This window comes from Bos javanicus, chromosome 10 (assembly GCF_032452875.1).
Source record: "Bos javanicus breed banteng chromosome 10, ARS-OSU_banteng_1.0, whole genome shotgun sequence".
Taxonomy (NCBI): Eukaryota; Metazoa; Chordata; class Mammalia; order Artiodactyla; family Bovidae; genus Bos; species Bos javanicus.
In genome coordinates, this window is record NC_083877.1 from 26,411,382 (window position 1) to 26,482,001 (window position 70,620).

Sequence of the window (70,620 nt, forward strand, 5' to 3'; positions counted from 1 at the left end):
ACTGGGAGTCCCTGTTAGGGTGCCACTTACCGGGGTCCAGCCCCGGTTGGATCCAGGGATTCCCTCAGGACTGCGTTGGTGATTAGAATAGCAAAGCAGAGATTTTTATTAGATGCTCAATAATAACTGGAGAAGGCACTGGCGACCCACTCCAGTACTCTTGCCTGGAAAATCCCATGGGCAGAGGAGCCTGGTGGGCTGTAGTCCATGGGGTCGCTAAGAGTCAGACACGACTGAGCGACTTCACTTTCACTTTCCACTTTCATGCATTGGAGAAGGAAATGGCAACCCACTCCAGTGTTCTTGCCTGGAGAATCCCAGGGACGGGAGCCTCGTGGGCTGCCTTCTATGGGGTTGCACAGAGTCAGACACGACTGAAGCGACTTAGCAGCAGCAGCAATACCTGGTTTACGCGGAAAATAATATAACTTGTGACACCAGGTTAGCTCTGACCACGGAGGCCGCAGGCACCCTCTCGAATAGCGGAAGGTGCCCCACCTTAGGCACCTTCTCAAGTGGGTCTTAGAAGCCCAGGCAAGTAAGTGGTTGCAGAGGACCCCCGCGCTCCAATTATTTTGGTGTAAAGGAAGAACAGAAGAGAAAAGGAGAAAAGGAAACAAGAAAGAATGACACGGGGAGACCGAGTGAACAAGGCCTGCAATACCTAAGTTGTGCATAGAGAATAATGAGGGAAGGGGTAGAGTCATACAAGGTCCAGCAGTCCTTGATCCTTATCGAAGCTAGGCTTTCTTCCTGCAAACTTATCATATGCAAAAGTTTTAGGTGATTTATATCATCTTCTGGCTAGGAAGCCTGTTAACATTTTATGACCCTTTTCCTCAGAAAACTTATTTTTCTCTAAAGGTGATTATTCTCAAGTCAGGCGTCACCCTCCAAAAGCATTAGATAAAGTTGCATACCTATAGGGCAAAAGTGGTGGGCTATAACAAGAAAAGAATTAACTCAAGGGTCTAAGGTTACAAACATTAAAGCTACTACTTCCATTTCTATACACCAACTATATTAATCAATACACTCCCAGGGACACAGCAGGTAAGGGATATGGAAACTTGGCAGCAAGCATTAGCTCAACAAAGAAATCCTCTACTAGTTCTATTTAACAACTTTAACTCTCTGAGAAGCTCTGCATTGTTAGAATATCCTAAGCTTCCTGTGCCTCTTGTGGTTGGGAGGCTGTGAATCTGAACAACCTGTCAGGCAAGCTAGAAAGTCATCAGAGGGGTTTGAATGGAAACACTCCTATTATGCCCAGGAGACTTATTAACTAGAGTTTTAAGTTGATTTTCTTACAGAGAAAGGTTGTCGGGGATAGCCTCCCGTTAATGTCAGAGGAGTTGGTGAAAGTCGTGAAACAGTAAAACAGACTCTGGTTTTGGGGTAGATGCTCAGGCAGGCCCAGGGGGCACCCCTTGAGTTCTGGCTCGCCTTGCCCACCAGAACTCTCTCACATGGCCTTGTCATGGCTGGGGACTCCTGTGCTGGCTCCCAGCACTCCCTCATTGCAGAGGAGGCTATTCTGTGAAAGAACAGAATCCTGTGTAACCTGCAGCTAGCTGCAGGATATGTAGAGAAGCTATACTTTCTGTCTGCTAACATCAGAAGAAACATGTGCTTGCAGAAGTAAAGCCCCAAGAAGCCAGTGATAGATTTGTACTATCTTTATTACAGAAAATATGAGAGAAATCAAAAGTACAACATTGCCTCTTTCTTGCTTGAAGGTCATATCTTCTCTGGTTTATCATATCCTAACATCAACAGTCACCACAGCTGCAGGAAATTAAACTGAACCTTTAGAAGGTATCGCATACGGACCTGGTTGGGGTTATAGACGATAAATTCATTGTAGTTGAGGGTATAGCCCTCCGGATTCAGAATTCCTGTGTCACTTGCTGGTCCTAATGGCACTGTACTCCCATTCCTGCCAAATGGAAGACAGTGTGTCAACATATGCCTCTGGTTCAAAAGCCAGAATAGAGAAAGTGGAGTCTTATCTGGCCAAAAGGAGTTTTCTGGCCCTCCAGCCTCTGTGTACTTACAAGGTGATGGCGCACGCAGGACTGGGAGCCATCTTGCCCAGCCCCTTGGTGCTGTGTTTGCCTTGAAGTAATCCCTCTGCCTCTGGATTGGCCCCGAGCAGCTCATTACACTGACCCAGAGCTACCTGCACAGTGAAACATCTTTAAATGACCACATCCTCTAAAGCAAAACAGAAAACCCCATCAGTATTTTCTTCTCCTATTCCAGCAGAAGAATCGAATGCAATGCAAACTGCGTTCAACTTCCCTCTCAAGTTCTCTCGGGTGAACCCCTTGGTTCTGTGGCCAGTCCTCTCTCTTTGGAAAAATAGGAATAATTAGAGATCATAGATGTGTTCCTACCTTACCTCTGATAAGAGCAGCAGCCCAGTATCCTTTAGGCGAGTGGCAAAGCAGTAATTGGCACTCTTGGAAGACATGTCAGCAAAATAGATTCCTTTTCCGAACTGAAATATATAAATAAACAACAAAGTCAGCTGCCTAACCCAGTGTGTTACAAGAAAGGCTCAGCACCACCCTGGGCTCTACTATCTTAAACACAATAAAGACCCTTTTCCGTTTCCTCTCACAATTCTGTTCCAAGAGGAGGCAGAAGCACTGATAAATCTCTGCTTTCTGGGGGGAAGGTGAGATATCTTTAGGAATTTAAGAAAGGAGAGTCACAGTAAATGCCAGGGTTATGAGTGAGCTGGTTTAATTCTCAGGAATGTCACCACTTAATCCTAATCTAGAAAAAAAAAAGGGTTCCAATTTCTACTCACCATGTAACCTGTGATGGGAGCCTCAGGTGGGGCGATTCGAAGCCCATGGCTTAGGATTCCTACCCAGTTACTCAGCCTGGAGCCATGCCAGAGTAGCATCCTAAGGAAAAGCTGGTATTATTGTACTCTCTCTTTCTCTCCTCCAAACATAGGCCATAAGCATCAAAAAGCCAAGAGCTGTCTGGGTTATCTTTCTTTATGAGTTCCCTAACTGCACTTCAGGCAAGGGACTGTCTTCCCAAACCGAAGGTTAAATGGAGACCTGTTATGAAGGTCCTCTCTGAAGGCTTCTTTTTCACCCTCCTTCTCAACTTCAAAGACATCCAGCAAGGTCATGGTATAGTCACTGTGTGTGGGAGCATGGGTAGACTGTAGGTACTGGGAAATCACCTGCGAAAAAGAATGAAAGACAAGGTTGACATGGACTCTATAAGAGACCAGGCTGAACTGAAGATCCTTGGGCTTCTTGTATAAATTGGCCTAAGTAGTCTCACAAGGGCAGCCAGAAAGAGCATTACCTTCCCAATTCTTAGTAAATAGAAATTCTGCCCTAAAGTTTTCTCTTAACCAGATGCACTCAGGGAACAGTGGCATGGGGAGGGTGGATCTTAATGGTGAAAATAAACGATCATTTTTCTTACTTTGAACTCATAACTCTCATGGTGTAAAGGGTGCAAGGCACACCGTAGTTTTCTATAATGTTGGTCCAATGGGTGTTCCGGGCTTTGCAGTTCTGTCTTCACCAGCTTAATTGCAATTTCAATGTCTCCCAAAGCCTGACAAGATGAGACAGAGAATCAATGCGGGAGAAACCTGGGACAAGGGATTTAATACTTCCCAATCCACACATATCTCACCTCCAGTAGTTGTACTTTATCTGACAGTTCTTTCTCTGTCCGGATTAATGGAGGGGTACGGAGTCTAAGGGCAGAGATACAGCCAATAATTAATTCTCTGATGCGTGGCCAAAAGGCCTATGACCAAAAACACAGACTAAATATAGGTCCTTTAGAAAATAGGTATAAGAACAGCGGTTTTCCATTTGAAAGAGGTCTGTATGAGATTTTTAACTTTCAAATACATACAGAGATATTATGTATATATTCTGAGTAGGATAAAACAAACTACACAGACTTTGACCCGTGAGATGTACCAACATCAGTAAGGAACAGTTTGGATGAAGTCCTATCTAGAAATACACAGACAGAAATGTACCTGTTGACCACTCAGGGTTATCTAGGTCACAGGCCTCTATAAAGCAACAGAGGAATAAAAATAAAGTAAGCGACAGAATGCAGAATCAATGAAGATAAAATATATTTTATAAACCTAGTATCATTTGAGTTCCAGAAATGGTGCTGCTGTGTTAGTCACCTTATAGAACTGGGTGATATGCCTGAAGGTGTTTTACATGCTGGTTGGATGGCTAGACCCACTCTCCCTAGAGTTGGTAACTTCCACTTGGTCAGAGAATATGGTTGTAGATCAAGGCAGGAGATTTCATCCCATAGTCGTAAATTGATTAAATAGGTTATTTATAAATTATGTTGGCTCTGTATCTATTCAAGATGATCATTTCCTTGGAAATGACAAATTAAAAAGATGATAGTTCCTGCTGAGTGACGTAGGGGATATTGTTGAGCAGAATACCAAAGTGAAGTAACAGCACAGGGCATACCCAAAGTCATGTGGGATTCTGGTGTAGAATTCATTGCATGCTTCCATGAGAGCTCGTCCATGCTGGCCAGCCCGAATACAATCCTCAATCTTCTTAAGAGACTGGTAACCTGCCTTGATTTGTGCCACTGTCAGCTTCCCTGCAGACCCAGACAGAGATCAGACTCCACAACTACAGGCCCATCCTGGAAACTGTATTTATGACCCTACCCAACAAAGACTCTCACCTTTCAATTTTCAAAACTGCTCTTCCTCCCCCCCAAACAACTTCTCACCCCAATTCTCTCTTCCTTTACTCAGTAATATCAGCAAGCTTTAAATCATGATGGTGATAAAATATCCTGTTAAATGAACTAGGAATATGAAGTGAGCATGTAGTATAGAATCTGAAGTCCTACCAAGTGGAGCTTTCTTGGTATCATATTTCATTTCTACCATCATTTCTTCCATGGCCTGGACATTACAGATCAACTTTATCAGCTCCTGTACACGAAGATCTAGCTGTGACTCTAGTTTCAAGGGGGATTTAAGAGATTCCTCTTTCTTTGTTTCCTCTTCATTCTGTAGCTCAAAAAAAAAAAAAAGGAAAAAAATCATAGATTTTGAAAAAATTTATTATATGTTCCTTGCAAGGACTGGCTATACACTATCCCTGGCAGATGAACACCAGCTTTTGCTTGAAAGTAGGCCCATCCCATTATAAACCTAGTTAGAGTACTCAGTGTGACTTCCACCTTCTAGTCTTACTTCTGCCTCCCATAAACACTCAGAATATGTCTACAAGGTCCTCCTAATATGATGTCATTAAGTTTGTAAAGACAGCTATTGTATCTCAAATCTTCTCACTTTAAAAAGATTGGTTTTTCCATTTTTCAAATATGAAAAATTTGTGACAGTTTTCAGGAAAGATCCTTTCAGGAAAGCATCTTGGTTGTACCTCAGCATTCAAAATTAAATTAAACAAAAAACAAAACTTTTTTTTTTTTAGGACCTAAGATTTTATAAGGATTTTAGTAAATAATAGAGACTAGGACCTCATCCAAGTCACTCTACTAGACTTCACTCTGGTTAAGAGGAAAGAGTTTTTCCCTAAACATACAGAGTTTACCTGTGAATTGCTGGCATAGTCCATTTGTAGCATATCATATTTTCCAGGCACCTTCTCAAACTTCTCACGATCCTCCCAATTATTTTTTGTTTTGTCAAGGAATCTGTAGAGTTCAAGTTGATGAGAAAATCTTACAAATAAGGGTCTACTTCTAGGGATGGGCTTTTTCCTAAGAATATCTTTAAAACTTTTTATTTCTTACACCATCAATATTCCATAAATCTGGATTCTAAATTAGGACCCCGAGTGGACAGAAAAGCTCTAGAGAAAAAGGGAACAAAAAGTGGTAAAAAAAAAAAGGTTGTTGAACTTTTCCCAAAGGCTCCAGTCATCACTAAAGTCATTGAGATTTAAGACAAAAGATTACTATCCAATCTTTTTCTCTGAAAGAAACATTCCCAGGGACTCCAGGAAGTTTTTAATATCATAGTAAAACAATTAAAAAAATTTATTTATTTATTTGGCTGTGCTGGGTTGCTGCATGTGGGACCTTTAGTTGTGGCATGCGAACTCTTAGTTGCGGCATGTGGGATCTAGTTCCCTGACCAGGGATCAAACTAGGGCGCCTTGCACTGGGAGCATGGAGTCGTAGCCACTGGATCACCAAGGAAGGCCCATACGTTTTAAAATTGGAGCTGGATAGTCTCATCTTATTCTCCCCAAATTTCCTAAATTGTTGGTCATGTGCTGAATATGTTAGCTTCTTCTGATTTTAGTCAATTTCTGGTTCCAAGTGACTTAATCACTATCTAAAGATCAGTTTGGTGTTCCAGTGGAAAGATGTTACAGCGGAAAGACATTATCATTTAAGCCAACCCACACTTATTATGAAATTCCTAAATATGATATATCCAAGAAGATGAAAGATATTATTTTGTACTCATTTCTTAGCACTCACTTCTTTTGAAAGATTTCCTTGGCCTTGTTGAGGTCCCCGGAACAAGCCACCAAGCTGTGCTGCCCTGTCTTCCCAACTGCAAAGTAAATGCCACATGTAAGATGGTTCCCTGCCCCCTCAACCCAAGAGGAGTTCTCTGGTAGTAACAAGCCAGAGCTCTAAGGTCTCTCCACTTAGCATCTGACAAACGGGCAAGAAGGAAAGAAGGAAAAGATGAAGGGCTTAGGGAACCGACCCTGTTGCCTCTGAGCAGCACTTGCAGCCCAATCGCAGTAGAGTTCTCAGCCTTAACAGGCTGTTCTTAGTTCTTCCAGTGCTAATGAGGATGCCTGCCAGGCCCCAATTTTAAGCAGCACAATTTGATTCCTAAGCCTCTCTCAGGTTACAGAAACTCCACCACACCAACTGAAACCCAGAGAAACCTTTGGCTACTCACTAAACTGCTTCTGGCTTTCTAAATAACAACTCACAAAACCCACAATAAAAGCAATTACCTCGGCCCCATCTCATCCAAACACTGAAGTTTCTCTGGGCATCATCTTCTAATAGCTGAATCAGGTAATACTTGTTGTTGTTGAACTGGAGATTGGTCTATGATACGAGAAATATGAACATAAAAGGACAAGTTTGCAAATGGAAGCCACATAAACCAATGACTCTCGGTCAAAGATCATAGTAATTGCCATGAGGAAAGGACAGCAAGGGACAAGAAAATGAGGTTCAGTTAAGAGTAAGGATATAATAAAAGAAGAAAAGAGTTTCTATATTATACTTTGAATTCCTAGGAATTAAAGGCTGGAAGCTTCCTAAAACCTCTGCTGCTGCTAAGTTGCTTCAGTCGTGTCCGACTCTGTGTGACTCCATAGAAGGCAGTCCACCAGGCTCCCCCGTCCCTGTGATTCTCCAGGCAAGAACACTGGAGTGGGTTGCCATTTCCTTCTCCAATGCAGCATGAAAGTGAAAAGTGAAAGTGAAATCACTCAGTCGTGTCCAACTCTTTGCGACCCCATGGACTGCAGCCCACCAGACTCCTCTGTCCATGGGATTTTCCAGGCAAGAGTACTGGAGTGGGGTGCCATTGCCTTCTCCACCTAAAACCTCTACCCAACCTCAGATATCCTGTATTGATTGGCTCCTTCTGTTTCTTCCTGCCTCACCTCCCTCCATAGATATTACCGAGGCCATATGTGTTTTCCAGCTCCCAATCCACTTGCAGTCATTATTTTCCAAATGAAAACAATTTTGATGCCCCTAAGATCTGTAACCATTATGCTTGTTTGTTTTGACAACTTATTCTTTAATAGTACTATTTACAATTTTGGCTTGTCACCTGCAACAATCTGACCATGAGTAGAGAGTAGGACAATGTTAGGAGGGGAAAAAGGATAGGCAGAAACCACTGCCACCCCTACCCCATACCTAACATGACCAGGAGACATTCAGAGAAAATATGACCAGTATCTAAAAAGGTATCTTGTGAGTAACCTACTCCAGTGAAGAGCGGGAGCAGTCCATGATAGGGAACAGCAGCTTGTGCTGTAAAGCTGAGCCCTGGCTACCCAGTCACTCTTCTTTGTTAAGCAGTTACCTGTTCTACCTCTTGCCTGCTCACATTATAAATTCGCTGAATGGTAGAACAAAAAGGCCTTAAGACCTTTTCTATCTGCTTATGATATTTTAAGGAAAAAAATGGTAACAGAGGAATTCAACGTAGCTGTTAGAAGTATATATGATACATCAATAAATTCAAATATGAAGACATACTCAGGAAATACCAAGCATGTATCTATCCAAAACAACAAAAATAAGCAAAGAGGAAAAGATAGAAAAGAAAAAAACTGGAGGTCAGTGGCATGATGGAGAAAAAAATGCTCCTTTCATCTCTCCCCTTCAGTCTATGAAAGTAAAAAATCCACAGCTCAGCAAAGGTGCCCACACACCAGAAAATTCCACACATCTGTACATCTAAAGGCGGGTGGACTGGAACAGAAAGCGGAACCAGGGGAAGAGTGGAGGCGCTGCCTGCAATCCCGTCCTGCCAGGGAACCCGGCAGCAGCGGTGATGCGGTGCACGTGACTCTGGCCTCTTGGCTGCAGTGGCAGCAATGATGGGAGCCATGGAGGGCCCATGACTGGCTCCTTCACCTTCACCCTCACTGGCAGCTCCTGGCTGAAAGAAGCAATACCAGAGATCTCAGAGGCAGTGGTGAGGCAACCTGGCTTCTTGTTCCCCTTCCTCCTGAGGTGGAGCCTATGACTTAGGAGATTCCAGATGCATGGAAGCTCCTACCACCCTGGTGCTCCAGGCGGTGATGCTAGTGACAGTAGCAGCAGCAAAGCACCAACAGCCTTGGAGGCACAACTGTGATAAGGCGGGCGCCAGGTGATCCCTCTGACAGAGGTGGCAGAGGGTGGAATGTGCGCTCAATCTTAACTAGGGGCAGATCAGATAACAGAAACCAAAACTTGTGCTAGGGCGCCACCTACTGGAAAACAAAGGAAAGCCCTCTAATTTCTAACCACCTGCTGCTGCTGCTGCTAAGTCGCTTCAGTAGTGTCCGACTCTGTGCGACCCCATAGACGGCAGCTCACCAGGCTCCCCCGTCCCTGGGATTCTCCAGGCAAGAACAATGGAGTGGATTGCCATTTCCTTCTCCAATGCATGAAAGTGAAAAGTGAAAGGGAAATCGCTCAGTTGTGTCCGACTCTTAGCGACCCCATGGACTGCACCCTACCAGGCTCCTCCGTCCATGGGATTTTCCAGGCAAGAGTACTGGAGTGGGGTGCCAGTGCCTTCTCCGAATTTCTAACCTATTGAATTCTTAAAAATTAAGATTAAAAAAAAGCGCTTAAGGAACAAAGGTGTTCATTACTTCAAATGTGCTGGCAGAAGAACACCTCATCAAACACTGCTGCTGCTAAGTCACTTCCGTCGTGTCCGACTGTGTGTGATCCCAGAGACAGCAGCCCACCAGGCTCCGCCGTCCCCGGGACTCTCCAGGCAAGAACACTGGAGTGGGTTGCCATTTCCTTCTCCAATACATGAAAGCAAAAAGTGAAAGTGAAGTCGCTCAGTCGAGTCTGACTCCTAGCAACCCCATGGACTGCAGCCCACCAGGCTCCTCCATCCATGGGATTTTCCAGGCAAGAGTACTGGAGTTGGGTGCCATTGCCTTCTCCGCATCAAACACTAGGAATAACCATAGTTACACTGTATCTCGAAAATGACAAAATTTCCAGAAACGAAACAAAGTCACAGAATATTGTGATCTAACTGATACAGAATACAAAATAGCTGTCATGAAGAAACTCAATGAGCTACAAGAAAACTCAGAAAGGCAGTTTAGTGAGTTCAGGAATAAGATTAATGACCAGAAGGAATACTTTACTGAAGAGATTAAAACTCTATAAAAAACCAAGCAGAAATTTTGGAGCTGAAGAACTCAATAAACAAGATAATATGTTAGAAAGCATTGGAAATAGGGAAGACCATATGAAAGACAGAATAAGTGAGCCCAAATACGGAAATCTAGAAGAGACACAGATAGGTTAGGAAAGAGAATTAAGATGTAAAAAAGAAGGAGGAAATTCTATAAGAACTATCTGACTCTTCTAGGAAGGGCAACATTAGGTAATGGTATTTCAGAAGAAGAGAGGGAGAAGGGAGCAGAGAGTTTATCTAAAGAAATAATAGCTGAGAACTTCCCAAACCTAGAGAAGAAAATTGGTGTACCACTCTATGAAGCTAACAGAACACCTAATTGCCTCAATACAAAAAGATCTTCTCCAGAACACATTATATTAAAACTGTCAAAAGTCAATGATAAAATAGGAATTTTAAAGACTGCCAGGGAAAAAACGGATGCTCACCTACAAAGAAATCCCCATTAGGCTATATGCAGATTTCTCAGAAGAAACTCTACAGGTCAAGAACGACTGGAATGCCACTCAAAATACTGAAAGATAAAAGCTATCAGCCAAGAATACTCTATCCACCAAAGTCATCATTCAGAGATGAAGGAGGAAAAAAGCTTTCCCAGACAAAAGTTGAGAGAGTTCATCAGCACTACACTTGCCTTACAAGAAATGTTGAAAGGAGCTCTTCTATCTTTAACAAAAAAGCAAAGGTACACAAATCTTTGAGTAAGGTGATAAACAGAATCAGAAAACTGCAACCCTATCAGAATAGATTTTAAACAGTTTATTATAGCATAAAGGTTAAAGGGGAAAAAATAGAAAAAACAACTATAACTACTTCAATTTGGTAAGAAACTCACAACATAATGTCTGGCAGAAACAAACAAAATTCTGTAAAGTGATTATCCCTCTCTTAAAAAATCAATTAATTAAAAAAAAAGAAACTCACAACATAAAAAGGAATAATTTGAGACAACAAAAACATAAAAGGAGAAGAGGATGGAACCTGTATGCTCAAATGAAGGCAGAAAAAGGACTATTTTATCTAAGAGATGTTTATACAAACCTCATGGTAACCACAAAACATAAATCTAGAGCAGAGATACTAAACAGTTAAAAAAAAAAAAAAAGGAAACCGAGAAAAATGTCACAGAAACCACCAAAAACTGGAAAACAGAAACACAAGGAAAAAGAAACAATGGCGATATCAAACAACCAGAAAATAAGAGATGAAATGGCAACAATAAGTCTTCATCTATCAATAATCATCCTAAATGTAAATGGTTCACCAATCAAAAGACATAGAGTGGCTGGATGGATTAAAAAATAAGATCTAACTATATGCTGCCTCCAGGAGACTTACCTCAGCTCTAAAGAAAAACAGGCTCAGAGTGAAGGGATGAAAGATGATACTCCAAGCAAATGGCAGCCAAAAGAAAGTGAGTGTAATCACTTGTATCAGACAAAGTGAAAGCGAAAGGCGCTCAGTTGCGTCCGACTCTTTGCGATTCCATAGACTATACAATCCATGGAATTCTCCAGGCCAGAATATTGGAGTCGGTAGCCTTTTCCTTCTTCGAGGGATCTTCCCAACCCAGAGATTGAAGCCAGGTCTCCAGCATTTCGCGCAGATTCTTTACCAGCTGAGCCACAAAGGAAGCCCAAGAATACTGGAGTGGGTAGCTTATCCTTTCTCCAGTGGATCTTCCCGACCCAGGAATCGAACCGTGGTCTCCTGCATTGCAGGGAAATTCTTCACCAACTGAGCTATCAGGGAAGCCCTAAAAGGCCTATTTTATCTATCAGACAAAATAGATAAAAGAAAAAAAGGTAACAGTGGGACTTTCCTGGTGGTCCAGTGGCCAAGACTCCGAGATCTCAATGCAGGAGGCTTGGGTTTGATCCCTTGTCAGGGAACTAGATCCCACGTATCACAACTAAAAGCCCACGTGCTGCAACCAAGACCTGGTGCAGCCAAATAAACCAAAAAAAAAGAAAAAAGAAAAACAAAGGTAACAAGAGACAAAGATGGACATTATATAATGATAAAAGGAACAATCATTAAGAAGACATTTTTCAATATATGTACATGCAACTTTGGAGCACCAAAATATATAAAACAATTATTAACAGACCTAAAGGAAGAAACTGATAGCAACACAATAATAGCTGGGGACTTTTAACACCCAAATTCCATCAATGGATAGATCATTCAGATAGAAAGTCAGCAAGGAAACAGCAGCCTTAAATGAAACATTAGATTACATGTTTCATAGATTTGTACAGAACATCTCATCCAAGTGCAGCAGAATAAACATTCTTCTCAAGTGCATATGGAATTTTCTCAAAAAATATGTTGAGATACAAACAAGTCTCAATACACTTAAGAAGAGTGAAATCTTATCGAAAGTCTTTTCTGATAACATGGAATGAAACTTCTACAACGATGTAGAAACCAACAAGAAGAAAACTGGAAAAATCACAAATATGTGGAAACTGAACAATGTGCTACTAAACAATATGCAACTGAATAACTATGAGGTCAACACAGAAATCAGAGGAGAAATTAAAAATACTGAAGATGAAAATACGACATGCCAAAACCTATGGGATGCAGCAAAAGAGGCACTAAGAGGGAAGTTTAAACAATACAGGCTTACCTCAAGAAACAAGACAAATCCAAATAAATAATCCAACCTCACACCTAAAGGAACCAGGAAAGAATAAATGCAGCCCAAAGTCAGTAACAGGAAGGAAATAACAAAGATCAGAGTAGAAATAAATGAAATAGACTAAAAATATAATAGTAAAGATCAATGAAACTAAGAGCTGTTTGAAAAGATAAATAAAATTGACAAACTTTTAGCTAGCCTCAGAAAAAAAGAGGTAAGACTCTGATAAAGGCAGAGATGAAAGAGGAGAAATAAGAATGGGTACCACAGAAACACAAAGAATTATAAAAGAATATTATAATTATCTGTATTCCAATAACTGGACAACCTAGAAGAAATGGACAAATCTTAGAATCATACAATGTTCCAAGACTAAATCATGAAGAAATAGAAAATGTGAATAGACCAAACTCTAGTAAAGAGATTGAAACAGTAATAAAAAACCTCCCCCAAACAAAAGTCCAGGGCAAGACAGCTTCCCGGGTGAATTCTATTAAGCCATCAAAGAGGATTCAATACTTCTCAAAGTCTTCCAAAAAATTGAAGAGGAGAGAATACTTCCTAACTCATTTTACAAGGCCCATATTATCCTGATACCACAACCAGACAAGGACAACACAAAAAAAGGAAATTAGGGGCCCATTTCTCTGATGAGCATGGAGAACTGTATGATGATGGATGGGAACCAAAGTTTTGGTGGTGAGCATCCTGTAGTAGGTATTTCTACACAGTAGAAATCTAATGTTGTACATGTGAAACTTATAGAATGTAATAAAGCAATGTTACCTCAATCAAAATAAATTTAAACAAGAAAAAAATAAATTTAACTACATAAAAATTTAAAACTTCAGTATGGGCATAAAATATACTATAAAGAAAATCAAAAGGAAAATGAAAATTTTAGAAAATATATATGCAATTTATATGACAGATGAAGGACTATCCTCCACGTTATATAAAGTTCCTCAAGGCCCATAAGAAAAAAGACCAACAACTTACCAGGAAATGTGCAAAATCATATGAACAGTGGGTTCATAGGTTCAATAAAGACATAAAATCTGCTTAAGGATCTGCTTCTTATAGAGACTCCACTATTAGGCAGAGTGCACTAGAGTTGAGTATTTGGGATTATGGGGCTTAATATAAGGGACTTCAGAATTAAAGATCTGGGCTTTGGGACACTGTCATCAATAATTATCAAGAAGAAATTCTCATAGTTTCTTCCCTTACCTGATTTAGCATGACATCATAGACATCATTTCCTTCACAGTACACATGGGCCTAGAGAGAAAGAAAAAACTGACACTTGTACATTCCCAGCCCTGATGAGATCATAAGTGAGGTTCTAAATTTTTTATGCCCCAAACTATCACCTTCCCACATTACCAACATGCATCTTCCAGGGAAAAAAATGCAAAAGTATGTTCTTCTAAACATAACCTGTCAATCCTATAATGAAAACATGTTGCTTTTATGTAATTACAGAAACAGGGATGAGTCTAACTCAGTAAAGGAAACCTGCTCCAGAGGAAGCCTTTCTTCTGTATCCTTCAAATCCTTTCCCCATGCCATACATACCAGTGCACAGTTTCTCATTAGAACACTGATAATGATACAATTTTCTAATTGAGAAAGAGGTGTGGAAAGCTGATGACAACTCCATAAGTTAACCATGCTAGAAAACACCATGATTAGTACTCCCAAACCCCATGCTGTTCATCCCTTAGCCTTGGAGAAAATTTTGGAGAGGATTCCTAAAATAGATAACAGCAATGTTCCAGACAAGAATCCCAATAAGAACAATGGTTCTTTGAGAAATTAGTGGGAGTCTCTTACCTTCCCCACCTTGGTTGTGCACTCTGGGTCCACTGGAGCTTTGCCCTTTAACAGCAAGGTCTTCACAGACTCTGAGGGAAGACAGATAAGTCCTACATCTACTCGATTGGGAAACAAAAATAGCTGCCATGGTTAGAGAGAAACCTGTCATAATTCACTCTGCCCTTCCCAAGCAAGCTTGATCTGCTCAAGTCTCAGTTTATTGTAATAAAATATGTGAAACTAAAGCTTTTGAGAAACTAGGTTAGTCTTATGGTATGCCCCAAAGATAGAAAGTTAATTATATTTTCAAGGAAAGAAAAAATAAGAGTTGAGAGAACAAAATACTCTCCCACCCTCAGCCCTCCCAGGGACCCTCTTGCTGGTCCACATTCTCCTTGGTGTATGTGGGGGGCTGACCTTGCTTGTCTTCAGTCCTGTCACTATCTGTCTTTCCTTCAGCCACAGGCTCCTTTTTCAGCCTGTGACATTTTCGAATTTTCTTTGCAGGAGGAGGGTCTTCTGCAACTGTTTTGCCATTATTAACTCTTTCAGCTTCATTCAGAATAGGCAAGAAGAATGGGCAAAGAAGCAAAAGAAAGAAAGAGTACACACTGAATATGATGCTACTATGCAAAAACATCTTTTTAAAGAAATAGATTGAGATGGTTTTGTAAATTTACAAAGGAATAATAACTGCCATACCACTCAGAAAACTGAGTTCCTGAACTGCTATTCTAGATAAAACAAAAGCAACTCACAGATCATGTGAGTTCATAGCCTCAGGCATCAGTCTCAAATTGCTTATCTTTTCTGTTTACTTGTGCCCCGATACCCTCCAAATACCTATCCTCAAACTACTAAAGGTGGTATGAAATAGGTTAATAGAGTGCTCTGGAGTCTGTGCCCTGTCTCTTCTAACTGGAGAATCAGTGTAGAAGTTATTTCATCTCTTTGTACTTCAGTTGCCCTAATTGAAAAATCTAGAGGAAGACAACACATTTAAGAACACAATACACAGAGTATGATACGTCATAAGTCAATTTTAAGAGCTGCATTTTATAATCTCTGAAACTGGGATGCATTTTACAAGGGATGACTTATAAGCTGCGAATCACGTTTTACCTGGAAGCGTTTTTCCTTGCTCAATGGTACATAAAATAATGGTGCACCTTACACTTAATTTTTTAAACTGTTTTGTATTAGGTATTTAAAACCGTGGTGGCACTAAGTTATAACAGGTCAACAGGCTGTCAGACAATTTTGTAACCCCCAAAAGCTATGACAACAGAAATTTTCAAAGTTCGGCATCAAAACAAGTGCTGGTTCAGGGAGCGATGCAAATAGGAAGGGCTGTAGTAGAGGGCACAGTTTCTTTTCTGAATTCCCGCCCCCAGTATTCTGGCCCCCATAGTTCACTCCGAACCTCGCGCTCTGCCCTCCGCAGTCCCCCGCCGCCGAGCTGCCATGGATCCCGAACGCTGACGTCATCAGTCCGCTCCCAGGAATCGCCAGCGCAGTCTATAGGCGGGAACCGTAGTGCGCGTGCGTCCTAGCGTAGACCTACCAGGGGCGGGACGCACTGTAATATTTGCATGTCCCACTGTCTTTTGAGAAGTCACCGTAACCGAAAAGTGGCTCTAGGTATGAGCACATTATAAACGCTATTTGCGTGCGGTGTCTGCCGTAGGGCGGAGGGAAGCTCATCAGTGGGGCTACGAGCTGAGTGCGCTTAGTCACTCTGTCCATTGTCCCTTGGGAAGGTCTGAGACTAGGGCCATAGGGCGGCCCTAACAGGGCCCTCCCTGAGCTTCGGGGAGGTGAGTTCCCAGAGAACGGGGCTCCGCGCGAGGGCAGACTGGGCAGGAGATGCTATGGACCCCGCCCTCGCGGAGGGGCCTGGCGGATGCCTCCTTAGCCGGAGCTTGGAACAGACTCACGGCCGGCGAAGTGAGTTCAATGGCTGAGGTGAGGTACCCCGCCTGGGGGCCTCATAACCCAATTCAGACTACTCTCCCGCCCGTCCTTTTTTAATGAAATGCTGAAGCTATGAGAATGGTAATGAACTATGGAGGCCAAGTGAATTTTAGAACGGGTAATTTTTTAGATGGGTGGAGGCGCGCGGGATATCCCAGAAGCTCCATTTCAGACACTGAATTAAAACTCATTTTCTGCGTTTTTAACAACAACCAAGTATTGGTGACTTTCATACAGATTTTTATCCCCCCCCCCCTTTTTTTTTGAAGTTTTGAAAACTTTTATTTTATATACAAAGAGCTAGTATTGTTTCCGCCTAAGGTTGATGTGCTGGATGAGCCATCTAAGGAAGTTCGGTTAGTCCAACTTAATGAAGCCGATGTCCTTCGCATACTGGCGGAAACACTGGCGGCACATATTGAGGCCGTATTTCCGGATCAGACGGTGCCGGTTTGAGCAGACCCTGCAAGAGCGAGAACCCTGGCCGAATTTTCTCGGATGGCTCCAGTAGAGCTGCTGGTGACCCATGTTGCTTTCTTGGCTGCAACGAGGTAAAAGGCTATCCCCCCTTTTTTAATCCACATATTTATTGGGCACCTTGGCGAGTTTTGGGGATATGGTAGTTCAGCCAAAATACACATGGTTTATGTTTTGGGGACAGACGTTAATCAAGTAATTACACAAGCAAAAGCAGCAACAGTACTATAAGAAGTATACAGTATTTACGGAAGTTGTGTGAACTGTTGGTCGCTCAGTCCTGTCTGACTCTTTGCTATCCCATGGACTATAGCCCTCCAGGCTCCTCTGTCCATGGGATTTTTCCAAGCAAGAATACTGGACTGGGTTGCAATTCCCTTCTCCAAGAAATCTTCCTCACCCTGCGGTTGAACCCATGGGAAAGTAGTACTTCAGGGCTGTCTATTGTCACCTTGCTTATTTAACTTATATGCAGAGTACATCATGGGAAATGTCGGGCTAGATGATTCACAACCTGGAATCAAGATTGCTGGGAGAAATATCAACAACCTCAGATACGCAGATGATACCACTCTAATGGCTGAAAGCCAAGAGGAGCCTGGTAGGCTACAGTCCATGGTGGGGGGGAGGGTCGCAAAAGAGTCAGACACTAGTTAGCTACCAAACAACATCAACAGTGCTATGAGCTTTACACATATTTAATTCTCACAACAACCCTGATGTTAGGCAGGTATTATTGTCTGTATTTTACAGTTGAGAAAATTGAACTCTAGAAAAATGTGAGTAATTTATTCAAAGTCGCAGTGTATTGGTTTGCTAGGGCTACCATTACTAAAAACTACAGACTGGATTGCTCAAACAAGAAAAATTTATTTCCTCAAAATTTTGAAGACTAGAAGCCCAAGATGAAGGTGATGGCAGCATTGATTTCTCTAAGGCCTTTCTTCTTGGATTGCAGGTGACTGTCTTTTTCCGGTATCTTTCTTACTAAGCTTGTTAACTTGAATATTTCCCTGATGGTAAGTTCTAACTTGAGTAGATCTAGACTAACTAACCCAAAAGAATGAAAATTGCAGTAGTCCATCTAAACTAGAATGTGTGTAAATACCTTGAATTAGTCCGTGCTAAGTATATTAACTCAAAAGGAAGCTTGGTTTAAAAAGTTTAATCTAAGAACTGTGCAAGTAGCATCTTTGGTCCTTAAAGAGAGGTACCTGAGGGGTGTGCGGGTGGGGCAGGTTGCATCTTTCCAGCCTTTTAAGGTAAAGGAGGGAGGGAATCATCATTAGCCAATCAGGCTCTGAGGTCACTTCTCAAAGTCACTTCCTGTCTCTCCACTTTCTCTCTTCATTTTGTTGCTGGGCTGGTGAGTGTGCATTTAATCTTGATTCCTAATTGTTTTGAATTTCTCGTCAGTTTGAACCACTGTATCCTTGTGACAGCCTTAATTTCCAGCTAGCCTTGGAGTGTATGTGAGCTACTAAGCGATTAATTTCGGCTGTGTGGAAATTGGAGGAAGGCAGTGAAATGATCTGCCTGGGTTGTTTCCACGTGGGCCTCCTCAGGATCCGGTCTGCCTTCTTTTTCTGAGACAGGGTGACCTAGGAACAATAGACTCTGCTTTACATACATAGTGTTTCTGCAAAATGCCTGGATTCATTTTGCTTGGGGGAAAAGGTACTGTTATTTTCTCATTGCTGTTTTGACTTCTGTCTTTTAGTGAGAGGGTAGATCTTGGAAGAGGAGTTTAGACCAGTCAGCTTTAATTCTCCTGTGTCTGCAGGGCTCAGGTTTTTACTGGGTTTGTGGGAGCTGCATTGGATGTTGTTTTTGCCCTGGTCTTCGCTCAGAGCAGTTCATCTTGTTGGGAGGACGCTGCAAACTCTGAAGTCAGATGATTTTAACGAGCTTCAGGAGGAGCTCCCAATTTTAATGTCAGCACTGTGGTGATGGTGCCCTCAACAGCTTAGGATGTACTGAAAAAGATGAGGGCCTTAGCTTAGTGCAAGCCTAAATGAAATTCCAACACCACAGTTTACTCCTCCAGTGATGTTAGGTGAGTCAGTGGACCATTCTGAGGCTTAGCTTTTGAAGATCAAAGTATATGAAGTCCAAGCACTAGTGGATGTATAATAAATGTTATACACCTTCTAGAAATAAGCAATAAATATATTCTGGGTATTATTTTTCTCCTACAAAGTTTTGCCCAGTGACCTTGAGTGATATACATTAATATAATATATGAGTTATCCTTACAGGTAGAGGGTGTTGAGCAAGTAAACTCGTATTTTAGCATTGTTGGAAATGTATTGGGGGCTGTAAACATGCAAAATAAAAGAGGAAGACTGAATTCCTCCAAAGCTATTTATTTTAAAAAGTCTTAAAAGTCTCAGATCATGTCTTGTGAAACAACTAGTTTTTCAGTTAGAGGTTTTGTTGAGTGGGAGAAAAATTAGTTTTCAGTGGAGATATGCTTTATCTTATTTTATATCTATTTTACATAATTTAATCTTCACAGAGTTCTAAGAGGTAGGTGGTGTTTGTCCTCATTTTAAGGAAAGGAAATCTGAGGCTTAGAGAAGTTGCATAACTTGCCCCAGGTCACAACAAATGGAGCTAGGAGTCCAATCTAGCTCTGTCCAACTTCATTATCTTAACCATTAAGCTAAGTTGCCTGCCAACTTATTATTAAAACCTTGCTTGTATACCTATAAAATGGAAAAGATAACATAGTACTTGCAAAATGAGTTACTATAAGGACAGTGCTTTATAAATTCTTAATAGGTAAAATATGAAGTTATTCCTTACTGCTGTTTTGACCCAAAGCCCTCAGGTACTATATTTTTTTTTTTTTTCATTTTTATTTTGCTCCACCAGCAATGGGACTAGGATTGGGTGAAATAGTGTTCTCTTGGGATGAACTGCATGATTATTCAGTGTTTCTGATCTTCCTACTTTTATTTCATATATGCTCTGAGTGATTCCTCCTGGAGTTCAGTTCAGTCACTCAGTTGTGTCCTACTCTTTGTGACCCCCTGGATTGCAGCATGCCAGGTTTCCCTGTCCATCACCAACTCCCAGAGCTTGCTCAAACTCTTGTCCATCGAATTGGAGATGCCATCCAACCATATCATCCTCTGTCGTCCCCTTCTCCTGCCTTCAATCTTGCCCAGCATCAGGGTCTTTTCTAATGAGTCAGTTCTTCCCATCAGGTGGCTGAAGTATTGGAGCTTCAGCTTCAGCATCAGCCCTTCCAATGAATATTCAGGACTGATTTCCTTTAGGATGGACTGGTTGGATCTCCATGAAGTCCAAGGGACTCTCAAGAGTCTCCTCCAACACCGCAGTTCAAAAGCATCAATTCTTCAGCACTCAGCTTTCTTTATAGTCCAACTACCACATCCATACATGACACTGGAAAAACCATAGCTTTGACTGGATGGACCTTGGTCAGCAAAGTAATATCTATGCTTTTTAATATGCTGTCTAGGTTGGTCATAGCTTTTCTTCCAAGGAGCAAGCATCTTTTAATTTCATGGCTGCAGTTACTTTCTGCAGTGATTTTGGAGTCCCAAATAATAAAGTCTCTAACAATTTCCATTGTTTCCCCATCTATTTGCCATGAAGTGATGGGACCAGATGCCATGATCTTCGTTTTCTGAATGTTGAGCTTTAAGCCAACTTTTTCACTCTCCTCTTTTACTTTCATCAAGAGGCCCTTTAGTTCTTCTTCATTTTCTGCCATAAGGTGTCATCTGCACATCTGAGGCTATAGATATTTCTCCCGGCAATCTTGATTCCAGCTTGTGCTTCATCCAGTCCAGCATTTCACATGATGTACTCTGCATATAAGTTAAATAAGCAGGGTGACAATATACAGCCTTGACATACTCCTTTTCCTGTTTGGAACCAGTCTTTTGTTCCATGTCCAGTTCTAACTGTTGCTTCTTGACCTGCATACAGATTTGTCAGGAGGCAGATCAAGTGGTCTGGTATTCCAATCTCTTTAAGAATTTTCCACAGTTTGTTGTGATCCACACAGTCAAAGGCTTTGGCATAGTCAATAAAGCAGAAGTAGATGTTTTTTCTGTAACTCTCTTGCTTTTTTGATGATCCAATGGATGTTGGCAATTTGATCTCTGGTTCCTCTGCCTTTTCTAAATCCAGCTTGAACATCTGGAAGCTCACAGTTCACGTACTGTTGAAGCCTGGCTTGGAGAATTTTGAGCATTACTTTGCTAGTGTGTGAGATGAGTGCAATTGTACAATAGTTCGAGCATTCTTTGGTATTGCCTTTCTTTGGGGTTGGAATGAAAACTGACCTTTTCCAGTTCTGTGGCCACTGCTGAGTTTTCCAAATTTGCTGGCATATGGAGTGCAGCACTTTAACAGCATCACCTTTTAGGTTTTGAAATAGTTCAAAGGCAAAGGAGAAAAGGAAAGATATAAGCATCTGAATGCAGAGTTCAAAGAATAGCAAGGAGAGATAAGAAAGCCTTCCTCAGTGATGAATGCAGAGAAATAGAGGAAAACAATAGAATGGGAAAGACTAGAGATCTCTTCAAGAAAATTAGAGATTCCTTCTCCACTGAGAGGTTAAAACAATCGGAATTTTTAGCTAAAATAACTGACAGTAAGTGGGAAATAAAACTTGAGAATCTGTTCTGGTAGTACAGCCTTAGAGAGCTGTTGCTAAAAGATGACTCTGCCAAGCAATTAGTTTAGCATTTACTTCATATTTGTATTGTTTTCCTTTTGCTTCAGGTTGAAGATGGAATCTACTGAGGAAGGAAAGCCTAGGTCTTCAGCACCACATGTGCCAGCCCAGAAGCAGCAGTGTGAAAACCTCTATAACATCTGGAGTCCCCTAAAAATTAAGGAGACTTTGATTTGGACATTCTCAGTAGGAATGGTTAAAGGCTAATGGGACCATAGAGGCAAGTACTTGAACTTTGACTAAGATATGATGCCTTAAAGTGTTCTGTTTTACATGTGCAAGTGTCTTTTCTATCTAAAAAGACAGGAGGTTCCTTGAATTATCATTGTATCCCATACTGTGGGATACACAGTAGGCACTGAGTAAATTGGAATGGGACTGAGCAAAACTGAGTGATAGTATGATCTTAAAATGGAAGCATCAGCTCATTCAGCATGATCAATCTGTGTTTTGTATCCAGCCTCATGAATCATCTGTAAAATGTACCTTTTGTCCTTTGAAGAACTTATTTCCACAAGAAGCAAAATGAGTGGGTCATTGATTGCCTGTGGGATATTTACAAAATGTTTACTTTAGCTCCCTAAGTAACTCAGTAAATGTACAATGGTCTTCATGTGGTGGAATGACACTTTATGAAGCATAACTAAAATCCTGCACGGAGCATCACACATTGGGAAAGGCATCATGTGCTACCAGGCAGGCTTTGTGCTACGTGCCACGGAAACAAAGACCAGGCCCTTTGCAATCTGGGTTTTGTTTTGTGAGATGAGACAAATAGGCAAGGTATACCTTTAAATCTATAATTGTTTTTCCCATAAGAAGTACTTAGATGCAGACTTTTGAGGTGGACAATGTTAAAACTCTTACAATAAGAAATGGTGAAATTTTGCAGTGTCTGAATGCTTCCTATGTTCCCTTAGTTAATCTCACATTTTGCTGATATCCAAAACATTTGGAATAATTAAAGCACTATTCAAGTATAGGATAAGAACAAGTAAAATAACACTTTGATTATATCTCTGAGTTACTTAAAAATTTGTAGTTTATATCAAGCCTTATGAATCATCTGTTCACGTATAAAATGTACCTTTTGTCCTTTGAAGAAGTTATTGCCACAGGAAACAAAATGAGTGGGTCTGTTTCTTTCTGACCTACTGAGCCAGTATGCCATTCTTTTTATTCCCCCACTATGCCATTCTTAATACGTTTTAAAGCAAATTGTCGTTTGCAGTTCTGCTTCTTAGTTCAGGTAGTAAGGGGCATCAGTTCAGTTCAGTTCAGTCACTCAGTCGTGTCCGACTCTTTGCGACCCCATAAACTGCAGCACGCCAGGCCTCCCTGTCCATCACCAACTCCCGGAGTTCACCCAAACTCACGTCCATTAAGTTGGTGATACCATCCAGCCATCTCATCCTCTGTCGTCCCCTTCTCCTCCTGCCCCCAATCCCTCCCAGCATCAGGGTCTTTTCCAATGAGTCAATTCTTCGTATGAGGTGGCCAAAGAATTGGAGTTTCAGCTTTAGCATCAGTCCTTCCAAAGAACACCGAGGACTATCTCCTTTAGAATGGACTGGTTGGATCTCCTTGCAGTCCAAGGGACTCTCAAGAGTCTTCTCCAACACCACAGTTCAAAAGCATCCTTAGTGAAGTGAAAATATGGAATTTTGACAGAATTGGGCTCATATCCCAGGTCTTAATAGCTACGTGGACTTAGGAAATTTATTTAACTTCTCTGAGCCACAAAATTTCCTTATAAATATGGGAAAAAAACTTCTGTTGTAAAGTTTGAAATGATTTCAGTAGTTCTTGACAGATTATAGGTAGGACTTTAAGAATGATAACTGCTACTTCCTTTTTTGTCAGCTTACGTTTATTCATACCCACAGTTTAAGGCACTGCTCTTCAACAGAACTTGAATGTTCTATATTCGTACTGTCCAGTTTGATAGCCAGCCATATGAGGTTACTGAGCAATTAAAATGTAACTGAGGAATTTAACTTTTAGTTTAGTTTAATTTAAATTTAGGCTGTAATAGGTGTTAACTACTGGACAGTGCAGTTACTCTTTTAGAGATATAGTTCATGTGTTACGTTATGTTAGTTTCAGGTGTACAACATAATGATTCAGTATTTGTATATACTGATATTAGGACATGATTACTACAATACATCTAGTTAAGATCCATCACCACATCTAGTTAAAAATTTTTTCCTCTTATGATGAGAACTTTCAAGATTACTCTCTTAGCAACTTTCAGATACATAGCAAATACTCTTCTAAGTGCAATTTTGAGACTCATTCAAGACCTACTATTTTTTATTCATGAAGCCTTCCTTGACCAATGATTCTTCTAAATATAACTTGGCTCTTTCTCCGACTTGTTTGGTACTTACCATGGACATTAATTTTTTCGTGTGTTGTCTTTCTAGCTAGGTTGTATTTGAGATTATGGAGTTTTAAATTTCCCCATTGCCTCATGAAAAGGAACATGAAAAAAATATAATTGTAATATTGTAGTTAATGATTTTATATGATCATTAAATATAATAGAAAGAAATTTTAACTAGTAATTAAGTGAAGAGTAGGGAATAATATAAAGGTTGCTTTCCGGATGAGCTTTGTGTCTAGGCTGTTTCACCTAAAAATTCAGATTACACTCAACCTCTGGAAGAACAAATTGAGGCTTCTTTCTTATACTGCCATCTCTTGGCCAACTTGTGCTCCAAGTGATGCTTATTCAATTTTGCTATGTCAAGGGAAGGTTTTCTTTAGTTTATTGTGATAAATACTTTAACGGAAGTAGAGGTTAAATATAATTGACACTGGCTCAAATGAAATTGAAAGATACTTTGAAAAAAAAAAACAAACTATTTTAGATTGCCTTCTCATTTATCTGATACTTAGCAGTTCTTGAAAGTGAAAGTCGGTCAGTTGTGTCTGACTCTTTGCGACCCCATGGACTGTGAATTTTCTAGGCCAGAATATTGGAATGGGTAGCCTTTCCCTTCTCCAGGGGATCTTCCCAACCCAGGGATCAAACCCAGGTCTCCTGCATTGCAGGTGGATTCTTTATGAACTGAGCTATCAGGGAAGCCCTACCGGTTCTTAGCTCCTTCCATTTTTTAATTTATTTTTTCTTTAAAGGATTTTGTGAACTTAATGATTGTGGTCACCCTGTGGTTACAAGTGTTTTCTGTAATCACATACCCTGTGAACTTGGAGAGACTGGCAGTAACTCATACCATTTATGCCCCATCTCCCTGAATTTGTTCCCATGGCTGCCATACTTTGGTTGCAGCCATCACGGGGCTTCTATTTGCATACCTATTCTCTTTTTGACTGTTGACTTTTATTAATGTAACCTTTCAGAGATTGGTTAGACTTACTGTATAGTTTTACCCAAACTTTTAAATTTATACAAGTAGCAGAGCTTGTACAGAAGTCTTGCCCTAGTCTGATAATGAGTTTGGGCATTTGATGACGTTCTCCAAAATAGATGGGTCCATTTATATTGCTGAATGGAGATTCAAATAAAGAATGAATAGTTTTCTTTGAGTTAATTTTCCTTGAGGCTTTATGGGTGTGACTTGGTGTGGAGTAGGCTGGTGTGCATTCAAGTCTTGTAGTCATAACCTTTGTATATTTGTTTATTATTTAATTTTTTATTTTCCAGAGATGTCAGATGCTTGATAGATCCTGTAGTTCAACTTGATTCTTAGAGAGAAGCTGTTCATATGATATCAGAAGTAAGTGTAAAGAAAACCTTCATTTTTACCTCATTTGAGTTTCTAACCACCTCGCAAGTTTGGAGATTGAGTTTTCTTAGTGGTTGAAATTTGGTAGTTGAAGGGGCTCAGTGCTAACCTCGAGAGAGTTTGCCTGGTTTGAGGATAAGGACCTGGTGGTGACTTGTTCTTCAGCAGTCAGTCATTTGCAGTTTGCCGTGACGAAATACAGGCTGAGCCTATGTTTCAGCTGACTGCCCTGATTGTTTTATTTATTTTTTATTTGACTGCACATGTGGCATGGGGGATCTTAGTTCCCAGACCAGGGGTTGAACCCATGCTGCCTGCATTGGTAGAGTGGAGTCTTAACCACTGGACTGCCAGAGAAGTCCTGACTGCCCTGATTGAATGCATGCTCTAAGCAGACTATAGCTAGCACAAGCACTTGGAATTGAATTCTATTTCTTGAAATTCTTAGTGGGATCTAGCCCATGATGTTAGGTAATTCTTAAATCTTTGAACTATGAGTTTGCTACTACAATGCTTGGTTGAGCTTTGATCTTTTGTTGTATCTCTTTGAGATAGAACTTGGGTCAAGAATCCTTAACCCAAAAATTCAAACACTACAGAGAAAACGCTGATAACTGGTATAATTCTGTTAACCACTTAACTTGACAGTATTAAACGAGTCACTATTTTGTTCGTTTATACACAAGATTAAGAGAACCCCAGAGTTGGTTAAATCAATTTTAAAATCAAGATGATAAAATGCAATACTATGTAATCACCAAAAATTATGGTACCAGCTTATCTTTCTTGAAATGGAAGAGTATTTATGATATATTAATCTAAAAGAAGTTACAGAGCAATATGTATAATCCTTTTTCTGCTTAAACAGTTTTATGTGCTTATGTTTACTTGAGAAATCATTTGAAAGGATATATTCCAATACTAGGGATTATTGTCTTTAGTATTGGGTTCTATGGATGATCTTGTTAACCAGTATTTTCTGACTTTGTTACATTCATCTATAATTTAAAGTTATTTAAAGCAGTCTAGATAGGACAGGCTTGTATTCTTGTACTTGCAAATTTCAGCAGAGAATGGGGCAACGTATGAGTGTGAAATATAGGAAATACAAATATTTAAAAGCAGTGTTAAAGTAACATCAGCACTTGAAATAATTTTTTAGCTTTCAGTTCTATCTTTTGCAGAAATGAAATTTCAGGAAACTAGACTGGAGTCTCACTTCTTTTCCAGACCGGAACTCTTGGGAGCTGTAATCCTGGATATACAGTAGATAATAATAGCGTTTTTGTTTTATGGTAAGGCTTATGTTGAAATTGAAAAGCTTTGATATACATATGAATCTGTGGAAACAGCTTAGTGACTTCATAGCTAGCTTTTAAGGTGCTACAAATTTTATTTTTTAAAAAGTCAACTGAAGATGTTGAAAGGTGGCATAGCATAGTAGCTATACATGGCTTCTGAAGTCAGACTTGGTTCAAACCCACTCTCTATCACTTAAGCAGCTATGCAACCCTGGCAAGTTTCTTAATATCTCAATGTCGTAGGGTCTTTATATCTTAAAAGGTGATAATAATAGTACCTGACTCAAAGGAATAATACTTGACTTAGAAGATTAAATTAGATAATAAATGTGTGGGGCTTAGAACATTATTAACATATGGTAAGTGCTCAATATATGTTAGCTATTTTATTACTGGAGTCCATGTGTATATTTATCTTAGACTTTGTACTACCTAGCAATTTCTGACATATGCATAATAGTTATGAGAAATTCCTTGTTTTTATTGCTTATGTGCATCTTTCTGGCAGTTGGGCTATGCCTCATTATCTTTACCCTTAGTACAGAGTCTAATTTAGTTCTAGTGTTAGGCAAAGTATGGTAATAAGGCCTATAGTGTATATCCCAATATCATTGTTTCAATAACATTTTCTTAATTAATCTTTTTTTTGACACTAATTTATTTATCATCTAATTCCTTTTTTTGTCTGTCTGCTAGCTGGACCAGTTGATACTTAATGGTTCTTCTAGTTCTCGACTAACCCTTTAAAAATTTAGAAATGATAGTGATGTTTCTTAAAACATTTATTGAAGTGATTGGAGATAATCTTTGATGGCTGTTCCTCTCACTGCTTGGAGCCTTAAGTAGTGGGATTTTAGTCCATCATATATCTAAACTGACTTGTCTTCACTCAGGGCACCATGGGGACGGGTTGGCTGTCCGTTAGTGCCTTCTGATTTTTGCGGAGTCAAACAATTGTGAAGCAGGTGGTGACTCTAGATTAAGAATTATACTTGGGATTAAAAAACTCCATTAATTCGAAAACATGAGGATCTAATATATAGAGAACCTCCTGATTGCAACAGATTTGAATAGCACTGATCTAGGACTATGAAAGGAAGCACTCTAGTCATTTGATTCTAGGAGTTATTGAAACATACTCTGAAATCATTCATGTTTAAATTTTAAATGGTTTACTCAATTTTCTATTGAGTAGTTATTCACCTTTCTATTAAAAATATCTTTTTCTCTGCAGTATGAAGGTGGATGATTCTTCAAATTAAAGGTGGACACTGACTTTTCTCACCAGAAATGGTTTATAAGAAATCAACTTGCAAAAATTTAGAGGCAATAAAAGAAAGAGTAAAATATTTTCTTCTATCATTGTTTGATTCTTTGCTAGATTGTAAGCTCCATGAAAGCAGGATAACTTGCTTATCTGCAATGCCTGACCCAGAATAGATACTCAAGAAATACTTGAAGTTAATTAAAATCTCCATAGAATTTTTTTTTTTTTAATCTCTGGAAATGATAACCATTTTAATGGCATTTCAACAAGATTACATGGAATACTTGGGACTTAAATTTTGACTTGATAAACTATGTGGATAGCAATGAGTCTTAATAACTTCTGTTATAATATGAAACCTATTCTTTAGAAACCTATAATATGAAACCTATTCTTCTGTTAAAGCAAATATAAATATCAAATTAGATTTAGAGTAGATGATGCTGACTACCTGAGATTCAAACATAATAGGAAGATTATTATTTCTGAAGCTCTTAGAGAAATGTGGTACATAATATAGCCAGTAAGTACTTATAATATCTAAACAAGATCAATATCAAACTTCATGGTAAAATACCAGTTAAATGGTATATGATAATGAATGCACAAATTGTGCTGTCAGAGTTTATCCAGACTTTTTATGTTAGGAAGAATGGATTGCTACTGCTACTGCTAAATCACTTCAGTCGTGTCCGACTCTGTGCAACCCCATAGACGGCAGCCCACCAGGCTGCCCCGTCCCTGGGATTCTCCAGGCAAGAACACTGGAGTGGGTTGCCATTTCCTTCTCTAATGCATGAAAGTGAAAGGTGAAAGAGAAGTCGCTCAGTCGTGTCCGACTCAGCGATCCCATGGACTGCAGCCCACCTGGCTCCTCCATCCATGGGATTTTCCAGGCAAGAGTACTGGAGTGGGGTGCCATTGCCTTCTCCAAAGAATGGATTAAAGATCTGTAAATTGAAAGCAAAACTTCAAGCCTATATAAAAGCAAAAAATATGGCACTGTGACATTGGATTAGCCATAAGACAAAAGAAAAGACTGATAAATTTGTATACACTAAAATTCAAACTTAAGTTTGCATGCCATGTAACTGACAAAGGCTCCATTTAAATCAAGAAAATGATCAAAGGATATGAATGAACAATTCATAGATGAGGATCCCTGAGTAGTCACATGAAAAGATGCTTAATCTAACTACTAATAAAATAACTTTACATTAAAACAACACTGAGATTCCATTTCACTGCCATCAGATGGGCAAAAATTGAAACAGAACAAATGAACTCTGACACTTAAACATGTTGTCAAGGTTGGAGTTGCTGGTAGCAGTGAAATTAATTTATTACTTTGGAGAAGGTTTGGCAACATCATTTTTTTTGAAGATGATTATACCCAATCTTTGGGTATTCTTAAGGAGTTCTTGACGTGTGTACTCAAAGAAATGGGCACAGAAAGTTTATTGCAGTAAAATATTTTTAGTTGTAAAAGCCTGGAACCAATGTCCATTAGAAGAATGAGTAAATAAATTGTGGTTTGTAGAATTCGGCTGTTAAAATGAATTAATATAAGGTATGTGTATTAACTTTACACTTCAAAAAAAAGACTTAAAAATGGCCAACTGATATGTATTGTGTGAGATTTAGTAGTTTGAGAACATGAAAACAAAGTTTGATGTATGTACATATTAAAAACCTGTATGAGAATGATAACCCCCCAAATCTGGCTTGTTTACCTCTGGAGAGGTAAAAGGAAAATGGATTGAATAGCTGTTAACTTGTTACCTCATTAAAAAACATCAAACTTGAGAAGAGTTTGGGTTTATTAGATTGAATAATGGTCATTCTCCACATATTTTTTATATGCTTAATATTTAATAATAAAAGCCCGTCTATTTTTAGTACTTTATTTATTCATTTAACATCAAAAACATTTTGTATTGGGGTATAGCCGATTACCAATGTGTGGTAGTTTCAGGTGAACAGTGAAGGGACTCAGCCATAAATATACATGTATCCCCCCAACTGCCTCCCACACAGACTGGCACATAACATCGAACAGAGTTCCATGTGCTATACGATAGGTCTTTGTTGGTTATCCATTTAAACTGTAGCACTGTGTACACGACCTTCCTAAAGTCCATAACTATCCCTTCCTCCCAGAAACCATAAGTTTGAAAAACCAATATTTTAAAATGCTCTTTTTGGTGGTCAGGTCTCTGTATCCCAGCCTTAACTGATTTCAGTGGTTTCATCCTCAGGAGCACCTTAGAAATGAGCCACAGAAGGGTTTTTCTGTGCCATGAGAGAACAGGACACATGCCACCAAAAAACAGGTTAAGTCTATTTCCTGGTATTCCAGACTAGTGGGATATTATATTAAGAGTTTGTAGCTCCCCCCACTTTTTCCTATCTGGCAAAACGTCCCCGTCGTTCCCCCCCCACCAAATGTGTGTATATGTGTGTAGGTATATCTATCTGTGTACACACACACACACACACACACACACACACACACGATTCATATAGGCTTTTAGCCAAATAGGTTGGAAATTGGAAACTGACTTTAAAAATGGTGTGGGTTACACCAAGCTTTGGGGAAACAATGAAATTGAAGAAGCAGGAAGGGATCATATTGTAGCACAAAGGTAACTTGGATAGACTCAAAGTTAGGTCAAATGTGAATGCTTTGTGTTTTATAACTTGACATGAGAGTGTACCTTTTTATTGTACTTCAATATTTCTACATTTGGCATAGTTAAAACCAGAAAATGCACAAAAGGCTCAGATAACCAAAACATGTTGGGGATTACATGGTTTACATATGGAAACCATGATTTTCTTCAAACCCGTTTTGTAACTCTAGATTGAATTTCTATTTTGAACTCTCAGAAGACATTTTAGGAAAAGTATACAAAGGCCAAGATGACCTTGATTACTGTGAACCAGTTACAGATAGACAAAAAACTAGAGAAAGCTGTTTAATCAGAGTAGGTTTTTGTCTGAAGGAGAAAGGTTTAATATATAGATTCACAACCTATAAGGGGGTTTGCAGGGCTTAGTGTCCCCGTTGTGTTGCTGATTTATTGGATTGTTTCTGTTACTAATTCATACTAGTGTCACATCTTCAGGAAAGGTGGCTACAAAAGTCAGCATTAGGCTTATATTCTTAGGACCCCTGGAGCTCTCAGCTTAATTTCTAATATGAATTCTAATAGATTCATAGATTGAGCAGAAAGTCATACAGTAAGTACAGAAGAGAAAATGTAATAGGTAAAAGTATTAGGATAAAATGGGTGCAAACATTTAAACAATTATTAATCCAAGCAGGCCCAGGAATGTACACACGTGGATGATCTCAGAAAAGCTGTGAAACCTAACCCTATTGCTTAAGAGCTGTATGAACGTTCATATTGCAGATTCTAAATCAAGTTCTTTAGATCAGATCAGATCAGATCAGTCGTTCAGTCCTGTCCGACTCTTTGCGACCCCATGAATCGCAGCACGCCAGGCCTCCCTGTCTATCACCAACTCCCGGAGTTCACTGTGACGTCCATCGAGTCAGTGATGCCATCCAGCCATCTCATCCTCTGTCGTCCCCTTCTCCTCCTGCCCCCAATCCCTCCCAGCATCAGAGTCTTTTCCAATGAGTCAACTCTTCGCATCAGGTGGCCAAAGGACTGGAGTTTCAGCTTTAGCATCATTCCTTCCAAAGAAATCAGGGCTGATCTCCTTCAGAATGGACTCGTTGGATCTCCTTGCAGTCCAAGGGACTCTCAAGAGTCTTCTCTAACACCACAGTTCAAAAGCATCAATTCTTCGGCACTCAGCCTTCTTCACAGTCCAACTCTCACATCCATACATGACCACTGGAAAAACCATAGCCTTGACTAGATGGACCTTTGTTGGCAAAGTAATGTCTCTGCTTTTGAATATGCTATCTAGGTTGGTCATAACTTTCCTTCCAAGGAGTAAGTTCTTTATATAGAGGATGTGAAAAACTGGAAAGATGTCTATCTCAAGATGGATTTAAAAACGGCAGAAAATACAACAGAGGTGGTAGGTGTCAAATTATAGATATCACACAATTTGGGAGACTTTCCTGAAATACAAAGCCTTGTTGCCCAGCCGGTACTCCCTAAAATTTCCCAGAACAAACACCTGCGTGTACTCACTCCTGCTGTTAGCTTCTCAACTGTCCCCACTCTACTCTGACCTCAAATGATAGGCTGAGGACAGCTAGGAGAGAGGGGCTTGGTGGGCTACAGTCCATGCGGGTCACAAAGAGACACGACTAGCGACTAAATAACAGCTTGTGCCAGTCGAGGGCTGAAAACCGCACACAAGGACAGTATCTGCGAGGCTCCCAAGTGGGACACCTAGACCAGCCTCAGTCAGATTCACTCAAAGACACGCGCGCCTGGGGGTGCAACGCCCATAGTCTAGGTGCCAGAGGCCTCGGGTCCCAGGATCCTGAGCTGCGTGACTTGGCGCCCACCACCCGGCAGGCTTTGCGACCCCGCGCATGCGCCCTAAGACGTAGTGGCGTCGCCAGTGGAGAATCCTCGCTTGTCGTCGTCGTCGTCGTGGAGTTAAGGCAGCAACGGTGTTTTCCCGCGCTTTTCTTGGGAGTCTCAGGTTAGATTTTAAAAACAATTTTTTAATTAATCTTGTTAGTATTTTCTTTTGAGAGCGCTGCGAGTTTGAAGTTTCCGTGAGTCTAATCTTCAAAACTTGGTCCTCGCTAAATTGGACGGCTCACTAAATTGACTCGTTCCCCGACCTTGTGGAAAATTTTGAACTAGCTGCACCTCTCGCTCTGCCTGGTGCAGATCCCCTGGAGAAGGGAATGGCCACCCACTACAGTATTCTTGCCTGGGAAATCCCATGGACAGAGGAGCTTGGCGGTTGCAAAGAGTCAAGACTGAGCAACTAACACTGGCTCTGCCTGGTAAGGGACTCAGGTTCCAAACTGTTCCGAGCTCTTCTTCTTCCCGTCTGCACTCTACCCTGCTGGAGCGACGAAGGCCTTTAACTGCGGCCGCCAGGTACCTGTGGAGACTCCTTCAGCAGGGACATTTGGGGTAAAACATGTCGGAGCGTCCTTGTCCTACCCCTGTGACCCAGGCAACTGTCTTGACAGAATTTATCCGTTTCTAAATGTGACCATCTTCCCTTGGTGTATAATTGGTGTGTCACTATTATTTTATTCAAAGTGTTAGCCGCTCAGTCGTGTCTGACTCTGCAACCCCTTGGACAGTAGGCCCACCAAGCTCCTGTGTCTGTGGAATTCCCCAGGCAAGAATACTGGAGTGGATAGCCATTCCCTTCTCCAGGGGATCTTCCCGACCCAGGGGTCAAACGCGGGTCTCCTGCATTGCAGGCAGATTCTTTACTGTCTGAGGCACAAGAGAAGACCTATTTTATACAATAATGGCTAATTTTGATATGTTCAGGATATTGCTGCCTAGTTGAAAAATAATGGAATAGAAGCATAGCATTGAATAGTATTTACATTAATAGGTGAGTTGTTTAATTGGTGATAAAGTTTGCTTTTATATAGATTTTCAGGCTTCATCATGTCAACTACTTGAATGAATTAGGTTAGTTTCTATTTAATAGTATAGGTTACTAGTCAAGGCAACACAGTTAAACAATCTGAGGAATCAGCATATATGAAAACCTAAAAATGTAACTTAAAATACTTTGCATTAAAGAATGGCTAAAATTAGTGCCTGGACTTTTTATATCTGCCAAGTGTGAGAAGTGATACTAAAATATTCTAGCAAACTATGAATGGGTAATACATTTGGATTTTTGTTTAGGTATTGAGAAATGGCAAAAGGCACTAATTTAATTTTTATCTGTACTTTGTAAATGTTCCTAAACTTTTTTTTTTTGCATGAACATATTATTTTTAACTTATAAGTGAGATATGGAACTACCTGTGTCTTTAACTTTTTCGTTAAAAAAATTTTTCATGGCCTTAGCAGTGGTTTGCACAAAGAAGGAGCACAATATTGTTGGGTGGCTGAAATCAATATTATGTATTGATTGTAATACAAAAGCATAATAAAAGGTATATTATTTTGTCTTAGTAAAATAACATGTTTCAATTTATTTTTATTTATTTAATTTTACTGCAAATTGACTTTCATTTATCCCTTTTTAGGATTCTTTTCAGCATCTGGAGACTTTATTATCTATTATGTCTTTGTGTGAAGACATGCTGCTTTGTAATTATCGCAAGTGTCGTGTCAAACTCTCTGGTTATGCGTGGGTCACTGCCTGCTCTCATATATTCTGTGATCAGCATGGTAGTGGTGAGTTTAGTCGTTCACCAGCTATCTGCCCTGCCTGCAACAGTACTCTTTCTGGAAAGCTAGATATTGTCCGCACAGAACTCAGTCCATCAGAGGAATATAAAGCCATGGTATTGGCGGGACTTAGACCAGAGATTGTGTTGGACATCAGCTCCCGAGCGTTGGCCTTCTGGACATACCAGGTTAGTGCTTAGGCTAGTTTCTCTGGAGAGTATGCTTTGAGGCGTATGTGAATGCTTCTAAAGTTTTTCCTTCACTGTGTTTGTTTTTGTTTTTTAATAAATGTATGGAAAAATGTTCTTTTTAATTTTCTTTTTTGCAAAAGTAATATGTTTAGTGTTGAAAATCCAAAAGGAAGAAAATAAAAATAATCCATAATTCCATCACTCAGAGATAACCAGTCTTGATACTTATGTTTGTATATTACTAGATTTTCCTGGGTATAAATATATATTTATATATATTTTGTCTATACAAACCTAGAATAATACCACAGATACCATTTTTGTGGCCAGGTAAATTGACAATAGATTATGCCTGTTATGAGTATTTTATTAAATATTTAAAAATTAGCCATTCTATAATCATAATTTTAATGGTTATAATGTATCATAATTTATTTCCAAGTTATTAAAATGCTGGGATGAGTACTGTTATCATTAAATTCATATCCTTAATTTTTTGCTAACTTTAAATACCTGAAAGTGAAACATTTCAAAGTTTTAAAAATTGTAGTACTAAAAGTTGCCCTCCAGTTAGATCTTGTCAGTTTGTGTTCCCTTAAGAAATGTAGGCAGGTGCTTGTTCACCATACTTTCTGCTCACCAATTAGATATGATTACAGTAGAATCTCATTGCTCTCTAAATATGCATTTGTTGGATGGCCTTTAGATGAATACATTTTCCTGTATTTTAAGTATATTTTTCTTTTATTAGTTATCTGTTTTATTTTATTTCATTTGCTGTAGATTTCCCCCCACTGATTTTTAAGAATTCTCTCTATACATATACTTAACTCAGATGTTGCAAGAAATTTTTTTCACTTTTGTTAGTCTTCCTTGATTTTTTTGACATACAGAGGTTTAAAATTTTTGTGTGTTTGATGAAATCATAAAATCATAATTTTAATGATTGAATTGTATCATAAATTGTAAGTTATTTAAAAAATGCTATAATGAGCATTCTTATCTTCAAATTCATATCCTTATTTCCTTTTTTGATTTCTGCCTTTGGCTTCTTTTTAGAAAGGCTTATCTGTGGAAAACTTTAATCAGGTCCTTGAGTATAATAGTGTTATATCTTATATATGCAATTATAATAATGCTTCTAAAAGGTCTGTTTGTCATCTGTCACATAAATATTTTCATTATATTTTTCTAGGTAAAATGTTCCTCTTCTATGCTCCTATATCTTCTTATGCTTACTTTGTTGTATTATTTATACTATATCGTAATTACTTATATATTTGCTTATCTTTTCTAGTTAGGAGAGTTCTTTAGGTCATGTTTTGATTCCTGTGTATCTTTGGGTCCTCAGTGGCCATCATAGTTACTGGTCTTAAGTCTCAGTAATACTTATTGACTGAAATGAATAGACACTCGGTCTTAAACTAGATCCCAGTTTGGGGGGTAGTATTGATTGAACATGAACATGTGGTATTGTTGTAAAGTCTATCCTTAAAGTCATTGTGACCTTAGTATTTTGCTGGCTATTTCCCAGAGACTGCTCTTAGTCACTTGCCTGTTGGCCTTTCCAACTTGGCCTCTTACTTCCACAAATCCAGCAAGAGAGAGAGTATGCTAGTAAGAGAAACTATATTCTTATGTAATGTACTGATGAAGCGATATCCTGTCATTTTTCCTGTAATCTAGTCACAGGTCCTGTCTAGATCAAGGGGAGGATATAAGTGTTAGAAGGCAGGGATAATTGGGAACTGTTTTATAAAATGTTCTCCACACTTTGGATTACTTGAAATATTAGTGTTAGATTTCTTGGAACCTTTGGTCTACATGTCACTTGTTGAGGTTAAACAAATATTCACATTTTTTGTTGGTGTAATGGTCATGCTTTGAGAGTATTCCTCCATTTTTTTCTATGCATTTAGTGACATAGTGTATTATTTTCTATAATAATTATTCTTTTGTACATCCTAATTTCTTCTTAATCTGGTTCTAAAATTTAAAGTAATAACAAATAAAAAAAATAAAGTAATAACATTCCAGTACGTGTGTCTTTCTTTTCTTTCTGTGTTTGTATAAAGTTAAAATAAGCAACTTTGCATTTATTACCTTAAATCTTTTCTCTCTTGGGACAGGTACACCAGGAGCGTCTCTATCAAGAATACAATTTCAGCAAGGCAGAGGGCCATCTGAAACAGATGGAGAAGATATATACTCAGCAAATACAGAGCAAGGATGTAGAATTGACCTCTATGAAAGGGGAGGTCACCTCCATGAAGAAAGTGCTAGAAGAATATAAGAAAAAGTTCAGTGACATTTCTGAGAAACTTATGGAGCGAAATCGCCAGTATCAAAAGCTCCAAGGTCTCTATGATAGCCTTAGGCTACGAAATATCACTATTGCTAACCAAGATAGTACTCTTGAACCATCTATGATTGCACAGTCTGGTGTTTTTGGCTTCCCATTAGGTAAGAAAGGACATGTAATATCCAGTATCAGTTCTTTAAATTAGTGATGTTTCACACTGTACCCTGCATAGTTCCATGCAGTTAGTGGAGACTCCAGAGGCCTAGAGTGGTAGTATTAGTGGTAGGCTCTAGCTTCTTCATCTGTGTCTCAGTCAGCACATCCTTAATTTTATCTGTTTTATTTGCTTACATTTTTAACTACATCTTCAATTTATTTGAATAGAGTAAATAATTCCAAAATTAAAGCTGGCAAATTTCCACTTCAAATGAAAAGCTATTTAGTTGCAGTAATAATAATAATATTAGCTTCCATTTATTAATTCCTTACTAAGTATTAAAAACATAATTTCACATGTATTTGTGAAATTTATAAATTTGTGTCATTTATAAAACTTTATGAGGTAGGTGTTTATTATCATGCCTATATTACAGATGAGAAAGCTGAGGAACAGAGAGGTTAAGTAAATTAGTCAAGGTCACAGAGCTGTCTTCAGAGCCCATACTCTTTTAACTATTTGAGATCCTGTGAGAAGACCATGTTTTAGTTTCTTTCACATGACAATACTGATTGCACAGTTCTTAAGTTATTATTGGTTGTTCTTCTGTTTATTCATTCATAAATTTATCAAATATTTATTAAGCATGTTTCATGTGCCAGACTGCTGGAAAAAAATTTGGGCAATGGGGATGTAAGGATTATCCAGATAAGATTTCTGCCTCCTGGAAATATACAGTCTAGCTTTTTTCTACTTGTCAGATGGCAGAGAATCTCTTCCTGAGTTCTCTCCTTTATACCACTCTTGATATAACAGAATCTAATAGTTTTTACTATGCTATTAATATGCTTTTTTGACACACAAAAAAGTGAAAATTCTTGAGATGAACTTTTATTTGAGCTGGATTTTTATAAAACCTCTTTTTTTGAATTTTATTGTTGAGAAGATGATATCCTAGCAAAGGCATGAAGTAATGAGATGAAGAATATCATAGGAGAATTGAAACAAGTTTCAACTTAGCTTTCAGTTAATCATACGATTTAGTCAATCAAAGTATTATTGTGTATGGGCATTATAGGTATTCTTATTTTTTCCTTGTGACTATCCACATTTATTTCAATTTCTTCCATTTTTGCCAGTGCTTACCTATTCCTTTTTTTGCACACACTTATCTTTTTCCTTTCACCTCTTGCTACCATTGTTGGCTTGAAGTAGATATAGTCAACATTCTCCTTTAGTTATATAACTAAAGCCAAGGATGGGTTCAGTGAAAGTCACTCAGTCGTGTCTGACTCTTGGCAACTCCATGGACTATACAGTTCATGGAATTATCTAGGCTAGAATATTGGAGTGGGTAGCCTTCTCCAGGGGATCTTCCCAACCCAGGGATTGAACCCAGGTTTCCCGCATTGCGGGTGGATTCTTTACCAGCTAAGCCTCAAGGGAATCCCCATTGGAAGCTGTTAAATGTTTATCAGATCTATTGTATAATTTTTCTTAAGGGTGTGCTAATTGATCTTGGGACGTGAATATGTGCCTGGTTTTCATGGTAGTCATATATTTTCCAGAGCACTTACGGAAATTGTAAAAAAGAAATTTGTTCTTAAAGAACCTGGGACAAAAGACACACACACATGAATATATATGATATTCCTTGGATGTAAATTAATAGATAATAAAATTATGATACTGTAAATTCTAGCTCTACAAAAGTATTTCACTGTGTTAAATTACTTTTGGTGATGAGGTAATGGGTATCACTGGAAACTGCACACAGAAGCAGGTAAGATATCTATACTGTGGTAAGGGGAGGAGGCCATCTTCTCTTTATCCAAGGTGTATGTTTTACGCAGGTCATAAGTGTTGAGTTCTGTTAAAATATTATTGAATGACTTTGTTTTTTGATCCAGAAGATCTGTAAGGAAATAGATACTTAAGTTCTTCCCTTATTTTTCTTCTAGGGAACAACTCCAAGTTTCCTTTGGACGGTACACCAGTTCGAAATCGGGGTGGTGGAGATGGAGATTTTCAGTTCAGACCATTTTTTGTGGGTTCTCCCACAGCACCTGAACCTGCCAACAGTTTTTTTAGTTTTGCCTCCCCAAATAATGAATTAGAGCAGCAGCCAGTCTCTAGCAGGGCTTTTAAAGTAAAAAGAATTTAGTTGACCTCACAGAATTTTCTCTGTTCTCTTTCAGTGATTTCATTTAGTAAATAATCTTTGTTTTATATAGGAGTCACCAGCCTTTTGTGTTTGTACTGAGTCTTCAAAATTGTCTTTACGTTTCCAACTTATAAGAGATTAAGTGGCAGTGGGTGGGGGGTGGCTTCAGGTTTCCTTTTCAGTTTCTTTTATTTGAGGCATAAGCATTTTAAACTCAATTTTAGGGTGAACTGTTGAGTTTTCACTGGTAGCAAAAAGCTTACAATAATTTTTGGTGTTTGTAGATCACCGTTTGTTTATGTTTGAGCTATTTCTGGCTGAGCAATATGTTTAAGTATACTGTATAAGCACCTCTGTTTTATGTCTACATGTCAGTTTGGGTTCTGGTGTACATATGTTCCTTTACATTTTTTTTTTGTTGCCATATTTGACAGTATGTTTATGTGAACATTTTGGTTTCAGGAATGAGTGAGCCTGTAGCTTCTTATTTGGAAACATACATTTATTTGTATATACTTAATGTATTTGCCCATGTATGAACTTGATTGGAGGTGTCATATCATTGAATGAAGGTACAATTTGATGCATGTATGTTTAGTTCCTATTTCTATTTAAGAGTAATTCACATTGATAAAGTTATGTTGAAAGTTGACTTTTTGGCATTTGAGATAAAATTACTTCTTTTTTGCTAGCTGTTGCCCTGGATCTACTTATTTAGGAACGTACTTCTACTGCAGAAAACTTGCCAATATGTTGTTGATCTCAAGATTATAGTAATTAAAATACTTTTAATGATTTATTCCTTGTTTTTCTTTATTAAATAGTGGTCATTTCTGACTATTATCACAGTATAATATAGAACCAATAAAGAAATTTGAAGGATACTTTCAGTAACTTTACATCATATTAGAGGCAAGACTTGAAATCATACTGGTTGAGGAGGCCGAACATCAAGGTTCTAGTTATTTTTTCCCCCATATATTAGTTGTACAAGTTTAAGTTTAAACTTTTGGGGCCTTTGTTTCTATTTCTGTGATATAAGGGGTTGAATTAAATTATCCTTACAGCCTTTTCTAACTCTTAGATTTTGTGATTTATTGTTACTGGCTTGGGAAGAACTGCCATGGAATTACCTAAATTCCAAGTTCCATTGTTTTTTAGGTAGTAAAAGTCATACTGAAATCATTTGAGTGTATTTTATATTTAGTCATTGTAGTTCAGTTCAGTCGCTCAGTCGTGTCCAACTCTTTGCGATCCCATGAATCGCAGCACATCAGGCCTCCCTGTCCATCACCATCTCCCGGAGCTCACTCAAACTCACGTCCATCGAATCCTCTGTCATCCCCTTCTCCTCCTGCCCCCAATCCCTCCCAGCATCAGAGTCTTTTCCAGTGAGTCAACTCTTCGCATCAGGTGGCCAAAGTACTGGAGTTTCAGCTTTAGCATCATTCCTTCCAAAGAACACCCAGGATTGATCTCTAGAATGGACTGGTTGGATCTCCTTGCAGTCCAAGGGACTCTCAAGAGTCTTCTCCAACACCACAGTTCAAAAGCAGCAATTCTTCAGCGATCAGCCTTCTTCACAGTCCAACTCTCACATCCATACATGACTACTGGAAAAACCATAGCCTTGACTAGATGGACCTTTGTTGGCAAAGTAATGTCTCTGCTTTTGAATATGCTGTTTAGGTTGGTCATAACTTTCCTTCCAAGTAATAAGCGTCTTTTAATTTCATGGCTGCAGTCACCATCTGCAGTGATTTTGGAACCCCACAACATAAAGTCTGACACTGTTTCCACTGTTTCCCCATCTATTTCCCATGAAGTGATGGGACTGGACGCCATGATCTTCGTTTTCTGAATGTTGAGCTTTAAGCCAACTTTTTCAGTCTCCTCTTTCACTTTCATCAAGAGGCTTTTGAGTTCCTCTTCACTTACTGCCATAAGGGTGGTGTCATCTGCATATCTGAGGTTATTGATATTTCTCCCAGAAATCTTGATTCCAGCTTGTGTTTCTTCCAGTCCAGCGTTTCTCATGATGTACTCTGCATATAAGTTAAATAAGCAGGGTGACAGTATACAGCCTTGACGTACTCCTTTTCCTATTTGGAACCAGTCTGTTGTTCCATGTCCAGTTCTAACTGTTGCTTCCTGACCTGCATATAGGTTTCTCAAGAGGCAGATCAGGTGGTCTGGTATTCCCATCTCTAAGGCAAGTAAATACCCTTGCTTTACCTAATTTAATAGCAACCAAGTAACATTTTCTTCTTTAAGGATATAGAATATCAAATCTCTTAAAAATAATTTTTATAGTTCAGTCACTCAGTCGTGTCTGACTCTGCGACCCCATGAATTGCAGCACGCCAGGTCTCTGTCCATTGCCAATTATAGTACCCCAAAGTTAAAATGGTATCCGAGAAAGAGGATGAAAAAATCTTTACTTAAAAGCTCAAAACACCCCTTTCTATTTCATTGCTAATTACACAGATTTTTATAGGTTGAAGAGTTTTTTCTTCCCTATGAAGTTTTAAAATTTGTTGAAAAGTGATTTGAAGAAATAATTTTTGTACATTCATGATTTCTGTCCTGAACCTTTGCTTCCTTTGTTAGGTTCACAGAATCAATTTGAAGTATAAGTAAGCTATAATTAAAACTAAAGAAAAAGTCTGGTGGACTATTACATGCTACTTTTTAAAAATTGCATTCTACTTTAAAAAAATGTAAGAGTTTAATACATTCACATGGTACAAATTCCAAAGGTACAAAAAATTCAGAGTGAAAACTCTTGCCTTTCACTCCTGTTCCTGAACTACTCACTTTTCATTTCTGGAAGCAGTTAGTCTTGTAGTGTCTTGTGTCTCATGCAGAGATAGTCTGCTGCTGCTAAGTCGCTTCAGTCGTGTCCGACTCTGTGCAACCCGATAGACGGCAGCCTACCAGGCTCCCCCCTCCCTGGGGTTCTCCAGGAAAAAACACTGGAGTGGGTGCCCTTTCCTTCTCCAATAGAGATAGTCTATCTAGGTGGAAGCAAATCCTTTTTTTTTTTTTTTAAATTATGTTTGTTTTTGAATAGGTAATACATTTACATGACAAACATTCAAAAGTGTACACAATGAGAAGAATCTTCTTTTCCTAGACAGCTCTCAGTCCCCCTATTTCCCTCTTCAGACACAGTCAATTGTTTCTTAAATACCCTATGGGATATAGTTTATCAATATATAAACATTATTAGTGTACTGATACATATGTGTGTGTGCTGTGTCAACTCTGTGACCCCGTGGACTAGCCTACCAGGCTTTTCACACACACATGTGCACACACACACACATTACCCAGGGATCCAGCGTGCACATAGACACACACACACACACACACTACCCAGAGATCCAGCGTGTGCATACACAGACACACACCCACACTACCCAGGGATCCAGCGTGTGCATACACACACACACACACACACACACACTACTCAGGGATCCAGCGTGCCCGCACATACCACACACACACTATTAGTGTATTAGTGATGGCTTTCTTAATACCATTCCAAGTGTAGTCGATTTATTAGGATAGTGTTTTAAAAATTATAAAATTCCTCCTATATAGACAATCAGTGTAAAGTTTGGAAGACATTCAGGCAAGTTACCTTACCGCTGTACTACATTTCCTTCAAAATTTTAAGCTTATAACACAGGCACCCACTTTCTTAGTCTGTTTTTTCCCTGGGGTATTATAATTTTGGTATAAACAAATAGGAATATACGAAACAACAATACGCAGGTACTTAATCTGAGAACATTTTGTTTGCAGGACTTGGAAAAGACAAATTTATGAATTTGAAAGTGATTGCAGACCATTTCCTCTGGGCTATAGGCATTGCAGGCGGATTCTTTACCGTCTCAGCACCACCAGGGAAATCCACTTAGCATAGTTAAGTTTGGAGCGGCGCGCTTCCTAGAAAACCAGCTTTCACTCAGGTGCCGTAAGCCTCCAGAGCTCTAGATGCCGCTGTGGCTCTATCGTGGGGACGGGTATGCGTCTCTATGGTTTTAAGTTGGGGGCGGAGAAGCTGGGAAATGATGGCTGTTGAAGAGGAAGAAGTCAAGGAGGTCTTGCAGAAATTGCAGGTGGGGGTCATAGATTAAAATACATATCTGCTTTTGTTACTTGGGAAGAAGTAGAGAGCCCAGTTTATGCACTGCCTGCGAATTTCTTGACACATACCCGACGCTACTTGTGTCTCCGTGGTTACTATAACAACTCCCGAAGGTGCAGCCGCCACGGGCTAGAGGAGCCCCCCGGGGCCAAGCGACAGGCGCAGCCAGTTTGTTGGGATCCCGTGGTGCTGACCCGACCGCAGTCAATTTCAGTCCTGTAGGGAAGACGATTTATTGCTCCTAACTTTATTCCTGTACATTGTTGCGAGGTTGTATTCCCCCCTCCCCTCATTCACCCATAACAAATAGTATACACGTGTGTTTGGCAGATCTGCAGGCGCTATTACCTATTGCTTGTAGTTTTGATAAGACCATTTCTTCAGTACTTTCATGCTTTCAAATTGGCAACAATCACAGTAATGGCTTGCACCGCGTGAATTCTGGTTACTCTCCTTAGAATTTAACAGTTTTGATTTTTTTGTGTACTCCACAATTCCAGTTTGGGGTCTAATGCAGAAGGCTCCAGACTGCACTCAGTTCACAGTTGACTGTAGTAACTGGGACAGTCTTGTACTTGGTAGATAGGAGCTAATTAATTGCTTGACTCTTTTCTTTTAATAATCCAAGATTTTTCTTAAATCTCAGAAACTGAGTTTTTTGTATTCTAAGGCAGCCTAAAATGTAAATGTTGGACTTATGACAGGTTTGTAACTTTCTTAAAGGCTTCTACAGCAAAAGTTTAAACATTGATGAGATTTCTTTGTTTCTTTAGTAGATTAGACTAATAACACTTTTTAGAGTGTGAGCTTGACCTCACATCCAGTTGTCTTGGATGTAGTTCTTTTCCCTAGTGTGACTGTCTGAAATCAGAGATTCTCAAATCTAGCACTGTATTACAAACATTGTGTATGTATATTTGTATATGTATAGAAAAAACCTGAAAAGGTAAACTAAGCCATGGTTATCTCTGGGGTTATTGGGATGGTCATGAGGAATTTTTTACTCTGCTTATTTTACATGTACCTATTTGAATTTTAACAACATATATATATTGATTTTTGCCAGGACAAAAGTTACTAAAAATGTTCACTGTAGCAAAACAAACCAACAAAGCCAAACAATTTCTTGTATGTTTTCTATTACAAATAGAAGCAAACAATAAGACCTTCTCTGCTGCTAAGTCGCTTCAGTCATGTCCGACTCTGTGCGACCCCATAGACGGCAGCCCACCAGGGTCCTCCGTCCATGGGATTTTCCAGGCAAGAGTGATGGAGTGGGGTACCACTGCCTTCTCCAAGACCTTCTCTGTAATTCTTAATATGTGGCTATTGCTGACTGCATGATGAAAGGAAATGGGTTGTAATATTTGCTGAGATCTGTCTTTTCCTGCTCTTATTTGTGGTAGATGCCCTAAGCAGCGAAGTAGAGGATACTGGGGTATCTTGGGGGTGGGTGGGGAAGGTGCAAGGATGGAATGGGAGAATGGAGTAGAGAGAGGAAAAGAATGGTGATGTTGCTATTCATGGGAATGGTGGTAAACTTTTATTTCATTGTTATAGACATTTTAGATTAGAAGGAATATATAAAGGATTTTTCTCAAAGTGTATTTTACAGGTCATTTTTATTAAAGTCATGCAGGGTGCTTGTTAAAATGCAGAATTTTGAGTTCTGCTAAAACCACTAACATCAGAATCTCTGTGGGCTGGGTCCTGGAAATAATACAATAAAACTTGAAAAGCACTGTTACAGAAGGAGATAATCTAATTTCATCATTCTGGGTAGAATTTTAACTTCAAATAAGTACTGTGAAGAAAAGTAGGAGTGTGATTTAACAGTAGGGTGGAGGAGGAAGGAGTTACTTTAGTTTGGGTAGTCAGGGAAAGCCTCTCTGAGAAATTGGTGTTTGAACTGAGACCTAAATAATGAAGAGGAATGAGCCACGCAAAGGTCTGGAGAAAGAATGTCCAGGCAGAGGGAACAGCATGTGTGTAGGCAGGATTGAGAGTGGATTTGAGGACCTGGATGAAAGCCAGTGTGGCTTGAATAGTGTAGGAGAGTGATACGAAGTGAAATTTGTGGCAGGATGAATGGTGGGAGGTCAGATCTCACAGTCTTCTAGGTCATAATAAGGACCTGAATTTTATTCTGTCTGCAGTGGGAAACTATCTGAGTGTTTGTGACATGACCTACATTTTTGTAAGGCCATCCAGCTATAGTGAGGAGAATGGGAAAGAGTAGAAGCAGAATGACCCGTTAAGAAGCTGTTGAAATAGTTCAGGCAAGTAATGATGCTGATTTAGTTGAGGGTACTCATAGTGACATGGAGACTGGTGGATGGATTTGGGGTGTGAGGCAGAGGTAGTTGGTAAGACTTGGTGGGATTGGATTATACCTTTCTACTGCTGTTTTGTTTTAGGAAAGAATAGATAATGGAAAAGCTTTGATTGATGTCCCAGGAAGACTCAAACAGAGATATTTAAAGAGGAAGGAGAACATTTACTTGGAAAGAATGCAAGCAAGCCAAAGGATGACTTGACAAAAACAACAAACAAAACCCACAAATATCTAAAGAAACAAAACTGCAAAAATACAAAATTTATCAAGCTTAAATTGGCCTGTTTGTCATAGAGAATGGCTCTCCCATGTTTGTCATACTCACAAATGTCACATATTTTCAGATATCGGCATAGGAAAAATCAGAAGTAAGGGATTTTTATTATTAGGAAGTCCAGTTTTAAGGGTAAATTTCAAAATTTTATACTTTAGGGACCAGTACTAGATGGGATGATCTTATTAACTTTGTTTTATCTCAAGGTGCAAAGCATTTCCTCTCTCCTGACTAAGGTATATGAAGTGCTTAATCATGTTGGAAGCTCTGCTGGGTCTAAGAGGAGAGTGTCAATCATGGTACAGGTTGACTTGGGACAGTGTGAGAGTGGGCTGAACAACTTTCCTTCCCTATCTGCAACCTGCCTCTTGTGTCATTCCTGGGTGAGGTAGAGGATCAGCATTTCCAGGCCAAAAGTTGGTATGGCTAGCCAGTCTCAAAGTTTACTTGTCTGGTATCCTCTCCACTTAACGGAGACTATTCTTATAATGGTCTCATTCTTATATTCCTAGGAACTGGTGGATCAGCTGTATTCATTTCGAGAGTGCTATTTCGAGACACATAGTGTGGACGATGCTGGGAGGAAGCAACAAGATGTGCGGGAAGAGATGGAGAAGACCCTGCAGCAGATGGAGGAAGTAGTGGGTATGAGTCCCAAAAGAACACACAACCCGCTGTTCCTTATTGAAATGTGATGGAGCTTTGCTGTCTCTGTAGACTCTTTGGTATCCTGTTTGTGGTTGCTACAAGTTAGTACAACAGAACATTTCTTCTAAGGGTGCCTGTGTAGGATGGCAGCCTTTCCGTTCCCTAAACTCCATTTCCAAATGCTGTGAAATGAAAAAGACCATACTTATTGCTTGATTACTGTTTCAGTAATCTTCCTAACTGACCTTTCTGCCTCTTAATTTCTTTTACTTTCAAATCTACTTAAATAACGACCATGGCCATAATCTTTCTAAATAATTGCTTCATGAATTTAATCTCATCTCTTGTCTGCCTCTTTGCTCAAGTATCTTCAAAGATTCCTACTCTTGACTGGTTGAGGTCTAAACCAGTCCTTTGTTATTCAAGTCTTCATTGTCTGACTTTTTCCCCCCTACCCTTATCTCTGACTACCTACTCACAGAGGAGCCTTTTGTTTCATTCAGGTTGAACCATCTATCCTCCCATGGACATGCCACATGTATTTCTCCTTTCTGCTTCTTTGTCTTTGTTTACTTCATTTTTCTTCCTGGAATGTCTTGTCTTTTCTCCTTTTCACTTTGTAAAGTCCATTCATTGGGTGTATGTCGTATGCTCTTTTTCATTGTGTTTTAATTTTCCATGGACAGACATTGTCCTCTCCACTAGATTGTAAGCCCCTCAAAGGTAGGGATAATGCTTTCTTTGTTACCTTGTTTTCTAACATAATATTCTGTATGTGGTAGGTTTTCAATAAATTATTTGTTCATGAAGATTTTCCTTAATTATTTGATTGCTAGAACTGGCATAGGGTGATTCTGTACCCTGGTCTCACCTGTAAAACTGTCTGGATTTCCTTTATCTTTTCCCTTCCTCCTAGGTTCTGTCCAGGGCAATGCACAGGTTCTGATGCTGACTGGGAAAGCACTGAATGTGACTCCTGACTATAGCCCCAAGGCTGAGGAGCTTCTGTCTAAGGCTGTGAAGCTGGAGCCCAAGCTGGTAGAAGCCTGGAACCAGCTGGGTGAGGTGTACTGGAAGAAAGGGGATGTTGCAGCTGCCCACACCTGCTTCTCAGGAGCTCTCACCCATGTGAGCTGCCCACTGTACCCTCAGAAAACACAGATGGGGAGGATGGGATTTCTCTGGTTTTGTGAGTTTCCCTAGGCCATGAATACCAGAGTAGAACTGCATGGGAACTAGGAGAACAGAATCAGAAGAGGGGAGAAAGGATAGGGGAGCAGACTTGGATGAGGAAGAAGATGATGGGACCAGGTTCAGAGGTAGATGAGAAGTGTAGAAAAGTAACCAAGTTGATCCTTGTAGATGGGCGTCTTAGATACAGATGGCAGTAAGAATTAAGATGAAAAGTTAGAAGCCTGGAATAAAATAGATCTGCAAAGGAGAAATAGAACCATGCAGGTTAAGTATATGACTTCTCCATTTGCAGTGCAAGAACAAAATCTCCCTTCAAAACCTGTCAATGGTGCTTCGCCAGCTGCGGACTGACTCCGGAGATGAACATTCTCGCCACGTCATGGACAGTGTCCGACAGGCTAAGTTGGCTGTGCAGATGGACATCCTTGATGGCCGCTCCTGGTGTGAGTGCTTTCAAAAGATCTCCAGCAGGTTTCTAGAGCAGTGGTTCTCAACTGTGGCTGCACACCAGGATCATCTGGAGCCCATCTGTTGAGTCTGACTCTTAAGTGTGAAGCCAGGGCATCTTTGCTTTGAAGGAGCCCAGAAGGTATTTTGATGAACCACTATTCTAGTACCTCTTGGACCTTTTCATTGAAGAGAGGAGGCTTATGTTTCCCTATAAGCAAAGCGGGGCTTTTGTGCAGTCTCCTGTTGTTTCCTTTGGGTTCGTGTTTGCCTCTTTATCCCAGAGGAATTTTGGGTATACCCTGAGTATAGTGTCATCACTGGTTTGTTTCAGATGTGGGGCCTTTCATATAGACTTTTGAGGGTGACCAAAATAGTTATACTTAGCACTTGGGCTCTGAGATGATCCATCACCGTGTTTCTCAGTTTTTTTCTCTGCCCTTCCACCCCAACTTAGGAGGCACAGGATGGCTAGAGTTGGTTGGAGTTGGATATTTCCCTTCTTGCATATGGAAGGCTAGAGTTAGCTGGAGTTGGTTATTTCCCTTCCTTAGGTCAGTTACCTTCTGATAATACCTTAGCAGGTTAGGCTCTGGTTAACTAGTTTCTCCTGGGGGTACTTGTTAAGAATGGAGTGTTCAGGAGTTCCCTGGTGGCCTAGTGGTTAGGATCCCAGGTTTTTACTGCTGTAGCCCAGGTTCAGTCCCTAGTTGGGGAATTGAGATCCCTCAAGCCATGTAGTGTGGCCAAAAAACCCCACGCAAACAACAAAAACAAGAATGGTGTGCTTTGGCATATTTCAAAAAAGTTTCTTTGTCCCCTCCCTCTGCTAGAAGTATGAGGGTATTCTTCGATATTTGCTATGGGAATCTGGTTGAGTTCTTGGAGGGAAATCTTACAATATTGTTGGGGGTCCCTTATGACTGGTACCCCTGGAGTTTTTAACTCCCAGGTTTGTCCACGGTGAGGCTCCAGAATTCATCAATTTCAGTTCAGGTTTTCCTACCCCAGCACTGTTGCTGTGGTAGCTCCTGAGTTTCTGCTAAGTGATAACTCCCTGTGTTCAGCTCTGTCTGTCTAATTTTGGAGCAGTGGTTTACCCCTATTGTCTCCTTTATTATGCACCCAAGAGGAGTTGGAGAAGGAAATGGCAGCCTACTCCAGTGTTCTTGCCTGGAGAATCCCGGGAACGGGGGAGCCTGGTGGGCTGCCGTCTATGGGGTCTCACAGAGTCGGACACGACTGAAGCTACTTAGCAGCAGAGGAGTTGTGGATCTTTTAGTCTGTTCAGCTTTTTACTTGTTAGGATGGAGTGGTGACTTTAAGCTCCTTACATGCATAACCAGAAACCTGTGTTTCTCTTTTAGATATTCTGGGGAATGCCTACCTTTCTCTTTACTTCAATACTGGCCAGAACCCTAAGATCTCCCAGCAAGCCCTCAGTGCTTATGCCCAAGCAGTAAGTATTTATGTTCACCCAGGCTGGATATGTAGAGGCAGCAACAGGAGCAAAAATGTTGTTCAGTCTTCTTTGTGGCGTTTTAGCGAGCAGCATGGGGAGTGTTTGCTGGCATCTGATGGGTATGGTTTTGTGGAGCCAGTCCTGCAGAGGTGAGGTATTTCTTCCTATAACTTGAGTATTAGCCATCGTTTGCAGTGTGTGCCTCAGTGCGAGGTAGCTGTTTGAGCTGTCTAGAGTTCTTATGTAGGCATGTGCAACCAGATCACAGAGCCCATCCCAATATGTTCATCTTTTTGAATGGGGAAAATGTATATGTTAAAAATAATGTTTATTAATATATATATACACATTAAAAAGATTAAAACTCTGCTACTTAAGTATAAATTAAGCAGTATCCCCAGGTTAACCATTAAATAGTATGAATCTGGATTTCCCACAGGCTAAAATAGAAAATAGCAGGGAGTCCATTCTACATTATATCCTAGGGATTAATTCACTGGAGCTTATGCTTTGCCTTAGGTTTTCAGGCTGTTTATATTAATATCCACTTGTAGGGCGGTTTCCTTCAGGCTTTGAGTGCATGACTGCTCATTGTTAACAAAGTTTACATTGGCCTCCTGAGTACTTTTTATTTAGACTTCGTATTCACCTGCTTTTGTTTTCTCTTGACATACAGACTCACTTTTTAACTTATTTATTTTGCTCTGAGTGGCAGAATAAGGAATATAGCTACCTTATATTCATGTTTGCAGTTTAGGGACTGTTCTTTTTTCTTTCTTTTTTTTACCATCCCACAGAAACTTTATTTTTCACAAAACTGAATTCTGAAACATAGATAACCATTTTTAATAAGCACAGTCAAATTTTTAATCACAGAATGTCTCCAAGAATTATAGCTTTAAAATACACAACCAATTTTTGTATTTCAAAAATATCTAACTCAAATAAGTTAGTTTCTTAAAAAGTACACTTCTCATACTGTTTGTTTGGCTTTACCCTGGTGCACTCTGGTGCAGCCGTGCCCAGAAGCCGTGGGGACGGATGTGTGTACTGTGCTCTTCTGTTGCTCTGTGCTGATGACTGCAGCTCACCCGGTAGGACTCGCACCCGTGACAGAGGAACATGCAGTAATAAGATGGCTTTTTAAAAAATGACAGAGACGACTTCCTCACACACTGTGCTTCTCACTGTAGCCTTAACAGTGGCATTTAACTCAACCCAACCTGTGTAGTCAGCAGGTTTGGTTTTACTCAATCAGGGAACTTTCTAGGCAGAAGTATTTTGTTTTACTCTGATTTCTTAATCTGGTAACTGCTTACATTTTAAGGTATAATGTGATGTACTCCTTTAAAATTTTATATTTGGCTTCTGCTAAATAATTGCTTTTAACTCTTAATTTCTTCATCAGACCTGCATTTTTTTAAACATATTTGAACCAGTCATTTAAATAGTTTTAATTCCTATTGTTTGTGCTTTTGCAGTGTGCCTGGCAGTGAATAGAATTAAAAAAAATAAAGTAATCATAGCCACGAAAATAGCTGCAGATACGTTTGTCTATACTGCTGCGTGGTTTCTGGCTATCTATTTAAATTAGCAAATCAGAATTTGGCTTTCTCTGTGTGTTTTAAGGGGGTTTAGATGTAGCAACGTGATTCCATTTGTGTCTGAAGCTGGACTCATGGGCAGAGGAAATGTGTTAAATCAGCATCATTTGTTTTCTAGATTTTCTTCATTTGTATTAGCATCTCATTAATTAAAATTTTTTATCAGATATTAGTCACATATTACTTCTATCTTTATACTATTACGTGGGTAAATTATAATCTGTTTTAAAGTTCCATGCACATACAAAGCCCTTACATCCTTGAGGTTTCAGGGACTGTGTAATATGTTCTACACAAGCATTTACTGTATTATAGTGTGGGTATAGGAAACAATTTGACAAGCAGAAACTTAAATTTTTCCAAGGAGACAAGGTTTAGGACATGTTGTGTATGGCCGTCCTTAAGACTGAGACAAGAGCCACTGATGGTCTTCTTATTCCACTATAGGAGAAAGTTGACAGGACAGCTTCCAGCAATCCTGATCTTCATCTGAACAGGGCAACGGTAAAAATAAAAAGAAATTATCATTTATACTGGGGAGTGATCATCTGAAAGTCAAATACATAAGCTATCTAGGTCTTAGCCTGTGAGGATAACAGTATTCGTAGGGACAAAGTTGGGTACTAACTGCTAGAGGAAAGCTAAATTATTTCTGGGAAAAACTTGCTTAGTTTGACTAAAGTATCTGGAGGGAAAGGAAAGGGGGCTGAGTTGGTGGGAGGGTGAATAGAGGATGAGGGGCACAGTTTACAAGACTTTCCTAAAATGTTCATTATAAAAATAAAAATAGAATCACCCAATATATGCAACTTAACTGTTTGAGAGTTTGGAAGTTAGCTTCTTTGAAATGATTTCACCTTTTAGGTTGTGATCACCTTGGCCAGGAAAAAAGGATATAAGGTATTAACCAGCTCTTCACGCAGTTTATTTGTAGAACAGGAAAAAAACCGGGAATGTTTGTAGAGTAGGAAAACAGTTTGGAACAGGAGAACAGTTTATTTCTCAAAATTCCTAGCCCACTGTGCTAGCCCACTTCTGCATAGTTTGTGTTAAACATACTTTAATTGGGAGGGTTTGTTACTTCTTGTGCAGTTACATAAATATGAGGAGAATTATGGTGAGGCCCTGGAGGGCTTCTCTCGGGCTGCAGCACTGGACCCTGCCTGGCCAGAGCCCTGGCAACGAGAGCAACAGCTCCTGGATTTCCTGACTAGATTAACCAGCTTCCTTGAGAGCAAGGTAAAGATGTCTGAAGACTGAATCCTACTTTTATACGGTCAATAAAATAGTAGGCCTCGGTAGTACTGACCCTGCAGAAGTGGGTAGGTGGTGGGGAGGACTGGACTCTCAAGGAGAGTGATTAGTTTCCAGCTTCTTACCTGTTTCCTTTTCCTTTGCAGGGAAAGGTAAAGACCAAAAAGTTACAGAGCATGCTGGGAAACTTGCGCCCAGCCCACCTGGGCCCTTGTGGTGATGGGCGCTATCAGTCAGCCTCGGGGCAGAAGGTGACTCTGGAGCGCAAGCCCCTGAGTGCTCTGCAGCCTGGTGTAAATAGTGGAGCTGTGGTCCTGGGAAAGGTGGTGTTCAGCCTTACCACGGAGGAGAAAGTCCCCTTGTGAGTTTCTCTCGCCTTTTCTCTTTTTCATCCTTTTAAACTAGTTGCTCTCATTTCCTGGCCTTTCTCTGAAACTTGAAGATAATTGTTAGTGGTCAGAGATCAGTGAGTTCTCTTTCCCTTCTGTGACTGTCCCAAGAGACATTGTATTGTCTAAGTAATGTCTGACAGTCTCTCTGTAGATTCTGTTACCACCCAGTTTTTCCCTGAGTTTGGTGTTCTGTCGACTCTTACATCTGAAGCTGAAATTTGACAGCTACATTTTTTTTATAAGATAGGAAATCTTTTTATAAGATGGAAACCTTAAAATTCTCCTACCTCTTTGTGTTTTCATGATCATAGAAATAGAAGGAGAAAGAATTCTAAATCCTGTTTGGACTTAGGTATGCCTAAGCAGTTCTGGAAGGTGAGCTTTGAGTTTGAGTTTAAGGCCTGTTGGAGAGATTCTCTCAGATGTTATTCAACAAATATTCATTGAGCATCTGCTATATGTGTTGTGGGAGTTAAAAAAAAAATGTAACACATCCAAGTGAACGGTTCTTATAGCTGAGCAGAGGGAATGAGTTAAGAATATTCATTTAGAAAATTTTAACTTTTGAAAAATGAGGGTTCAGTCAGTGCCATCATTCCTTGGTCCTTTGCTCAATTCCCAATCCCTGATTGACTGGTTTCCTTTTTCTATTTTCTGCTGAAACTTTTTTGTTTCTGGAATCACCAGTGTTTGATCCAGTAGCTTCTATTACATGGCTACACAGCATTCTGACTTCTCTGTTACTATTGCCTTTCAAATTCATTCTGCTTCAATCAAACTAAAATACAGTTCCTACTGTATACCTGATTTTCCTCCATGGCATTTTCGTGGTGTATGTGTTTGAAGAATTGAAGAACAGGAAGATAGTTGAGAAAAGTTTAGTTACTAGAGCAGACCTTAGAGTTAAGAGGAATGAGGAAAAAGTATAAACAAAGGTAGGTTTAGGGGCCCCAGAACAAATATTTTGCTACTCTTTGGTTTCTCTTTTTCTGCCTAATTTCTAAATGTTAAGTTCGAGGTAGACTCTGTTTTTGTTTCTTTCCTTTCTCTGCTGCTAAGTAACTTCAGTCGTGTCCAACTCTGTGCGACCCCATAGACGGCAGCCCACCAGGCTCCCCAGTCCCTGGGATTCTCCAGGCAACAACACTGGAGTGGGTACAGGATGGCAAATAGATGCCACCTTTGATCACTTGGCAGTGGCTGCATGACTTAACTGTTTAGAGGATTCTGAGGCTTTTTCACCAAGAGAGGATGCTGTGCTTGATTGCAGTGTCTGCTGTGAGTTCGAGTATGCCAAGTGGGCGTGAGCACTGATGCCTCACCGTCTCATTTGTAGGTCGTCTCTTTTGGTGATGTCATGTAAACCCAAGGCTTTGGCTGCCTCCTCTATGCTCACAGGTCTAACTCCAGCCCAAGCCTCAATTCCAAGTTTTGGATTCCTATATTCAGCTGCCTCTGGGCTTTGATAAAATCTCTAACTCATTATGTTCAAAATTACTTATGTCATCTTTCTCTGTCAATTTGCTTCACCTCCCTGAATTCTTTGTCAATCAATGGTATCACCTCTAGTCAGTCACTTAAGACTTCTAAGTTCTAACTTCCCCCTTCTCTTGCCTTGAAGCATTCGCCAAGATCAATAGATATACCTTTTAGTCCCTACTTCTTTGTGTCTACTAATTTAATTCAGCCCCAGCACTTCCCCAGACAAGTCTCCTTATTCCCTGTTTTTCCTCCAGTATTCCACAGTGTGAAGAAATTTGCCCCAGATACAGATTTGACCATTGCTGTTTCTTATTTAAAATCTCTTACTGATTATGTAACTTTTGGGATGAAGTTTTAACTCCTTAGTTTAATACACAAAACCCTTAATGATTTTTTCCCTGTCTACTGTCTTCCGTCATTTTTCCTCTTGTACATTTTATTCCAACCTTAGGATTATTTTGTAGGTTTCAGAACAGCTATTTTCATGCCTCTGTGTCTTTACACACAGTTATTGTACCTGGATAATCTTTTTGCTGCTTCTTGATATAGATTACATTTTTCCCCCCAAAATTCTATTATAAAATTTTCAAACATACAGCAAAATTGAAAGAATTTTACAGTGAATATTTGTGTACTTATATTCTACTATTCATATTTTATTATACTTAGTTTATCACATATCTGTCTATTCCCTTATTCATTTGTTGATCTCTTATTTTTGGTGCATTTCAAAGTAATTACAGACATTAGTATGTATTCAGCATGCAGTCATTAACTAGAGTTCAGTATTTGTTTATAGTTTTCTTCTTTTTTATGTAAAATTTACATACAATGAAATGTGAAAATCTTAGTGTACATTCCTAAGTTTTGACAAATGGATAGTCTCATATAACCCAGATGCCTATAGAGAACAATACCACCACCTCAGGAAGTTTTCTCATGTCCGTTTCTTATCAAGCCCTATTCCCTTCCCTGTAGAGGTTTTTTATTTCCACTGAGGATTAATTTTCCTGTTTTAACCCAAGTAGTTTTTCATTTCTTAAGATTCAGTTTGAGGGTCTCATCTAAACGGAAGCCTTCCTGGCTTTCCATTGATTTAGACATTCTCCTCTGGGCCCCCACAGCCCAACCTTTGGCTTCATTGAATTCAGCACAAGGAAAGAGCTATTCTGGAACCTTTTGCAGTTGTATTGTAAGTGATGGTTTAATTTTCGGACATCCACTAGACTAATAAAGTCACTCATAGCTGGATTGATGTCGTACTGCTAAGCACAGTGGCTGACACCGGATAGGTAATCAGTGAAAGTTTGTGGAATTAAGTAAATTGACAGTGATGGTTAGAGAGTTTGATATTGTGACAGTTAAATTGGTAGAGCAGGAATACTGTTCTGCTGTAACATTTTGAGCTAATTCATTATTAATATTTGTTGAAGGCTTCAGTGTGCATGTTTCCCAGGTTCTTGGGAAAGTGAGAGATTGATGAGTCTTACGGACGTTTTTTAAAGATACATATCTAAGACAAATGAGCCCTCAGGCATACACAGTGAATGATGGTACCTGCCATAGGATTTCTAAGGAAGTAACTATGAAAGCATTGTTTATTTTGCTGGTATTATTAAAATCACTGTTTCTGATTTTCTTTGCTGCTCACTTCTTTTTTTTTTCCCCTTGTCTCTCTTAACCCATCTTAACCTGGCAGTACATTTGGCCTGGTAGATTCAGATGGACCTTGCTATGCAGTTATGGTGTATAATATGGTGCAGAGCTGGGGAGTACTCATTGGGGACTCTGTAGCCATCCCTGAGCCTAACCTTCGTCTTCACCGAATTCAGCACAAGGGAAAGGTGAGTGATGGCTAGGATTCTTTCTCAGCTCATAGGCTCTCAAAGTGGGACCAAGTTTACCTCTTATAAAAAATATATATGTAAGGTAATGCATATATATGTGTGTATGTGTTGTATGATATCCTATATCTACACACACATATATAATTATTTTTTACTAAAAGCTAGATTATTATTATTTTTTTGGTTTTTCTTTATTAAAAACTGCTGGTAAACAAAGAGAATTTAAAAAATGGACTGAACAGAGCAAAGAAAAATACATATGATATCACATGTGGAATCTAAAAAAACTGAACGTGTGAAAACAGTAGATGGTGGAATTGGGGAGGTTTTGTTTAAGGATACAAACTTGCAACCAGTAGATAAATAAGTCCTGGAGACCTAATGCACAGCATAGTGATTATAGACAACAATGTGGAATTATAAACTTCAAAGTTGCCAAGAAACTAGATCTTAATTGTTCCCATCATAAAAAAGAAATGGTAATTATGAGATGTGATAGAAGTGTTAGCTAATACAGTGGTGGTAATCACATTGCAGTATATAAATATATCAAATTAACGCATTGTATTGTATACCTTCAACTTATATAATGTTATATGCCAATTATTTCAATAAAAATAAAATTTTAAGAATAGACTGAAATACTCTCATTCACATGCTATTGCTGTTAACAGTTTGGTATGTAAACCTATAGTCTCTTCTTTTCATAAAAATATACACACATTGTATGTATATTTTAAATTATGAGTGGCATATTATATGCAGATGTTTGTGAACATTTCCTTTGGTTTTCCATATTCTACAACTTTGCTTTGAGTTAAGACAGAGGAGCTGATGATGAGGATAGTAAAAATTTACTGAACACTTAACTGACTCTAGACACTGTGTTTAGAGTTTTACTGCCTGCACTGGCTCATTTAATCCTCAGAGCAGGTGTTTAACCACTTTTTCAAACCATTTAGATCTAGGGTCAGCAAGTTATGACTGATTGACCAAATCTGGCTCATTGCCTGTTTCTATATGACTTGTGAGCCCAAAATGGTTTCAATATGTTTAAATAAAAACAACGGAAAGAATAATAATTTATGGTATGTGAAAATTACAGGAAATTAAAATTTCAGTGTGTTTGTAATTAAATTCTTTTAAAACAAAGTATGCTCATTTGTTTACTGTTATCTGTGGCTACTTTGGGGTTTTCCCAAGTGGCTCAGTGGTAAAGAACCTGCCTGCCAATGCAGGAGGTGGAGGAGTTTCAGTTTGATCCCTGAGTTTGGAAGAGTCCCTTGAGGAGGGCATGGCAACCCACTCCAGTATTCTTGCCAGGGAAATCCCATGGACAGAGGAGCCTGGTGGGCTACAGTCCATGGGGTCACAGAGTCAGACATGACTGGGCATGCATGTGGCTGCTTTTACACTATAGTGTCAATGTTGAACGGTTTTGGGACAGAGACCATATGACCCACAAAGCCTAAAATATTTACTTTTTGACTTTTTACAAAAAAATTTGCTGATCCCAGATCTAGATTATTTAGAGTTTTTTTTTTTTTAATTCTAAAAGTACCGTAGTAAATATTTTTATCTTCCCATATCCATGATTATTACATAAGTTTAATTAATTGACTAAAGAAATAAAGTGAGTTTCTAAGGTAAAATCTTAGTTTCAAAGCTTATGCAGTCTATGACTTTTGATATATACTGCCAAACTAGTTTTTGGAAGGTTCTACCAGTTAATACCAACAGTGAATGTAGTTGTATTTCTTTGCAATTCTGTGTAGAAATCTTTGAACTATTTGCTGATTTTTTGTGAAAAGGATAGTATCAGTATTCTTTGGCTTTGGTTTCTTGATTATTGGTGAGGTTGAAAATTATATTAATATGTTTATTGACTATAATCCTTTATAAATTTTTTTTGGGGGGGTCACTTACTCATGTTCCTGTTAGGATGTTTCAAAAAATTGTTTTATGAGAATCTCTTTACTTTGACTTAAAAAGAACCTCCTTTACATTCCAAGTGGAACAGTATATTTTGGATAAAGAATTTTTAGCAACATGTTTACAACTCAAAGTACATTTGAACTGATAAAGTGAGCTGATATCTTCTGTTATTAGGAGAATGTTTAAAATCTACCTTCTGTTAATTCCTCCTTATAAAAAAGGAGAAGTCAATCTATATTTGGCAGATTAATTTATAGCCTAACAAACACTTGATCTAAGAGTTCCTCAGACTTTCCATTGGCTCTGGATTGCCCACTGGGTGTATTTAGTTATAATTGTTGATAAACACTGCGGGAAGGGCAGATTTTGTAGAGCCAGTGGGACTCTTTTTGTTGGGCATTGCCAGGATCCTGTCCTTTTTGAATTAGAGAATTGTCCCCCCCCCCCCTTTTTTTTTTTAATTTTTATTGGAGTATAGTTGATTTACAAGTTATATATGTACATACATCCACTTGTCCCTTTCTTGTAATAACAGTACTGGCAGTCTACCTGCCCCAGATATTCCTTGTGAAGATTGAAAACTTTGGGAAAATTGCATTCCCTATGTAAGCTCAGGTTTGTTTAATGTGAGATGGAGGTAAGGGGTGTATCTACTGAAGAAGGTAGAAAGGAGGGGAAGAAAGTCAATATGGTATATCCCTGTGCAGGAGTTTCTTCCATCCTAGGATCTGTAATTAGTTTCTGTATATTTGTCTTTTCCAGGACTATTCCTTTTCCAGTGTTCGTGTGGAGACACCTCTCCTGCTGGTGGTGAATGGGAAGCCTCAGGGCTCCAGCAGCCAGGCTGCTGCCACGGTGGCATCGAGGCCACAGTGTGAATGACCCTGCTTGGATTGCATGCTGAAGAGAGAGTGGAGGCAAGGAGATAAGCTCAAGGGCACTCGGCAGCTCCATCAGCCACTTCTAGTTACGCAACTGGAATTGGGGGGATGTTTTAGATGACAGCTTTCCTTCCTTTGCCCTGTAAGACACTTGTGTCTTGTATTACGTTTCAGCTCTCTCTGGGGCCACACATGTTCATGGGATATCTCTCCTGCCTCTTTGCTTGCTCTTCTGTGTTTTGGCAAAGAGTGTGGAATTGGTAGAAGGGTTGGGACCTTGTCACAGGATAGAGTCCCCAAGGTTCCCCTTCTTGCCTCCTTCCTGAGCCTCATGTGTATATATCATTTCTGTATTTATTGCTAAGGGAGGGGGCTTAATTTTTTAATGACTTAGTTTTTAAGCAATTTTTATTTTATTTTTATTTTAAAATTTAGGTTCTTCCCCTTCTTTGGGGCTGGAAAAAAATTAAATTTGTTTGGAAAAAAAAATACTGTGTAGTTTGGCTTGTTTCATTCTCTCCAGGCTTGAATTCTTGGTTTTAGGATCACTTCAATCCATTGGTGCAATACCCCTCTTCAATCCATTGGCGCAATACCCCTCCCCCACTTTTTTCTTTATTCAAAATAGTTTATTTTTCTTTCAGTTAAAAGAAATCTGGCAATAGGCAGCTCGGGGCAGGAATGGCAGTTCCATGAAGTCACTGTGAACCAACTTTCTTCCGTTTCCCTTTTCTGTCATCCTCAGGAGTGGTCCTTATCATGTCCAACATGACAGCAGTACTGTTCTAACAGTGGCATTAGGCTGAAAGACAAGTCAGAGTTAGATACTCAGTTCCTTTAGGCTCTAGTGATATATTTTGTAATAGTGTTGCTTAATATTCTTGCAGGAAAATAGGGAAATAGGAGGGAGGATTATTAACCAGCTGAATGGTTACATCCAGAGAGTTCATTAATGGATACAGATTAATTTGGAAGACTTCTAGTGCTGTGCCTCAGGTCTTTGTCCTTGCTCCTTGAATATCATTGATGACCCATTCAGTTTATGAAGAATGTAAAATATGGAGAAGTCCTTAGAGAATGGATGATAGAATAAACGTCAGTCTATCTTAAGAAGTTAGAAGGGCTGAATCTAAAATAAAAATTGAAGTCCATTCTTTTGGTCTAAAAAGGGCAATTTTCTAAGGTATATCTTCGACATCATGTACGAAAAATTACTCAGAATTTTAATAGATAAAATAAAGTCAGTAGAAGTAACTAGTATGATATAGTTGCAAAACACTTTTTTAAGGTTATACTAATGAGAATATAGTGTACATTCTCTGCTAGCCAGGGAGAGTTTTTAATACATTGTCTGGCAGACCGCATGTGGAGCCTTGTATCCGGTTTTGATTGTTGATTGTGAGGTATATAGTCATGAAACAGTGATCAGGAACTTAAGGGAATGTAAAATATCTTGACAAATGGTTGAACGATTGGGAAGGAGGAGGGTGGTAAGATGTGTATGTTAAAGTCAGTAGAGGAGATCCAATTGTTGTTTAGTTGCTAAGTTGTGTCTGACTCCTCTGCGATCCCATGGACTGTAGCCACTCTGCTCCTCTGTCTGTGGTATCTTCCAGGCAAGAACACTGGAGTGGGTTTCCATTTCCTTCTCCAGGGGATCTTCCGGACCCAAGGGTCGAACCTGTGTCTCCTGCATCTCATGCATTGCATTGCAGGTGTATTCTTTACCTGCTGAGCCATCTGGGAAGAGAGGAGGTCCAATAACTACCCCTTTTATTCAGGTCCTGAGACAAGGTGACATATCTGTGTTGGGCCAGACAATAGAAAGATGGCCAGTAGGTGACAGAAGTGGAACTTAAAAGATGTAATGACAAAATATATGTACAGTTGAGTATACAAAATATACATGTATAGTTTAAAGAGTAATTAGAAATGTCCACTTATGATCTCATCTTGTTTTTACAGATAAATATCTCATTGTTTGATTATGCCACAATGCATTCATTCTATTGTTAAAGAATATTGGATTTCTTTTTTTTTTTTTGCTATTAAGGCAGTACATTATTAGTATTCTTTATGTGTCCTGATGAGTAAGAATAAGAATTTCTTTTATAGCAATGGTTCTCAAAGAGTTGTGATGCATACCAATATGTGAGATCCATTGTTTCAGAGTACTGGCACAAGGGTAGAATTGCTGGGTCATGGAGTTACATACACTCAGCTTTTTTGAGAAATATCAAATGTTTTAAAAGTGGTTATACCAGTTTATCTCTGCTGTCAGTGGATGAGTCTTCTTAATGAGTCTTCTGCATCCCCATTTCTGTTTGGTTCCCTCATTATGTTTTAGGGTTCACAAATATAGGAAATTTGAATATTTTCCTGTGGCCTTAATGTGCATTTCTCTCTCTATTAATGGCTTTGAGCATCCTTTCATATACTTTTTCATGGTAAAATGCCTATTTGTGTCTTTGCCCACTTGTGCATTGGATTTCAAATGGATTTGTAGGATTTACTTATCTCCTGTACTGATCTTTGGTCATTTTATGTGCTGCAAACATCTAAGAATTTTTAGCTTTTTTTTTTTTTTCAACTCTATATTGGATCTTTTGTTGAACAGAATTCTTAATTTCAGCATTATTGAATTTATCAATATTTTCTTTTATGATTAATGCTATTTGTGTTTTAATAAGTCCTTCCCTATCCTGAAGTCATCAAAACATTTCCTCTCTATTGTTTTTATGAATTTTTAACATTTTGTCCCTTTCTTTTATTAGGACCTTTCCTTATGTTGTGATGTAAATATATAATTTTTTTCCCAATGAGTAATTGATTGGTCCAGCACCTTTTACCACTGATCTTTAAAGCCCAGTCTGTCTTAAATTTTCATATATAGTATGTAGGTCTGTTTCTGAGCTTTCTCTTTCTGATCTTTTCTGATCTATTTCTTTATTTCTATACCAGTACCATATTGTGTTAAAGTTTTATGAAAAGTCAGTATCCAATCAGAGTAACAGTGAGCCATGTTGTCCGTAACCAGTGAGACCATTTATATTTTAGTATCTAAATTTTCATGAAAAATTCCTCTGGGATTTTGCTTGGATTGCATTGAATTTATAGATCAATTTAGGAAGAATAAACATGTTTATAACACTGACTCTGCTTTTCCATGATTTTCTTTATTTATTTAAGTCTTCTTCAGTGTCTTTCAATATAATTGTATACTTTCTCTGGGAAAGCCCTGTATATCTTTTATTAGAATTTTTTTCCTAGATACTTCATAGTTTTTTATGCTATTATAAATGGTATAATTTGTAAAATGACATTTTCTAACTGTACTTGAGATATACAATTGACTATTTTATATATATATTATATATATATATATATTTGTGGCTGTGACTTTTTTAGAACTCTCTCATTCTAATAATTTGTTGATTCCTTTGGTTTTCCTATAAATAACAACTGTTTTGTGTCTTCCTTTTCAGTCCCTTTACCTTTTGTTCCGTTTTCTGCAGTAGTTAGGATCTAGTATGTTGAATACAAGTGATGATTACAAGCAGTCTTATACTTAACGGGAATGTTTTCAGAATTTCAATGTTAAATGTTTGTTTTATGGTTTTTACACACACTTGATCTGAGATTTCAAGCCTATTTGAGTTTTTATCATGAAAAAGTATTATATTTTTATTACTGTTGTTTGGTTGCTAAGTTGTGTCTGACTGCAACCCCATGGACTGCAGCATGCCAGATTATATTTTATCTAATGCTTTTTCTGCATTTATTGAGATAGCAGATGATTTTTTTTCTTTTAATCCCTTAGTGTGGTGGATTAGCGTTCTCTGCTTTTGATTAACAAACCAAACTTGCCTTCTTGGTACAAACCTTAGTTGGTAATGATATGTTTTTTTTTTTTTTTTAACATTGCTGGATTCACATGGGTAATATTTAGGGTCTCAAGTGCTATTAGTTTATAAGTACACTATTTCTTAATCTGTTCTAGTCTAGTTTTGGTATGAAAGTTACGCTAGCCTCATGTAATGAGTAAAGAGTATATTTCTCCTGTATGTGAGAAGTTTATATAAAATCAGTTTGTCTTTTTCTTTGTAGAATTTGCCTGTAAAGACATCAGCACCTGGCATTTTCTTCATGGAAAGATTAACTTCTGATTTAAATTTTTAAATGTTTTTTGAATTATTCAAACTTTCTCTTGATTTAGTCTTGATATATTTTTTAGTAGTTTATTTTATTTAAGTTTCCAAATCTACACTTCTAAATATTTGTGATATGTTCCCTATTTGTTTATTCTCCATGGTATCTGTCATTTTGTTTCCCTATTCTCTACTGGTATTGTTTATTTGTAACTTATTTCTCCTTCAACCTTTTGTCTCTTACAGGTCTTCAAAGAACTTGACTTTGTTTATTGCCATTTTTTGTATATTTTTTCTGTTTTGTTAGTTTTTATTTTTATCTTCATAATATCCTTTTTTCTCCTAAGAGTGCCTATTCATGAGCTGGGATATAGTTTTTATATTCAGCAGGCAACATGACATTTCATTGTTTTAAATTTGCATTCCTTTATTTGTGATGTTAAGCATCTTTTAATAAAATACTTGTTAGCTACTTATAAATTTGATGTAAAATGTAAAAGAGAGCATCCAAGACTGAAGAATATGTATTAAGAAATTTTAGGGAGGTATGTTTAGGAAACGATATAGCACTTTGTACAGTCTATAATTATATGGCACGTTTTATTGTATTATGATTTCTTGATTATATGATTTGAACTTTTAAAAGGAAAGCCACTAACTTACACTTACCTTTAAGTTCTAGACATTACTATATACATCTCTGAGTGTTAGACATTGCCTGACTCATTAACAAATGGCTGGCTGACTGGACAGATGGTGGGTTAGGCAAATAAGATTAATATAGAGGGTGTTAACACCTTGTATCAGAATAATAATGATTTTGAAACTATTCTTTTGGCTTGAAGAGCCTTTGAAACAGGGCTCCTGTTCTGGTAATTGTCTTCTTGTAGTTCCAGTAGGTCTCTAGCCATTCAGAGAGATAGTGGAAATTGTGCTATTCTTTATCAAAAAATGAGGGGTATGGAGGTCAGAATTAGGAAATAGGAGGATGGAATGTATCACTTATGGTTCAGTCAGGGGAGCAGAACCTTTATGAGTTATGGGACAAAGGATTTAATATATAAATTATACCTTATGCAAAGTCTTATGTAACAATATTTTATGTAAGTTTTATGTAGTAATAAACCCTGAATACTCACTGGAAGGACTGATGCTGAAACTGAAGCGCCAGTATTTTGGTCACCTGATGCGAAAAGCTGACTCGAGAAATTTCTGATGTTGGGAAAGATTGAGGGTAGAAGAAGAGGGCGTCAGAGAATGAGATGGTTGGGTGGCATCTCCGATGCAATGAACATGAACTTGGGTAAACTTCGGGAGATGGTGAGGGACAGGAAGGCCTGAAGTGCTGCAGTCCACTGGGTCGCAGAGATTTGGACATTACTGGGCAACTGAACAACAAATGTAATAATATGTTTATTATATAAAAAAGACCTTGTGCAGTTCCAGCTTAGCAGGTTGGCAGAGTACAAACCAGCATGTGGGACTTGGAGGAAGATACTCCAAGAGTAGAGCAGAAGTTGAAGATGAATAACTAGTTTCTACAGGGGAGGAAAAGAGGCCTAATTACAGTGATTAGGGGAAGAACTGGAGGGAAAAAAACCCAGAGTGTTGAATCTGAGAAGGTAACTGTTAACATGGTGAATCCAGGTAAGTGCCAAAGCACAAACTGTTTCTATCTGTGGATACGATGAGCATAGCCCTGGTGAAGTCAAAATCTTATTGAGACCTACTAGGGACACTTCTTCTCATCTTCTCTTTAAATGATGCTGGCCTTAAGAGTTCTACTTAATGGCCTGCTGCTCACCACCCTCAAAAGATTTTCACTGAACCATTTCGCTCATACCCATGTGTTGTTCACTTACTAAACTACTAATTTTCCTAAATCTGTATTTCCAGATCTCTTTCCTTAGAACTAGTGATCAATTTACATCAGATTACTAGGCAATATGTGCCACAGACGTTTAAAATCCAACATATCTAACGTAGAACTCATTGTCTCTAGCAGCCACCTGTTGTCTCTATGTGAGCAGCTGACATCGCCATGTATTCAATTATCCAGGCCAGAACCTTGGGAAGTCACTTCTGATTCTTTGTTTCTAATTTCCAGTCTGTCATATGGCTACTGTGTTGATCATATCTCTTTAACATGTCTTTATTTTCTTTCTATTCATATTGTCTTAGTTCAGTAATTCTGCATTTCTTGCTTGACTGTGGCAGTAGTTTTTTTCCCTATAGTTGAAATGTTGCTTTCTCTAATTTTTTTCACATTTTAAAAATCAATTCAGTCGCTCAGTTGTTTCCAACTCTGTGACCTCATGGACTGCGGCACACCAGGCTTCCCTGTCCATAATCAATTCCCAGAACTTACTCAAACTCATGTCCATTGAGTCGGTGATGCCATCTAACCATCTCATCCTCTGTTGCCCCCTTCTCTGCCTTCAGTCTTTCCCAGCATCAGGGTCTTTTCCAAAGAGTCAGTTCTTCGCGTCAGGTGGCCCAATATTGGAGTTTCAGCTTCAACGTCAGTCCTTCCAATGAATATTCAAGACTGATTTTCTTTAGGATGGACTGGTTGGATCTCCTTGCAGTCCAAGGGACTCTCAAGAGTCTTCTCCAACACCACAGTTCAAAAGCATCAATTCTTCAGCACTCAGCTTTCTTTATAGTCCAACTCTCACATCCATATATGACTACTGGAAAAACCATAGCGTTGAATAGATGGACCTTTGTTGGCAAAGTAATGTCTCTGCTTTTTAATATGCTGTCTAGATAGTCATAGCTTTTCTTCCAAGGAGCAAGCATCATTTAACTGCAAGGCTGCAGTCCCCATCTGGAGTGATTTTGGAGCCCCCCAAAATAAAGTCTGTCACTGTTTACACTGTTTCCCCATCTATTTGCCATGAAGTGATGGGACCAGATGCCATTATCTTCATTTTCTGAATGTTGAGTTTTAAGCCAACTTTTTCACTCTCCTCTTCATTTTCATCAAGAGGCTCTTTAGTTCTTCACTGTCTGCCGTAAGGGTGGTGTCATCTGTGTATCTGAGGTTATTGATATTTCTCTTGGCAATCTTGATTCCACCTTGTGCTTCATCTAGCCTGGCATTTCGCATGATGCACTCTGCATATAAGTTAAATAAGCAGGGTGACAGTATACAGCCTTGACGTACTCCTTTCCTGATTTGGAACCAGTCTGTTGTTCCATATCCAGTTCTTTTTTTAAATTTTTTTTTAAACTTTATTTTATTTTTAAACTTTACATAATTGTATTAGTTTTGCCAAATATCAAAATGAATCCGCCACAGGTATACATGTGCTCCCCATCCTGAACCCTCCTCCCTCCTCCCTCCCCATACCATCCCTCTGGGTCGTCCCAGTGCACTAGCCCCAAGCATCCAGTATCGTGCATTGAACCTGGACTGGCATCTCATTTCATACATGATATTTTACATGTTTCAATGCCATTCTCCCAAATCTTCCCACCCTCTCCCTCTCCCACAGAGTCCATAAGACTGTTCCATACATCAGTGTCTCTTTTGCTATCTCATACACAGGGTTATTGTTATCATCTTTCTAAATTCCATATATATGCGTTAGTATACTGTATTGGTATTTTTCCTTCTGGCTTACTTCACTCTGTATAATAGGCTCCAGTTTCCCATATCCAGTTCTAACTTGCTTCTTGACCTGCATACAGATTTCTCAAGAGGCAGGTCAGGTATGGTATTCCCATCTCTTTAAGACTTTTCTAATTTGTTTTGATCCACACAGTCAAAGGCTTTGGTGTAGTCAACAAAGCAGAAGTAGATGTTTTTCTGTAACTCTCTTGCTTTTTTGATGATCCAGCGGATGTTGGCAATTTGATCTCTGGTTCCTCTGCCTTTTCTAAATCCAGCTTGAACATCTGGAAGTTCACAATTCACGTACTATTGAAGCCTGGCTTGGAGAATTTTGAGCATTACTTTGCTAGTGTGTGAGATGAGTGCAGTTGTGCAATAGTTTGAGCATTCTTTGGGATTGCAATGAAAACTGACATTTTTCAGTCCTATGGCCACTGCTGAGTCTTCCAAATTTGCTCTCATTTTTAGTGCAGCACTTTCATAGCATCATCTTTTAGGATTTGAAGTAGCTCAACTGGAATTCCATCACCTCCACTACCTTTGTTCATAGTGATGCTTCCTAAAGCCCACTTGACTTCTCATTCTGGATGTCTGGCTCTAGGTGAATGATCACACCATCGTGGTTATCTGGCTCATGAAGATCTTTTTTTGTATAGTTCTTTGGTGTATTCTTGCCACCTCTTGTTAATATTTTCTGCTTCTGTTAGATCCATACCATTTCTGTCCTTTATCAAGCCCATCTTTGCATGAAATGTTCCCTTGGTATCTCTAAGTTTCTTGAAGAGATCTCTAGTCTTTCCCATTCTATTGTTTCCTTCTATTTCTTTGCGTTGATCACTGAGGAAGGCTTTCTTATCTCTCCTTGCTATTCTTTGGACTCTACATTCAAATGGGCATATCTTTCCTTTTCTCCTTTGCCTTTTGCATCTTTTCTTTTCTCAGCTATTTGTAAGGCCTCCTAAGACAACCATTTTGCCTTTTTGCATTACTTTTTCTTGAGGATGGTCTTGATCTCCGCCTCCTGTACAATGTCATGAACCTCCGTCCGTAGTTCTTCAGGCATTCTGTCAGATATAATCCCTTAAATCTATTTGTCACTTCTATTGTATAATCATAAGGGATTTGATTTAGGTCGTACCTGAATGGTCTAGTGGTTTTCCCTACATTTTTCAATTTTAATCTGAATTCAGCAATAAGGAGTTCAGGATCTGAGCCACAGTCAGCTCCTGGTCTTGTTTTTGCTGACTGTATAGAGCTTCTCTATCTTTGGGTGCAAAGAATATAATCAGCCTGATTTCAGTATTGACCATCTGGTGATGTCCACGTATAGTTGTCTCTTGTGTTGTTGGAAGAGGGTGTTTGCTATGACCAGTGCGTTCTCTTGGCAAAAGTATTAGCCTCTGCCCTGTTTTGTTTTGTACTTCAAGGCCAAATTTGCCTGTTCCTTGACTTCCCACTTTTGCATTCCAGTCCCCCATAATGAAAAGGATATCTCTTTGGGTGTTAGTTCTAGGTTTTGTAGGTCTTCATAGAACCATTCATGTTCAGCTTCTTTAGCATTACTGATTGGAACATAGACTTGGATTACTGTGATATTGAATGGTTTGCCTTGGAAATGAATGGAGATCATTCTGTCATTTTTGAGATTGCATCCAAGTACTGTATTTTGGACTCTTTTGTTGACTATGATGGCTACTCCATTTCTCTAAGGGATTCTTGCCCACAGTAGTAGATATAATGGTCATCTGAGTTAAATTCACCCATTCCAGTCCATTTTTGTTTACTCATTCCTAAAATGTCTATGTTCACTCTTGCCATCTCCTGTTTGACCACTTCCAATTTGCCTTGATTCATGGACCTAACATTCCAGGTTCCTATGCAATTGCTCTTTACAGCTTTGGAGTTTACTTCCATAACCAGTCACTTCCACAACTGGGTGTTGTTTTGCTTTGGCTCTGTCTCTTCATTTTTTTCTGGAGTTATTTCTCCACTGATCTCCAGTAGCATATTGGGCACCTATTGACGTGGGGAGTTCATCTTTCAGTGTCCCATCTTTTTGCCTTTTCATGCCATTCATGGGGTTCTCAAGGCAAGAATACTGAAGTGGTTTGCCATTCCCTTCTCCTGTGGACCACATTTTGTCAGAACTCTCCACCATGACCCATCCATCTTGGGTGGCCCTACACAGCATGGCTCATAGTTTCATTGAATTAGACAAGGCTGTGGTCCATATGATCAGATTGGTTAGTTTTCTGTGATTGTCATTTTTGTTCTGTCTGTCCTCTGGTGGAGAAGGATAAGAGGCTTATGGAAGCTTCCTGATGGCAGAGACTGACTGTGGAGGAAACTAGGTCTGTTCTGATGGGCGGGGCATGCTCAGTAAATCTTTAATCCAATTTTCTGTTGATGGAGGAGGCTGTGTTCCCTCCCTGTTGTGTGACCTCTGCCAAACTATGGTGGAGGTAATGATGATATTGGCGACCTCCTTCAAGAGGCCCCATGCATGCACTGCTGCATTCACTGCCCCCAACCCTGCAGCAGGCCGCTGCCAACCCACACCTCCCCCGGAGACTCCTGGACACTCATGGGCAAGTTGGGGTCAGTCTCTTGTGGGGTCTCTACTCCTTTCTCCTGGGTCCTCATGTGCACAAGCTTTTGTTTGTGCCCTCCAAGAGTCTGTTTCCCCAGTCCTGTGTAAGTTCTGGTAGCTCTAGGGAGGGGGTTAATGGCAACCTCCTCCAAGAGGGCTTATGCCATACCCAGATCTACTGCACTCAGAGCTTCTGCCCCTGCAGCAGTCCACTGCTGACCTGTACCTCCGCAGGAGACACTCAAACACAGTTCTGGTTCAGTCTCTGTGGGGTCTCTGTGTCCTGGTGTGCACAAGGTTTGTTTGAGCCCTCCGAGCATCTCTGGCAGGTATGGGGTTTGATTCTAAATGCAATTTTCCCCCTCCTACCTTCTTGCTGGGGCTTCTCCTTCGCCCTTGGATGTGGGGTATCTTTTTTTTGGTGGGATCCAACATCCTCCTGTCAGTGGTTCAGCAGCAAGTTGTGGAGTTCTCGCAGGAGAAGGTGAGCGCGTGTCCTTCTACTCTGCCATCTTGGAGTCAAGAATAGATGTTATTTTTGCTTATCTATTATTATTTTAATGATAATGATCATAATAGTAGTATTGTCCCAAGTTTATAAGCTTGTAATTAACAGAGCTATTGTTTGAAATTTTAACTGTTATTCTGCTCTAAGACTGTGGGAGAGTTTCTTAGCTCTCTGAGATTCAGTGTCTCCATCTGTAAAATGGAGGTAATATTACTACCTACCTTGTAGGATTATTATGAGGATTAATGAACTAATCCTCATACAGAGGTACAGAGACAAGCAGGGCTCATTTATGCTACAATTCCAGCTGTATTAGAGCTGGGATTTGAACCCAGTTCTCCCGAGTGTAAAATTTATACTCTGCCCTTATGATGACATGTTCTTCTGCTATTTCTGAAGTGGGAAATGTTGCCAACAGTTTCATCTTTCTCAAGACAAACCTTATAATTTAATTTCCTTTTTAAAAAACTCAGCAAAGGACTTTCCTGGCAGTTCAGTGGTTAAGATTTCTCCCTCCAATGCAGGGAATGCATGTTCAATCTGGGGATCTAAGATCCCAGATGCCTGGTGACCAAAAAACATAAAACAGAAGCAATATTGTAACAAATTCAATAAAGACTTTAAAAATGGTCCACACACACACACAAAAAAACTCAAGAAAGCCCTCAGCAATTCTTTAATTCCAATACGATACTCCCTTCGCATGGGCCACAGCCTTCATGTTTCAGTGTGCTTATCTACATTACCTCATTTCTGCCCACTTATAATTCTACTGCATGGCAACCCCAGCGTATGTTTAGTATCCGTTTCCATGCTC

At 39.2% G+C, this 70,620-nt stretch overlaps 4 protein-coding genes and 1 non-coding gene across 7 annotated transcripts; 3 read left to right on the top strand and 2 right to left on the bottom strand.

Annotated features, from left to right (window-relative positions):
• Window positions 1–1,664: 1,664 nt before the first annotated feature.
• Window positions 1,665–15,941, bottom strand: PARP2 (poly(ADP-ribose) polymerase 2). The gene is made up of 16 exons (XM_061430627.1): window positions 15,832–15,941; window positions 14,826–14,960; window positions 14,427–14,497; window positions 13,821–13,871; window positions 6,996–7,092; window positions 6,502–6,577; window positions 5,604–5,706; window positions 4,894–5,056; window positions 4,497–4,635; window positions 3,676–3,739; window positions 3,460–3,594; window positions 3,081–3,208; window positions 2,819–2,918; window positions 2,405–2,503; window positions 2,058–2,182; window positions 1,665–1,939 (listed from the first exon to the last, which is right to left on the bottom strand). The coding sequence occupies exons 1-16, from the start codon at window positions 15,872–15,874 to the stop codon at window positions 1,780–1,782; spliced, it is 1,689 nt and encodes a 562-aa protein (XP_061286611.1). The 5' UTR covers window positions 15,875–15,941; the 3' UTR covers window positions 1,665–1,779.
• Window positions 15,942–16,638: 697 nt separating this feature from the next.
• LOC133255975 (small ribosomal subunit protein uS14-like) lies at window positions 16,639–16,952 on the bottom strand. Its single transcript, XM_061430632.1, has one exon. The coding sequence runs from the start codon at window positions 16,908–16,910 to the stop codon at window positions 16,740–16,742; it is 171 nt and encodes a 56-aa protein (XP_061286616.1). The 5' UTR covers window positions 16,911–16,952; the 3' UTR covers window positions 16,639–16,739.
• Window positions 16,953–25,246: 8,294 nt separating this feature from the next.
• CCNB1IP1 (cyclin B1 interacting protein 1) lies at window positions 25,247–39,826 on the top strand. 3 transcript variants are annotated; one of them, XM_061430629.1, is made up of 6 exons: window positions 25,247–25,322; window positions 26,516–26,626; window positions 27,867–32,534; window positions 34,069–34,401; window positions 36,534–36,867; window positions 38,825–39,826. In XM_061430629.1, the coding sequence occupies exons 4-6, from the start codon at window positions 34,105–34,107 to the stop codon at window positions 39,025–39,027; spliced, it is 834 nt and encodes a 277-aa protein (XP_061286613.1). In that variant the 5' UTR covers window positions 25,247–25,322; window positions 26,516–26,626; window positions 27,867–32,534; window positions 34,069–34,104; the 3' UTR covers window positions 39,028–39,826. The 3 variants fall into 3 exon arrangements, with proteins under 3 accessions (XP_061286613.1, XP_061286615.1, XP_061286614.1); XM_061430631.1 differs by having other exon boundaries at window positions 25,248–25,322; window positions 26,494–26,626; XM_061430630.1 differs by having other exon boundaries at window positions 25,248–25,322; window positions 26,501–26,626.
• Window positions 27,441–27,588, top strand: LOC133256306 (small nucleolar RNA SNORA79). Its single transcript, XR_009739179.1, has one exon. It is a non-coding gene; the product is annotated as a small nucleolar RNA SNORA79 (small nucleolar RNA).
• Window positions 39,827–43,047: 3,221 nt separating the features above from the next.
• On the top strand, window positions 43,048–59,430 carry TTC5 (tetratricopeptide repeat domain 5). The gene is made up of 10 exons (XM_061430628.1): window positions 43,048–43,154; window positions 46,305–46,437; window positions 47,357–47,568; window positions 47,927–48,077; window positions 49,449–49,540; window positions 51,595–51,651; window positions 52,240–52,386; window positions 52,548–52,762; window positions 55,975–56,119; window positions 58,820–59,430. The coding sequence occupies exons 1-10, from the start codon at window positions 43,071–43,073 to the stop codon at window positions 58,937–58,939; spliced, it is 1,356 nt and encodes a 451-aa protein (XP_061286612.1). The 5' UTR covers window positions 43,048–43,070; the 3' UTR covers window positions 58,940–59,430.
• The last annotated feature ends 11,190 nt before the right edge of the window (window positions 59,431–70,620 follow it).

Bases quoted from the DNA above. Each gene is read 5' to 3' on its own strand.
- PARP2 (XM_061430627.1), bottom strand. From the start codon at position 15,874: ATGGCAGCTCGGCGGCGGGGGACTGCGGAGGGCAGAGCGCGAG. The intron at 3,209-3,459 runs GTAAGAAAAATG...TCTTTTTCGCAG, and splicing joins ATGAGAGTTATGAGTTCAAA to GTGATTTCCCAGTACCTACA. The intron at 1,940-2,057 runs GTAAGTACACAG...TCCATTTGGCAG, and splicing joins CCTGCGTGCGCCATCACCTT to GAATGGGAGTACAGTGCCAT.
- LOC133255975 (XM_061430632.1), bottom strand. From the start codon at position 16,910: ATGGGTCACCAGCAGCTCTACTGGAGCCATCCGAGAAAATTCGGCCAG.
- CCNB1IP1 (XM_061430629.1), top strand. From the start codon at position 34,105: ATGTCTTTGTGTGAAGACATGCTGCTTTGTAATTATCGCAAGTGTCGT. The intron at 34,402-36,533 runs GTTAGTGCTTAG...CTCTTGGGACAG, and splicing joins TGGCCTTCTGGACATACCAG to GTACACCAGGAGCGTCTCTA. The intron at 36,868-38,824 runs GTAAGAAAGGAC...TTTTTCTTCTAG, and splicing joins TGTTTTTGGCTTCCCATTAG to GGAACAACTCCAAGTTTCCT.
- TTC5 (XM_061430628.1), top strand. From the start codon at position 43,071: ATGGTTTTAAGTTGGGGGCGGAGAAGCTGGGAAATGATGGCTGTTGAA. The intron at 43,155-46,304 runs GTGGGGGTCATA...TTATATTCCTAG, and splicing joins AGGTCTTGCAGAAATTGCAG to GAACTGGTGGATCAGCTGTA. The intron at 52,763-55,974 runs GTGAGTTTCTCT...TTAACCTGGCAG, and splicing joins ACGGAGGAGAAAGTCCCCTT to TACATTTGGCCTGGTAGATT.